Here is a 70,332-nt window from a genome sequence, read left to right on the forward strand (position 1 = left end):
CCCATTGCTCTACAGCTCTTGACTATCGTTTCTACTAATTTCGTCGCAGAAAATCATTCACTCGAAGTGGGAAATTTCATTCCAACAACACGGCAAGACCCTGCAACGACTATCCTACCACCGCGCGCTACGTACAATTTGATCCCGGAATCGACCGCCACATCACGTCACGGAGCAATTTAATTAAATTCTAGCAAAATAATGTTGACATCGTGAAATATGCACAAACCGGTCGTTCAATGCATCGACATATACCTACGTACATGTATATGCACTGGATAGATATGGCAGTTCCTTCCCCATCGGTGAAGCGTGTAGTATGAATTCGAAATGAAAAATTTATTCTATTATGAAACAACTTCCGCTGCTGTCCTTTAAAGGAAGCCGGTTATTTTCAGCTTTCTGCGTGCATACGTATAAGAAACGGGACAAAAAAGGTGAAGAACATGCAGCGTGTGTGAATATGTCTGTGCACGGCAAACATCCACCCATTTGTGTGAAGGATACGATTTGTTGCATTTCGCTGTACCTATAGCCAAGCCTGCACGAAATGGTGGATGCTTTCAGTGTAGCCATAACTACGGCTGATTATCCCGTTTCCCTGCTCACTACGGATCAGCTCCAGACTGTCCGCGCCGTTCTTCTGGATCAAATAGCTGACCAGGAGACTCCAGCCATTAGACCCAAGTTCAGGAGCTGCCAGTTCAAGAACGGCTACTTGATACTGGCTTGCTCTGACCAGAACACGGTCAAATGGCTGGAGCAAACGGCATCTACTCTCGTCCCGTGGGAAGGAGCACAACTACGGGCCTACGACACGAAGGACCTGCCGAAGGCTCACACCTTCATAGGGTACTTCCAGGACAGTGTCGGTACCACGGACGAGAAAATCCTGAGATTCCTCCAGAATCAGAACGACGGCTTTTCAACGCAAGCGTGGCAGATACGCCGTCGCATTGTGCGTGGAAATACCGTGGAACTGTTAATGGAGGTTGACCAAAAGTCGGCAAGTCAGATCACTGAGCAGCGCTTTACGCTAAATTTTATGTTTGGCAAAGCACGCATGCGACAGGTTGGTAGAGGTCTGATCAACACAGGCGCAACAGTCTCTGCTGCAAAGTCGAGGAAGGTACGAGCGGAACTCCCTTCTGGGAGCGCCCCGCCACCACCAAGACAATGCAATCCTGCAACGTTGAAGGTGGAAAGTGCAGAACTTCCCACTGGAAGTGCCCCGCCGCCACCTAAACAATGCAATCCTGCGAAGACTAGGCGAGCGCCGCGAAAACCTCGCAAGAGGCGTACGCAGCAATCACCAGTCGATAGCAGACCTCAGAGGCTCAATCCGCCGTTAAGTGCGGGTCGGACATCTGTGGCCTGTCGCCTGCGGCAACCGAAGCCTGCCGGTGTGAGCGACCCAGCCGCTCAACTCAGCGAAAACGCTGCTGGTACCCGTTCGCCAAGGCTCGATCCAGTACTGGATCAAGCTGAAAACGGCAATCCTGCCTCCAAATGAGCAGCTTTCGCTGCATTCAGGTGAACCTCCACCATGCCAAGGGCGCGTCTAGTGTCCTATGCCGGAGGTTCACCAAAGAGCAGCTGAGTGCTGCTCTGATCCAGGAGCCATGGATCAACGATACCACGATCCTCGGTCTATCCGGCGCTAATGGTAAGTTGATCTATTGTAATACACAGTCCAAGCCTAGGACTGCCATTCTGTTAAATAAGAGAATAACATTTTCTCCAATTACAGAATTCATCCAACGCGACGTCGTTGCCATTACGGTGGTAGTCCCGACGACTAGAGGGAAGCAGGAGATAGTCGTTGCGTCCGCCTACTTTCCAGGGGACAAGGACGAAATACCACCGCCCGAGGTTGCTGAACTTGTGCGGTACTGCAGAGCAGTCAACAAGCCGTACGTGATAGGCTGCGACGCAAATGCGCACCACACGATATGGGGCAGCTCGGACACAAACAACAGGGGTGAGTACCTACTTGAATATCTTACTTCTAACGATGTCAATGTAATGAATGTAGGGAATGACCCCACCTTTATAAACGCTATCAGACAAGAGGTCCTAGACCTTACTCTATGTAGCGCCTCTATAGCTGAGAAAGTCAAAAATTGGCATGTCTCTGATGAACCAAGTTTATCAGACCACAGACATATCATTTTCGACATCGAGGCTAATCCTCTAAAGAGAGAACAATTCAGGAATCCGAGGAAAACCAATTGGAGTTCCTTTAGGGATCATCTGATTGCCTCACGTAATTCCTGTCACAATAATATACGAACTCCAGTTGAGCTGGATATCGCCGCTAGTGACCTGCAATGTAGGATCACAGACGCGTATAACACAAACTGTCCCGTAAACACGCGAACAGTTTGCCGTGATGTGCCCTGGTGGAATGAGACGCTTAGCAATCTCCGTAGGAAGGCAAGGCGTCTGTTCAACAGGGCCAAAATCACGTCTAACTGGGAAGACTACAGAGCTTCCCTCACCAAATACAACGCTGAGCTACGCAAAGCCAAAAGGAAATCTCGAGTTAAATTTTGCGAAAGCATTCAAACTCTGCCAGAGGCTACGCGTCTGCAGAAAGCGATGTCCAAGGACCATTGCAATGGTCTAGGGCAATTGAAAAAAGAGGATGGGAGTCTCACTGTTACCACCAGGGAAACTCTGGAAGTTCTGATGAACACGCACTTCCCTGGTTCGACAGTGACCACTGGGCAAAACATAGGCGGGCAACAGTGGAATGGGTCATTACACAATGTGCCAAATGATTCGGTTCTACTTGCACGCCGATTGTTTACGGAGGCCTCGATCAATTGGGCACTCAGCTCTTTTGAACCAATGAAATCTCCAGGTCCGGATGGTATTCTACCCATTTTCTTACAAAAAACGGACGGTGTTATAATGTCCGAGCTCATCAACCTCTTTCGAGCCAGTTTCACTTTGGGGTATATCCCAGAGAATTGGCGGAAAGTAAGGGTTGTGTTCATACCTAAGGCTGGCAAAAAAGACAAAACCATGCCTAAGGCTTTCAGACCGATAAGTCTGACTTCAACGCTTCTTAAGCTGATGGAGAAAATCACGGATAACTATATCCGCAATGAGTTTTTAAAAAACTCTCCGTTACATGTAAATCAACATGCATACCAACACGGTAAATCTACGGAAACCGCACTGCACTGCTTAGTGACGTTAATTGAGAAATCGCTCAAATATCAAGAGACGGCACTTTGTGCTTTTCTTGATATTGAAGGCGCTTTCGATAACACGTCCTTTGCGTCAATTAATACGGCTCTCTGTCAAAAGAGAATCGACCACACTACAATGAGCTGGATTCAAGCAATGCTCTCGAGCAGACAAATTACAGCATCATTGGGAGATACGTCGGTCACGATTTCGGTGATCAAAGGATGTCCACAGGGAGGAGTTCTCTCCCCCCTGCTCTGGTCACTGGTGGCCGACGCACTCCTTCACAAGCTGTCACAGCTTGGTTATGAGACCATTGCTTACGCCGACGACGTTGTACTTATCGTCAGAGGAAAGTTTGACGCAGTACTGTCAAGTCGCTTGCAAGGAGCTCTAAACACCACCATGTTATGGTGCTCACAAGAGGGACTTAATGTAAATCCCACCAAAACAGTCGTTATACCATTCACTAGGCGAAGGAAACATACCATTACTCCGCCTATACTGAATGGTGTCAGACTGGGCTTCAGTAATGAAGTCAAACACCTCGGAATAATTCTCGATAAAAAACTGAACTGGGCTGCCCACCTAGATTATGCTGTTAAGAAAGCAACTTTGGCTATCTGGGCATGCAGGTCACTGTTTGGCAAAACCTGGGGATTGAAACCTCAACTAGCCTTCTGGTCATATACTACTATTGCACGGCCTAGAATAACCTATGCTGCAGTCGTATGGTGGCCAAAGGTGAATGAGGTGACAGCCCAAGCCAAACTAAACAAAGTTCAGCGCCTGGCCTGTCTTACAGTTACCAGTGCCATGCGTACAACACCTACTGCAGCCATGGAGGCAATGCTATGCTTACTGCCTTTGCATCTTCATGTGAAGAAGGAAGCAGAGCTCGGCGCACTACGGTTGCAAAGGAGTAAAACCATACTCGAAGGTGACCAAATCGGTCATCTTTGCATACTTCGGGAATTCAATCTGACACCCTTAGTAACTTCAGTCTCTGACTGCATGGAAGCCAGGCCCAATATGGACGTTCCATATGAGGTGATTGAAACAGATCGCTCAATGTGGAATAATGGAGGGCCAGATCTTCCATCTGGAACTATCTGTTTTTTTACAGATGGTTCAAAAATGGGGGCCTGCACAGGCTCCGGAGTCTACGGACCCGGCATCAGGGAAACTATCTCATTAGGAAAGTGGCCCACCGTTTTTCAAGCAGAAGTATATGCCATATACATCTGTGCGACAATATGCTTGAAACGAAAGTACAGGCATGCGAAAATCGGTATCTTCACGGACAGCCAAGCAGCACTACTGGCTCTCAAGTCCGCCAAATGCGTGTCCAAATTAGTTTGGGAGTGCAGCACAGCATTGAGGGAACTCTCCCGCCAAAACAAAGTTTTATTACTTTGGGTGCCCGGTCACTGCGGAATCGAGGGCAATGAATTTGCTGACAACCTAGCAAGACAAGGATCAGCTCAGCAATTTATTGGTCCTGAACCGTTTCTGGGCACCTCCACATCCGCCGTGAAAGGCGAACTGATGACATGGGAAAAGCTAGAAATAGCATCCCGTTGGAATCAAACACAGGGTTGTAGACAAGCTAAACAGTTTATCTACCCAAACCCTGCAGTAGCTAAAAAACTACTCCATTTAACTCGTAGTGAACTACGCACGATCACGGGACTCCTAACAGGACACAGCCCCGCTCTTTATCATTTAAAGAATATCGGCAAGGTATCATCTGACACCTGCCGCTTTTGTAACTCTGAACCTGAAAGTTCAGCGCATCTGCTCTGCTATTGCGGAGCTCTTGCATTATCAAGGCACAACTTCTTAGGAAGTTTCCTTCTTACTCCATATCAGGTATGGAGCCTAAATCCCAAAACGGTCATTGGCTTTATAAACCATGTAGTACCGAATTGGGGCACAGGATTACAACTATTCCGCTCAACTCCATCAATGGGTATGAGCGATCCGTAAACTGTGTACAGCAATCGGGGCCTGCCACAAAAGACGATCATTAAGACTGTCGCAGTGGCCTTTTAACCCAATGCCCTTCTGGCATACAAAAAAAAAAAAAAAAAGCCTGCACGAACGAACCGAACCGACCGACCGGTTTGCAAGTTGTTGGATGAGGTTTTGCTTGTAAGCACATCGACGACGATCGTCGGGCAGCTTTACCCAAGCCTGTCTGGGCTGCTTGTCTACTTAGCGATGTCTTGAAGTCGCTGATGACCGCAATTTTGTGCAGAGTTCGGTGAAAAGTGGATGAAACAATATTAGACACTAACGACGATATGTGCTCAGTTCAGCAATGAGTTCCACGTGTGCAAGTCGTTATTGACGGGAAAGTAACTTCCAAAGGTTAAATTGCTGATGCGAAAAGAATATTACCGACAAATCAGGGAACTTTTATTCGAAACACGCAACTTTCGAGCACTACTGGCAGAAATTTCGTTTTGTTTTTTAGCGCTGAACATCCAATCCACTTATAACCAATTAATTTTATGAAAAAAGCGTAACATATCAAATTATCAAATAAATTGATCGAGCTTGAACCTGTACATGACAGATACGCACGAAATAACTTCAAATGATTTGCGACACAAAACTTTTAATTACGAACCGTGATGTGAAATGCCAATGTCATCGGGCAGCGTCTTCCCGCCGCGTCACGCTTCGATATCAGACTGTGCACAGTGCAGAGCAATACTTTTCCCCGAACCGAAATTCCCGCCAGGCATCATATTTTCACGCTTATTTTGTTATTTATCTGCCTGCCTCTGCCACGCCGAATCATCAGTAGGGTGGAAAGAGTCCCGGATTCGTTGCTATCTAGCGCTGCTATTGCTACTCACAATAGAAAGAGCGCTTCGGTCGGAGTCATTCAATCTATTTCGAATTGAAATTTTGAATTTATTCAGATGCCTGTGCCGTGCGAAATGCCTCAGTTTCCAAGTACGGACGTTAAGGACGATCTGCCGTGTCAAGCATAAATAATGGCAGATAAAACTAATCATCAATATGAATTGGTTCGTATAAATAGCAGTGTAGCGTGTTTGGACTTGAAGACTAACAAATGCAATTTTTTAAATCGACAATAATCAAATTTCATTGATTGTTCAAAACTTGATCGTAGCGGTAGCCTTTAACGAAACGATATCAAGTGAGCCGTTTTCCTCCCTCAAATGAGTCCCTGATGTGATTTTTCCGAGCTCACGCTTCGGTTACTAACGATTTATGTGTTTCGCTTGTTTGGCTTTTCATCGGCAGCCGTCCGCCTCGCGTCTCGATAACATATCTTCTGTTTGTTTAGTTCGGTTTTCAATATTTATCAACTAGCTGCGAACGGTATGTATTTGATTTCAATATTATCTTGCACATACTATTTATTTTACATTATGGAAAAATGATAAACGTTATCCAATCGTTTCCGTCACGTGAAATTTCCGTCACATGCGGAAAAGTAAAGCGGAACTGACAAACCGAGATTTATTCAGATTTATAGTTTAGCATTTTCCAGCACAACCGACGTATACCTCCGGCAACATGAACCATTTTTTCAACTAACTTCCTGAATATGTAATGAACTATTGCTAAGACGCCGGCGTAAACTGATTTTCAGTTTTTATAAACAGAACTGCAAATGAAGCTAGAATTACAGTTTTATTGCACTTTTAGTCAGTCCTGTAATATTACAGCTGGCTACGAAGTCTGTTGAAATAAAAACCAAAAGGTCAAGGCTCGAAACAAAATGTAGCATCTATATAGGTTTCGAAAAGAACAAAGGAGATATTACAACACGTTGCTGCTAGCGAAAGCTATAGGCACAAACGATAATGCGGCTTTCCCTTAAGTTAAGAAACTTAGCCTAAATTTATAATTTCAATCTCCCACACAAAAAAGTTTATTTTGCTTCTCTGAAAATAGTTTTGAACTACTCCCGAATACCTACATTTATTAAACATGTTCGGAAAAAAATTTACAGCGGTATCAGTTGATTTATGGCAGTCTTGGCGTAAACAGTCAAGCAACTACGCTCGATGCTTTGTTCGTACTGCCACCTCCAGCTCGGAGCGAAGATGCTGGGCTTCATAGCTGCTGAATATAGACCGATCCGGCATTTATATTGTGCTCGCCCTTCTAGAGAAAGACGAGAGCGTCGAACGGAAGCCTGGTTCCGGCACGACGGTGTTGCGTGACCGTAAATTGCAGCAAAAGCTGAAGAGCAAGACCAAAAGCAAGATGGCCCCATCGTTCGCGCCTTGGCCCGAGAGATCCGAGCACCGGCTAAACAGTGATGAAATCCCGTCCTCTATGGAATACAACGGGGAAATCGCTGGCGCACCTCAGGATATATGCCGTTCCTTTTCCAGCAAATTTGCAAGTGTCACTAACAAGGTATTGAGCATTGACCATGTTGCCCTAGCAGCAAGCAATGTTCCAATTTATGGTCAAACACTAGGTGCCATTGATGTCAACTTCGAGAAAATTTCAAAAGTCGCTTCATGCTTAAGTCGTCCTTCAACCCTGGACCTGATGGAGTACCTTCTGCATTCCTGAAGAGACCATATCCTGTTTGTTGACGCCATTGCTCTATCTATTCCGAATGTCCATCTCTAGAGGCGTATTCCCATCGTGTTGGAAATTTGCGCACATGTTTTCTGTACATAAAAAAGATAGCAAACGAGATGTGAACAGCTATAGAGGAATCACATCGCTCAGTACAGTTTCAAAACTATTTGAGCTGGTAATCATGAAACCTCTATTGTCTCACTTCAAGCAATATCTAAGTGCCGATCAACATGGCTTCATTTCCCAGCGCTCTACCACCACTAACCTGCTGTGTCTGACATCATATATAACGGGAAGTATGAACCACCGTGCTCAAACAGACGTCTTATACACAGACTTGTCGGCCGCTTTTGATAAGATAAACCATGACATCGCAATTGCAAAATTACATAGACTGGGCGTTAGCGACAACCTTTTGCGCTGGTTTCGCTCATATCTGACCAATCGACAGTTGGTGGTTCCCATTGGAGATTGTAGGTCCGTTAGGTATCTAGCCTCTTCAGGTATTCCTCAGGGAAGCCACCTAGGACCTTTGATCTTTATGCTCTACTTCAACGATGTTAATTTGGCTATCAAATGCCCTCGACTCTCGTATGCGGATGACCTGAAAATGTTTTCCCAGATCCGTTCGACAGACGATTGCCACTTTCTCCAAAATCAGTTGGAGGCCTTTGCCACTTGGTGCGATGTGAACCGCATGTTAGTGAACCCGGAGAAGAGTTCAATAATCACTTTCTCCAGAAAAAAGACCCGATCCTGTTTTGTTATGAGCTCAATGGCACACCGATCGAACGTGTTTCGCATATTAAAGACCTGGGAGTTATCTTGGATCCGCAGTTAATGTTCAAGGAGCATATCTCGTTCATTGACGCTAAAGCTTCGAGGTCATTAGGCTTCATTTTCAGGATCGCGAAAAAATACTCCGATATATATTGCCTTAAGTCACTATATTGTTCGCTGATGCGGTTCATCCTGGAATACTGTTTGCCCGTTTGGAATCCTAACTACAACAACAATACAGAGAGAATTGAATCAGCTCAGCGCCGATTTCTTCGTTTCGCTTTGCGAAGGTTGCCATGGAGAAACCCGTTCCGTCTACCTAGTTATGTAAGCCGCTGTCAACTGATTGACTTAGAATCTCTCTGTGTTCGTAGAGCTGCCTCTAGAGCTTTGTTTATTGCGCATTGCCTGCAGGGTAGAATAGACAGACCTGCGCTAATGGAGCAGATTGACATAACTCTGCAACCACAAGCATTGCGTAATAGTGCAATGCTGAGACTACCAGTTCGTCGCACTAATTACTCTATGAATGGCGATATTGGTGGCTTGCAGCGAGTTTTTAATCAAGTGTCATCATTATTTTTTTCGGGAGCAGTAAACCGCGAGTGATGTAGACTTATGTTTAAACTGCTTTTGTATTTGTATTTTACTCACTTGACTGTATTTTTATGTAACTATCGACAATCATTTGGGCTATCTCGAGCCCGTTGATTTAATAATAATAATAATAAAATACTGTGTAATGGCGCAAATTGGAGAAGTTTATACAGAAGTGTCAGTCGAAACCCTACTTGACACTGAACGACAACGACAAATATATTTACCAAGCTCCGGGGCGAAGCTGGTAGTACGAACAACGTATCGAGCGCAGTCGCTTGACTGTTTCTACCACGGCTGCTGAAAATCAAATGATAACGCTGTCTATTTTTTCTGTACAGGCTTAATAACGGTAGGATTCAAAGAAACTTTGTTCCATTGAATTATCTTCTGTAGTTTTTTTTATCGCCATCCAAAATCAGTCCATTGCATACATTGCATACATTATAAGAAGCTTCTATAAAATGATCAACGAAATTTGAAACCGGACGGTGTCAACTTCGGTTGTATGAAACGATGCTGGAAGAAACCTGACTACCGAGAGATCGGAGGTGGCCAGGCGTTGGAAACAACATTTGGATGTCTTGTTGAACGGTAAAGAACACGGAGCAATCGATAAGAACAGGATAGATACTGACCATGCTGGACAAGCTATGAATTCGCCAACCAGAGCTGCTTTGTTGTCCTCTAGCTGCGAAAATTGAAAAAACCGTGCTGCATTCTATTCAGGAAGATTCAAGGCGGCGTACGATTTAGTTAAGCGTAATAATCTATAAGGTAAACTCAGATTACGTGCAGCCACGCTGAGTAAAGTTTGATTACCGACAGATCGGAGGTGGCCAGGCGTTGGAAATAACATTTTGACGTCCGATGTTGAACGTTGACGAACACGGAGTCATCGAGGGGAACAGGATAAAAATTGACCATGATAAACAGGCTGTGGCTCTACCAACCAAGGTTGCTTTATTAACCTTTAGCAGCAAAAATTGAAAAGACAATGTAGTACTCTATTCAGAAAGATAGTAGATTATACTCAGCTCTACATGTTTCTACATATTTCTATGATTTCAAGGCGGCGTTCGATTCAGTTTAGCGAAATAAGCTATACTGGATTACGAATGTACATAGTTTTCCAACAAACTGATGAGAGAGATTACAGATATCGTATTCATTTGTGACGGTAGATAGTTCGAAGCTGGGTGTCAGACTATCGATATTCAAAGGCAGGAAGGCGTGATTATGAAATTCCGCATGATCCCAGGTTTTTCGAACGACGTCGACATACGGCTTTAAAACCTTATTAGAAGGTAGCTGCGAGAATGCTCGCTCAAGAGCCCGCTAACAAGCGGGTAGCGTCTTAGTCCCTAACAGAGCCTAAAGTCGTAGCTAAAGTCTCTCAGTCTATATGTTCGCACAAAACCGTAATATGCTCGGTGTGACCTAAGACCAAGATTCGTTGACGCAAAAGGAGAACAACTAACGCGCTCTTGCTTTGGTGTCTTTGAAGGTTTGAAGATCCCACGATCATTTTGGGAAAAAATTGGTAGATAAAATGTCTCTCAGACGCACAATTCACGAGTTGTAGTGTAAACTGCGGAAGGCTACAATGGGTCGGTTACGCGGCAAGAATGCTGGACATTCATCCAGCCAGCAAAGACAATATTCACAAGGGAACCCGAAAGAAGTCGATGACCCGATCGACCCGGCAAAACTGTTGGATGTGCACTGTCGAGGAGGACGCTCGTGCAACGGGTATTCGGAGCGATTGGGAATGGCAGCCTAAGACCAAATAAAGTGGAGCCGATTTCTGGACCATAATAGTAGTAAGTAAGCAAGAGAGTGACCCGAGGCCCTTGGAAATAGCCCTGCCTACTCGCAAAACGATCATGTTTTGTTTGAATGTCAACACTTTTTTGGAAATAAACGCTGTAGGGCCATTTCGGATACCAAATGGACATTGACCAATACCTTGTCATTTCTAACATTCGTACATGCTTGGCGAATGGATGCTGAAATATCGCACAGTGAAGACGATGTGACTCAACATCTATTGCTGTTCCAGTTATTATACAGTACATTTCATTTTGAGAGGGACGTTCTACGACGGACTGTATGTTCACCTTGCGACAAATCCTCTATACATTCCGGGACATTAACTTGCAGACTCACCATTTGTTTATAGACTTTAAGGCAGCGTACGATTCAATTAAACGAAATCAACTGTGGCAGATTATGCTTGAACATGGTTTTCCAACAAAAATTATTTGGCTGATACGTGCTACCCTTGATGGTTCAAAATCAAGTCCGAGCAGGTGACACATCGGACGCGTTTGTGACGTTAGATGGTTTGAAGCAAAGTGACGAACTATTGAATTTGCTGTTCAACATTGCATTGGAAGGTGCTATTCGAAGGGTACGTAGCCAGCTGAGGTCCCGTAGCCTGCAACTCCGTACAAAACTTGCGTTCTATAAGACACTTATTCTCCCGGTAGTACTCTACGGCTACGGAAGTGTGGACGTTGAAAGAGCCGACGAGCTCTTGGCGTTTTTAAGCGTAAGATCCTGCGATTAATTCTTGGCGGCATATTAGACGAAGGAGTGTGGCGCAGGCGCATAAATCATGACACATACCAAGTATACAAGATTGCGGGTGTTGTGAAGCGACTAAAATACGGCAGGCTACAATGGGCTGGCCAGGTAGCAAGGATGCCGGATGAGAGACCAGCGAAAACAATATTTAGTAGAGCCAGACAGAGGCTAACGACTTCGAGTCAGACCCTGTACCCGTTGGATGCATGCTAGAGCAGCGGGTGCTAGGGGTGACTGAAGTGCGGCAGCCCAAGACCGAGAAATGGGGAGACGGTTCCTGAATTCGGCAGGGATTCGATAAGCGTACTCTCACCGAAAAAGTGAAAAAAGTAAGTAAGCATCATGTCTCGCCAACCGTCGATTGCGTGTGAAACTTGGCCGTCGCGAATCGAATGCTGTTGAATATCCTGCTGGTGTTCCACAAGGGAGTAATCTCGGACCACCGCTGTTCTCTATAATCATCAGTGATATTTGCTTCATGATACCCGACGGATTCAGACCATTATGCGCAGATGACCTGAAAATTTTCTTGCGTGTGAGGTCCATTGAGAATTGTAGGCAGCTACACTGAATGGTAGGTTTTTCTGCAGATTAGTCCTCTACAAATCGCATTGTAATCAGTTTGAACAAGTGTACTCTAATTTCCTTTACTCGGAAAAACCTTATACCTACTACATTTCCATAGAAAAGAGCACGCGCAGAACGAACCTATTAGATCATTTTGCTCAGTCTTTAATCAAGTGTATAACGAATTCAACTTTAATGTTGGTATTAAAATATTTAGAGATCGAACTTATGTAATTTTTGACACTATACGTAGTTTTAAGTCATTCATGTAGATCGAGAGTTCAATATGCATTCCTTCAATATCATCATATCTTGCAGCTTATTTTTAAATTTATAAAAAGAAATGAAATATTTTTAAATTTGCAACGTTGCAAATGAAACAAACATATTTTATAGTAGATATTTTTTCATTTTTCCGAGCAGCGTCTTCACCGGAGTGTTATCCCATAGTAATTCAATCGCCAAGGTCCGCCTTTGGTCTTAACAAACTATACTTGATAAACTAAATGCGTTTCTATGAAGAACGAAAAAAGATCATAAAATATTTCGCTACTCAAACTACACCGATACATGAGTGAACTACATTTGTTGAGACTTTGCGCATCTGTTACTCTGGGCACATAGAAAAAAGGAACAGTTTCTTCACTTTATACTCTCCAATACCGCTCGCTGGCAGTTACAATTTGAAGGCTTCAAACCACAACAATTGTTACGAAAGCTGCTGCTGCAGTACGTGGAACAGCTTCGGGCTAACGGGAGAAGGCAAAAAGCAAATCTTAAGCCAGTTGACGTCTAAACTCTTGGAACTCAACAGTCGCGAACGGAAGATACATACATATACGGTATCTGCGAACTTTAGCGAACGAAACAACATGGCAATTTTAGAGCTATTTAAAATGTCCAATACTATAATAAATAGATTAGGATTATTGCTGTCTTCACAGTGATGATATACTACTATCCTCTCGAAACATCCGCTACTACTTGCGCAAGAAACACTTAGCGATTGCTCCTATTTTGCACGAATGTTGTCCGCATTCTTATGACCAAAGAAAAACTTACCTCTTAACTAATGGGGTTTTCATTTGTTCTAGCTTTTCTTTTGCTCAAGTTGGGGAATCTTTTGCGCATACTAAATTTTAGACGGTAGAGATGGATTCTCTAGCTCTTAGATCCTAGTTTACCTTGTGTAATCCTACTTACGACTAAAATTGTCCTTACCAATTAGACTGTTTTGCTACAATTTATCCTTTTTTTCTTATTATGTAGCTGTTTTAGTCGGTGTATATAGATTTTAGACGATTTTTGTTTTTGTATGCACCTATGATTAGTGGATTTCCATTCTAGTCAATTAGTTTTAACCCTATTAGATCGATTTGCTGTTTAATTTGACACCCAAAAGAGACAGTTTGTTTAGTTTGCTGTCGTGGCTTCACCACCGAATCTGCTGCTGTTTGGCATGGCTAAAAGAAATTATTGTCGTTTAAAATAATATTGTGCAATATTCTACTACTATTTGATTTAATCAACTGGAAATGGGTGGCAGCTTTGAAGATTAATAAGAAAAATAAATGTAGAACAGTCTATTGTTGTCAACTAACCAGTATGATTTTGAGCGAAACAAGTTAAGCTGCATAAGAAGCGGTTATCCAGTTTCTTTTATTGTCAATAGGACAACCTTTTTATTGGACTGCATCCATCGGAATCCGAATTGCACTGCAATTAAGATTTAAAAATAACGGTAGCATCATTGTCCTGCAATGTGTACCAAGTGAGGTCAGCATTAAAACTGAACTACGATAAAGACCAAGTTCTCAACATTCTGGCACACTTTGCTTTTATTTCGTCCATCTTGCGTTAAAATTTATAAGCAGAATCGCTTGTTCTCTTACTATGCTCGTGGACTGCATATTTGTGACAATTACGTGTGCGTTCATACGGAGTCTGTCTATTGACATCTCAACGGCAAGCATGCTTGTCGCTGTCCCCCGGAGTGTGTGTAGTCACAGTAATAGCAAACAACGCACGTTTCCGGGCCAACAAGTGTCTCTATCGTTTCGGCCAGTAGCGCTCGGAGAAAGCAGCGTTGGTAGCGCCCGGCCATGAAACAGCAACAGCTTCGACGGGTAGTCACATATCACTTTGGCTGGGGACGCGTACGCGATTATCTTCTATACACTACGCACATACAAAACATCACCAGAGCTAGCTATCCATTGACCACTTCACGTCAGATAGAAGGAAAGCGATGTCCGATGTCTGCTCAGCAGATGAAGCGTACCGCCAGCAACGCTGCACCTCGTCATAGATCGCTACTGGTCGACGGGTTGCCAAGGTTGCTCTCCAGGGTGTCGTCCTTGTGTCAGAGGGGTGGCTTGTATACTTCAATCGCAGGTGTCAGCATGTCCACCCGCGTCGATATCGATGAATCACTGCCGGAGAAAGGAAGAAAGAAAGAGTAACATCAAATCAGATTGGATTGTTCATTTTATAGCAGCGGGGAAACGCGTAGGAATGCTAAGCGGACACATTTTCCGAGAGCACTGTGGAAATTGATAAGACGAAGAAATGACCACTATTATGTAAAATTATAATGTTGCAAGATTCAGTGTAAATTTTATATAAAAACCGAAAACTCAAATTATTAAAATAATTTTCATCAGAATAGAATAATGACTCAAATCCACCCAACTAGATGAAAAGTTATACTAGAAATCCCTGTAATATCTAGCAGTACAAACGTGGGTTTGCTCATTCATCATTCTTTTAAAATAGTTACAAGACACACCAAACAACATACTTTTGCTTCCTTTTTCTGTTCTCCACCAAGCCTTCCCATCATCTCAAAAAGCGATCAGAAAAAAATAACACTAAGCAAAGAGGTGAATAGAAATAGGACGTTTTTGCAACTGACAATATTAAACATTTAATATGCCTTTTGACACACAAATTTGAGAATAATTTTGATAGTTTTTTTTCTTTAATCATTGTGTTGTGGTTAATGGTTATTTTCACTACCGATTTTCAAAATTATTCGTTATGTATCAGCACTCGTCGAGAGAGTCTTCTTTATACCTCCCGAGATATTTTTTAATAACTTAGGTCAACAATTTTGCCATTTTAGTGTACTTAAAACGATAGACAAAATTTTTTTCCAAATCGATTTCAATTCCGAAAACAATAGCAAAGGTGCGAATCACTTTTAATGAAAAAGCAAAGCAAAACCTTTGTGCTATATTTCGTTTTTTCGAAATTTGAGCTTCTGTATTTATTCGACAGAATTCGCAGCCAGCTGTAAGTGTACAGGAGCTGGCTTGTTCGACCAGCGGCGTACCTAGAGACCAACTTATCATGAAATTTTTTAGAACATTATCCTAAGGTTCCAATTCAATCGTTGTTGAAATTGAAAATTGAAACGATATGAGAGCCTCCATCCAACCGAAAAAACGACAGCGCATGGTTCGTGGTTAAGTGAAGCATTAAAATCGCATGTATTACAGGGCGCCTCCATTCACTTTTAAAAAAGAAGCGAACGCATGGTGCTTTTTCCCAATTAGTTTTTTACGACCACAACCCACAGTGATCCAAACAGCGAAATACGTGATCGTGTGATATTGCGCAGAAACGTGAAGTTTTTCGCAGTTAGTATCTTTAGGAACATTTCTTGGTATAACAAGCCCCTTCTTGTGAGAAAAATCTTTGGGTGATTAATTCCCTTAAAAGTGAGATACGAAATTTATTTTCTCGTGTATTCAAGATACAGTAAATATCAATACAAACAGTTTTGTCAGAGACACCATACTTGTATCTCTTCGTGGAAATTATCTATGAAGCGTTATTTGTGGACAAACCCTTTAAAACAGTTTTTGAACCCTGACTTATTCTGGTCAATTTTTACGTGTTCATAGTGTTCTAGCAAGTTATTTATCTTGCTAAAATCAACGTTTCTGTAGAACATTATTACATGTTATTTTCTAAAGTTTCGGAGATTTTGAGCTTTTCTGGTGAAAAATAGTACTTTTTTGAGCTTAAATATTTTCCAAGGTGGCAAATGGTGGCACATCAAACAACTCATACTTAAAAGTAGAATAAAAAACCTGTAAAAGCAAGTGTCAATTGACTGTATCTGTTTGTATCCTCAAAAGTTATAGTTGTTTTAAAAATCCATCTCGGGCATGTTTACAGAACAATTAAACTGTACTTCGGATGCAATAAACGCCATTTTGTTTACGTTGACAATCGCTTTCTCACAAGTTAAATTAACAACAATTTTTTCGGCTATTTCCAATTCGAAAATGAATGTAAACTTAAAATTATTTGACGCAATTAATAAGAGAAAAGCTTCCAAATAACTAACTAAGTTTATTTTGTACAATTTTGCATTGCTCTCTCCTTTCGCATTTTTCTAAAACAACATTTGATGATGAGTCATCTCATCTACACCTTTATTTAACATATTTAACTATATATGACGTACAGCTTACTTAATCATTCCGGGAAAATTCGATCTTTCAATACTCGGCCTTTTGTGACTGTTGTTGAAATTCGGCCATTTGGGTTTCGGCCATTCGTGATTCGACCATTTGTGTTTCGGTCATTCGGTATCAGCCCATTATAAGTGTGTTCTTTTGTAAAGACATCGAAGGAATTGAACATAGGTTGGAGTCGGAAAAACTCCCAATGAAGGAATTGAACTTTAACTTGCTAGAGAGATTGTCAACGTAAACAAAATGGCGTTTATAGCATCCGAAGTACAGTTTAATTGTTCTGTAAACATGACTGAGATGAATTTTTAAAACAACTATAACTTTTGAGGCTACAAACAATTGACACTTGCTTTTACTGGTTTCTTGTTGTACTTTTAAGTAGGAATTGTTTGATGTGCCACCATTTGCCACCTTAGGAAATATTTAAGCTCTAAAAAATACTATTTTTCACCAGAAAAACTCAAATTCTCCGAAACTTTGGAATGTAGAACATATGTAGAACATAACGTTCTACAGAAACGTTGATTTTACCAAGATAAATAACTTGCTAGAACACTATGAACACGTAAAAATTGACCAGAATAAGTCAGGGTTCAAAAACTGTTTTAAAGGGTTTGTCCACAAATAACGCTTCATAGATAATTTCCATGAAGAGATACAAGTATGGTGTCTTTAACAAAACTGTTTGTATTGATATTTACTACAGCTTTGTCGAAAGTACCAAACCTGTATCTCGAATACACGAGAAAATAAATTTCGTATCTCATTTTCAAGGGAATTAATCACCCAAAGATTTCTCTCACAAGGAGGGGTTTGTTATACCAAGAAATGTTCCTAAAGATACTACATGCGAAAAACTTCACGTTTCGGCGCAATATCACACAATCACGTATTTCGCTGTTTGTACCACTGTGCAAAAATATATTATCCGGTTCCTTGGGCAATTTCATCCAAAAATAATAATGTAGAGAGACGTAAATTAACATTTTCGAACGTTAGTTTGTATTTCCCGTTTCTGAATGAAAATCAAATCACGCAATTTATTTCATTCGAAGGATTCCTGGTGAGATTATTCTACTTTTGCGCATATATACTCTGTTTCATTTTACTATTTACGCTTCATATTATATTCATATAATTTGACTCACATTAACCATATTTCTTTTTGGTACTACATTCTATTTGGAATCTTATCTTATATATAAAAATGGATTTCTGTCTGTCTGTCTGTCTGTACGTTCCTTATAGAATCGAAAATTACTGAACCGAACGGCGTGAAAATTTGCATATACGGGTTTTTGGGGTCAGGAAAGGTTCTTATGATGGTTAGAGACCCGTCTCCTCATTAAGAAGGGGGGCTCCCATACAAATGAAACACAAATTTCTTCATAACTCGAGAACTAATCAACCAAATGGAACCATATTTGGCATGTGTGTGCTTATGGAGGCAAGAATTTTTTCTATGATGAATTAGAACCCCATACCTTTTAGAAGGGGAATTATGACCCCTCTCCCCTTTAAGATGAGGGGCTTCCATACAAATGAAATACAAATTTCCTCATAACTCGAGAACTAATCAAGCAAATGGAACCAAATTTGGCATGTGAAGCTTTTTGGAGGCAAGAATTTTTTCTATGGTGAATTTGGACTTCTCCCCACTTTAGAAGGGGGGCTCCTATACAAATGAAATACAAATTTCCTCTTAACTCGAGAACAAATCAATCAAATGGAACCATATTTGGCATGTGGGTGTTTTTTGAAGGCAAGAATTTTTTCTATGATGAATTCCCAAGTAGCAGTTTAGGTTTTATTACACTCTTATGATGGCATTTAAGACCAAAATTGGTCATGAAGGCCACCATAAGAGTACAATAAAACTCACATTGTTCCTTGGCTTAGGACCCTTTACCTTTTTAGGAGGGGGGGGGATCCCATACAAATGAAATACAAATTTCCTCATAACTCGAGATCTAATCGAGCAAATGTCACCATATTTGGCATGTGGGTGTTGTTGGAGGCAAGAATTTTTTCTATGGTGAATTAAGACCCCCCCTTTAAGAGGGGGGGCTCCCATACAAATGAAATACAAACCTCTTATCTCGAGAACTAATCAAGCAAATGGAACGAAATTTGGCATGTGTGGGGATTTTAGAGGCATGAATTTATTTTATGGCGGTTTAAGACCCCTCACCCATGTGGTGAGTGGGATAAGTACTCTCATACAAATAAAACAGATATTTTTGCGTAACTCAAAAACTAATCGAAATCGAGAAATTTTAGACTCCTTCATAAAACATTGGTCAATAAGGCTACTACAAATATTTTATCAAGTTTTTGTGGTGGGTAACTGAACGGAAAGGGAATTTTTTAATCGAGCAAACCTAACGCATTTTTACCTAAATTAGGGTATGTTGCTGCTTCGTCGTAATTGCCTATTCCCCCGTCCTATCCAATATAAATTATTAAAAATATCAGCATTTTTATGACACACAATGCAAAACTAGTTATTCCCTAATATTTTAATTTGTTGTCTATCATACGCGATCAATCAAAGTGAGCTGAGATCTATTTAACTGCTTTTTATCATTAAAGAAGTCCTGCCAGCTAAATTTCCTACGTTCTTTCGTGCGACGAAGAAGAAAGTGTCGACTAATTGTTTCAATTTCCGTCATTCATAAATGAAAATAACTCATGCAAGGCATTGTCGTTAATCTACAGCCAGGAAAATTTGCCTGACCTGCAGAAATTTTACAGAATAACATTTGTCATGCCGTCCTAGACAAATCGCGTTAGCTTCGTAACCATTGTTGTGATTTCTAGTTCGGACGATGAACAACTTTTGAAAAGATTTTGGATTTTGAAACGATTTGACGGATTTTGAAACGGTATTTTAAAACGAATTTAAGAAATAATGTCAGTTGCGTAATGGCAAACTATGCTTTAATAATCGCTTTTCAGTGATTTCAAAGTTCACGAATCGGAAGATAAGTGTGCTTTATTCAAATCAGCACAAAAACTTTTGGAGTATTCATTAAATCCATCCAACAAATGATGCAAATTAGAATGGCTTTACTTACTACGACGAGAATTGGAAATAAACCCTATATGTTATTGTTTTGCATGTCCATGCAAAAACCTACGAAAAGAAAGAAAAAATGGCGATTTTTGCAAATTCTATTGTTTGAATTTCCATTTCTGTTTGGTGTTAGACGCGTTACCATCCGTACCTGAAAAACCACGATGTTCAAACTGTATGTACCTTTTTCTCAGAAACTACATAATAACGTAATGGAACAAACTTTTTTTTATTTTATTGATATGAGCTTGGCAAAGGTTTTTATGACTTTTGAGCTTTGTAAACGAAATACAGCTTGAGAAAAACAAAAAAGAAGAAGAAAAGATGGCTGAAAAAATAAAATTTTGTCTGCTTTTTCTTTTTTTTTTTCTGGTTGTGTTTCGTTTAGCTTAAAAGTTATAAAAGTCTTGTGTCAAGCTACTAAGAAAACAAAATAAAGTTTGTTCCAATACGCTGTGTAGTTTCTGTGAAAAAGATACATAAATTTTGAAAATCGTGGTTTTTCAGGAACGGCTCCAGCTGGTACCAACTCGTATATCAATGTACGAAAATGATCGTAAATATCTTCTATTAACAAATTCGAAATCATAACTAAAGCTGGATAAAGTGGGACCATGTTGATTTTCTATTGTATATAATGATAATAACTGACGATTTTCAGCACAAAATCGTATTGTAGTATGGAGCGACTCGCGCTTAATCATTTATTATCGTATATAAATTCTTATATAGTCGGAACGCTCAAAATTATTCGTAATCACAAGGGGTCGGACACTCAGCACATAGTGCCCCGGCACTGCAGAGATATCAAACGGCACACCTCTAAAGCCTTATAAAAATAACATTTATAGGGCTTTACACACCTCCGGTTCAATCTATCAGATTTTAACGAATTTAACAAATCTTGCAGTTCGGCACTTTCGGTACAGCACCGGCACAGTTCGTCTCGTTTCAAGTCGCCTAACATAAAAACGGCTGTGCTGAGTGACCGACCCCTTGCGTAATCACGTATATCACCTCCAAAATAGTACGTATATGTTAATTTTGCGCATCAAATACGATTTATTAGCATATATATCTGTACGTAATGCTGATTTTTATCTTTTTTATAGATACGAAAATGCTAGCTGGGGCGTTTTATTCCGTTGAAGTTGTTCCACGCCGCACTGCAATACTTATGTGTATGATCGTTTTTCGGCCACTTCCCGTGGTCGGATCGTTACAAAATTAATATCAAAGTCAGCGGAAAAGACTGCAGAATCAAAATCTGAAATAACAAAAATAATGAAATTTTCCAAATTTTTAGTCGTTTATGTTCCCTTAAAGTAGGTGTTGTAGGTTGAAGGTGTTCAATTACCGTACCCATTTCAACAATTGTAAGAACATGACCAGGTGTATGGTGCATTTACGGATACACCATGTCAGCCATCCGTGGAGTGTACGGTCGTCCATGCTATGCTATGATGTGCTATGCTATAAGTTCCTTCCTAGCTAGTTCGTATCATAATTGCTCTGTCAATTATATGCATCAACAATATGGTTAAAAGAAAATTCCTAACCAGCGTTTTTTTCAATTCGGCACTACTATGCATTGTCACAAGGGAGAATTTGGCCAAGTATCAACGAGCACGAAATGAGTTGACCCTGATTCTGAGGAAGAAAAAACGCCAGAAGCAGGACAGAGATCGTGACGAGCTAGAATACTATTCCGGGCGTATGAAATGCGCAAGTTCTATGAAAAGGTGAACCAATCTCATGGCAGCACGATCATCTTCAACATATAAAGCAGCGTTTCCTAAAATTTAGCTCACAGCACAACAGTATAACGAAGTTCCGTCAGGGGGTTCGCGAACCAAAAAAGGTTGGGAACCACTGATATAAAGGATACCACATGGAAGCCTGATATATGAGGGATGAAAAAGGATACCTGATCAAAAACGAACGCGAGGCGGTTGACAGGAGTAACGGAAGGGAAATATTTCGGTAACCACAACACCTTTGTAACAACCGTGCTAGTAGGGTGAGGTAAATATGCGGAGTGCCACGCGTCAGAACGTGGAAAGACACAAACAGACGAAGATGCAGTTGTCGTATCCGAATCCAAAACATGTCTTTCGTTCTCGAAAATCGCACACAGAACTCGCTATGTAAGCACAAATCGATCTCTTGTACTCTCATGGAACTGCCATATGGAAAGTTTGTGAAGATTTGGTACAAAATTTTGTCTATCCTTTTAACTCTTTAACAAACCTGTGCACAGACTTCACAAATAGAACAAACTTGGGAAGATGGCAGCACCGTTTCGCGCACATAGCGAATGCCTTATCTCGTTTTTCTCGCGTTACTCGACCTTACGGGAAACGTTTACCACTCAAAAGAACTACATACATGGCTGCCAGAAACAATGTCGACTCAGCCTTTGGGTAGTGCTAACATTTTGAAAGTGACGTTCATATTTAAGTTCATAACTAAGATAGCTATGATTACCGTTGATTTGATCATGAACATTTGCTTATGTTTAACCATGTCAATGCTATTCACTACAGCAGTGAATCTACATTTTCTGGGGAAAAAGCGCAGCCTGGAAGAACAGAAGTATGCGGAGTTGGAGCAACTGCATTATTTTCAGCAAACGCGAAAGTTCTACCAGAAACTGAGCGCATCCCGGCTTTGTGCCACGAGCCGAAATGTGTCGGGATAAGAATGACAGTATTGTAATGAACGATCGTGAAGTTTCCGAAAGGTAGAAGCCGAACCTCGATGAACACTTCGATGGTGTCCAGGCAGAGAACCATGACGGCTAGGAGCGCAAATTCCGTGGTGCGGCAAACGGAAAAGAGGTGGTAGTTCTAACGATAGGCGAAGTTAAGGAGGCCATGTTGCAGCTAAATAACAATAGATCAGCTTGGATAATTGGCATCGGAATGGAGTTTCTTAAAATGGGACCAAAACGTTGGCCACTTATCTGCACCGACTAATTGTCAGAATTTGAAATATAGAACAGCTGCCGGAGGAGTGGAAAGATCATCATACCACCAATTGCTAACAGATTTGTGGGAATTTATCGTCGAAGGAGGTCAACAACGGATCAAATATTTACACTGCGGCAGATCCTCCAAAAATGCCATGAATACAAAATTTTCACGTACCATTTGTTCGTTGCCTTCAAAACTGCATATGATACCATCGACCGGAAAGAGCTATGGAAAATCATGGACGAAAGCGGCTTCTCCAGGAAGCTGACCAAACTAATTCAGTCTACACTGGATAATACACATCGCTGGGTACGGATTTCCGGTAGACAGTCGATCTAATTCGAATCACTCAGAAGGCTTCGTCAAGGTGGTCAAGATCTCATCATGCCAGCATTTCGACATAACGCCACAATGTGTCGTTTATAACACAGCGGGTATTAAAAGGCGAATGATGAACCATGAACTCGCATAGCTCTATGGCGAATCCGTATATTCAAAAGGTGGCTTAAGCTGGACCGATACGACGGGCAGGGCATATTGGTAGAATGCAAAACAAGTACCCTGCAAAATAAGACGTACTGGGGCGCAGCTAGTAAAATGGTTTGGTCGTTAGGCCAAGGAAGGAAATTGGTGAAATTTGGTTCACCAGGCTATGCTTTAGAACGGTGCATTTTGCCAATTAAATAAGTTAGTAAGTAGCTATTCAGCTTAGTCTAGTTTTCAGCACTTGGCACCAGATGAAACACCTGGCATTCACATCGCTTAATTTATATGGACTAAACACACAGTAAACTGTCATTCGGTCGATAAAAAGTAGTTTAATTTCATCCATACCGAGTTCGCAATTGGGTGAATTTTTCTAATATTTCCGCGATTATATTTATCTTAAGTTTTTTTTCCAAATAATACAAACTATATTTTACGAGAATATTGTCTTTACTTTCTGTGTAAATGTAAATCGCAATTGGTAGATAGATCTTATAGCATCTTCTTCTTAATGACTAACTAAAAAGATAATTTTCATCAAGTCGTAGGTTTATATAAATTTGTCTGTTATATTTTTCTAACATAAATGAAACTGGGAGAATGTAAAGTAACAAATTATATTTGAGAATACTCTTGCAAATATCGCAGCCAGTTTAAAGTGAAAAGAAAAAAAACATTTTAACGAATTCATTTTGATATTCTTTGCTTCTCAAAGCGGATCGATTCATTCAGCTATATTTCCAAATTTATACTGAACGTTCTTGCTTTAAAGAAAATGAAAAAGCGCCTCGCTGCACTGATATTGTTTTATTCGACCATCAATAAAGATTTAAACACCATTACACATTTCATGCGCTTAGGTCATAACTAAAATTCTCTCGTCCTAACCAGATACTTGTCTTCAATTTTTACCGTCCTCACGTTCTCTGTCCTCTTTTTATTTCGTGTCTCTGTTGTTGTCGACAATTCATCTGCGGTAGAATCATGGCTGTTGTGAATTTTCCTCGCCTAACGAGCGTTTATCACTTTTCTTTCCACCGGGGGGTGCACTTCCTCTGCACGGTTATCACCAATGAACGAGATGACATTACGTGTACTGCGGAAGAGAGCAGGGTAAAATAGCGAACACATTTTTCCCGCTATGATAACTCTGGACCGTAAAATTGATAACAGCTTATTCGGCATCTGTCGCTTGAGCGGTCTAGGGCGCGGGGCTTGCAGAAGCGTTTCGTACTTCGGAATCGGTGTGAGGTTGCGTTTTCCTTCCCTCGCGTTCCGGAGCGATTGGGCTCAAAGACCTTTATATAAGGCACTGAAGCTTTCGATGTGTGAAACAATTTGTTTTCATATAGGTAAATGGTGTTTTTTTTTTGTTACTCGACTATACAAGTTTCAACCAGCCACAGTAATTGAAATTGCATGCGTACTAACTGAGGGAAAAAAGTAAAGCCGCAATTCATCGCGGAAAACTCATGCCTGTAGATGTTGTTAAATGCTTTGTTATCCTGGCTAAACCTCTACTTAAGCACGGAGCACTCGGCACAACTGAGTTCGCCCACAATCCAACATTCACACCTGGTCCTCATTCGTGGTTACTTCATCGTAACCTTCAAAAGTTTGCTTACAGCACTGACGACGCATAATTCCTGACTCACAGGCTCAGGCACAGCAGCAGAGGAAAGTGGCTAGAAGGAAAATGAAGTGAAATTATGCACTACCATGCCGAGTTTGCTTCCTCGTTCACTACCCTAGCGCCAGATTAGATTGTGTTTTAGGGCAACGTTAAGGACCCGTGCTGGTGATGAGGGGAAGCGAACAAACGAGCGTAGTCTGCTATATTAGGTATAGTCTGCACGCGAAAATGCTAACGAACAGCTACGGCAATCTTGACCCGAAAACCTTTCGTCCTATCAACAACGGTAGCACTCTATTACGTACATAAATACGTACCGTTAGGCGGGATATCATTAAGCACTGTTTACAAACTCCATTCGATACTGCGTTACTCGGTTTCGCAAAAAATGCGTTTTTCACCCACGATTATTACTGGGGTAGATTTGCTGGAATAAATTTCGAAAATATGAATACTTAATATAGACCATCAGGAAGGATATTGAAGAGGTAATACCTGCTCTATCAACTTCTTCCTATAGGTTAAGGCTTATCTACAGCGTTTTATGATGAAGCAATACCGATTTACCAAAAATCCTGATGGTTTTCCATATCATTTTGGTAGGTAACAACATAGACTAGACACCAGAAATTTTCAGACAAAGACTACCGAAATAGCAGCGGCATGTTCGTAGAATTTTGTTTCCACCGGAAAAAAAAATCGATGGTTTATGGTACCTTTCATTACCTATGCCACCTGCTGGGAGATTAGCCTGTATTATACATGACTCATTTGTTCGTCAAATGTGTCTTTCACCCTTCTTTCGGGGTAAATTTTCCCTTTCAACGAGATTTGCGTGACAATTTCCCATATAGCATCACAAAATGAACAGTAGCGGTATATTCGTTATTTCATTACGATTAATGATGCGATTGTTGGGTTTTGTACGGTCGGGTGTTGTGTTTCGATGCTGGTGTTGGTTTATACGCAAGAAAAAGTTGTTACGTTTTTGCTTTTTGTCCCATATTCGGGCTTCAAATTGAAATCCTAATATTCAATTCACATGGCACGGTTTGTTGACTATCACTAGGATTTAATAAGTTTACTATTACCAACCAAGCTTTGCTTTTAATTGCGTTTCTGTATATTGGAGAATATTTCCGCACTTTGGTAAAAGAACTATGGTAGTAATGCTCATTTCCTGGATTTAAAACTTTCAAACCACAAAAAAAAACAAAGCCTTAGGCGTCTTTTCTAAGACTTGGCCCTTCTTTATCGACAGACTTCAGAGCCGGCTATTAGAGTACAGGACAGTTATGGGGCTAGTGCAACAATTCTACTGACTCTATCTAGCAGCACTCGAACTTACGACGACTGGTTTGTTAGACGAGCATCGTACCTCGAAACCAACTACGCGGATTCACAGGGTTTCACAGCACTATCCAGAAAAAGGACATTGAAGAATGTTTACAAAACTTATCCAATTTTTTTCAGGATAAGGAATTTGTGTTTACGAAAAAAATTTGTTAATTGAAAAGCCTTATTGTGAAGGCCCGGATATATAAGAAACTTTTGTGAAGATCGCAAGTTGAAAAAGTGATTTTCCAGATATCGTAACAGACATTTACAAAACAAAATTTACCAATATCAAGCCATATTACTAATGGCGAAAACTTCGATAAAAAGTGGTGAAAATTATACACTGTATTCGGCATTGTACTGTTGTTGTGAAATGAGGTTCATACCGAACCTCACGTGGGTGAAGTAGAACAGGAAGCTGCAGAAAATATTTTATCAGTATATTTTATTTATAATGTATTTATCTGTATATTATTAAATCGTGCACTTTCCTGAGCATCTTTTGCACGCGCTACTGATTAGAGTCAACGGCAAGTTTATTCGGAATAGAATTCAATCGAGTATACTTATACCAGTGATTGAAATTTTCACTCCCATGTAGGATAAACGTTTTTCGCTCACCCATTATTCTCATATGACAACTAGATTCTGCGCTTATCTGTTTGAACAAAGCGAACGAAAATCATTTTTCCGCTGCAGAATGAGAGTTGACAATATCTCATTGCATTTTTCCCTGAAAAACATTTATCCTCTCACTCAGTCAACCATGAAAAATATAAATCGCAGGTGGAATTGGCGCGAAACTCTAATGCATTACTAGGTATATAATGAAACCCATGGTGATACCCAAATACATAAATTCGGTTGTTTTATATTTCTCTCTCTTGTTGGCTGGTTGCTTGGTAAATTCAATAGTAACCTGTATATTTTCGTCTCTGAAAAACGGCTGATATTGCTTTATCCTCTCGCAACAAAGAGAGGATAAACTCGTGTTACGAAAAATTTAAAATAAACAAATCATGATCGCGTGTTTCTAGGGATAAAGGAAAATATGGATAACTTGCGCTCACGAGCGACAATACATATGTATAAAACATTCTCGTTTCTCTTTTGCTAGGTTATAAGTCGTAGTAGGCAAAATTCATTGAATATCGCGCATTTGAAACGATTGAATTGAATGCCTGACTTATACCCTTTCCGACGAGCACAACCCCGTTGTCATGGTACTACATAAGTAAATACATCCGGCTGTATTGGCAGCTTATCAAAACATCGCCGGAACGACAGAATGCGTTTTTATTTTAATATTTTTTCTACCACTTCCTCTACTTAGGTCTGTATAAAATAAGCAAAAACAAGCTTAAGTAGTCTTATTACGCTCTGCAGAAAGTAGCAATAAAACTGAATATGCTTTTCGCTACTTGACAGCTGCTACCATAATTTAATGAAGCTTTTTGCCACAAAGCTTATAGCAATAAAGCGTACAGCTTGCTCTGGTAAAAAGCTAAATCAGTCCGCCCGCTTTGTTAACTTGGGCTGGTATCGAATGGCCGAAATCCAAATGGCCGAATTTCAACAACAGTCCCAGAAGGCCGAATTAGGAAAGGCCGATTTTTTTCGGAATGCCTAAATAACTATTCAATAAAAAACATGAATTGGAAAGCAGTTAACTAATTACTTTAATCAAACAAAGAACAAAATAAGCAACACAACTATTTATTATAGTGTAAAGATGATTGAAAGCTCTTTCTTCCCCTAAGCGCAAATGCGAGACCTATTCAACGTGTCAGTAGCAAATGTTTCCTAGATGATTCAGGTCGAGACGGCCGCAGGCCGCGAGTGTGCGCCGGTGACCCGCCGTCGGAAGCGCCGGCCACTGAAAGCAAGGGGGAGAGAGCGCCTCCATGAGGGTATCCTTTGATCGCAGAGATTGTGATCGACATATCTCCCAATGAGGTTGTAATTTCCCTGCTTGACAGCATTGCTTGAATAAAGTTGTCGCTTGTGAGTTGTCGCAAGCGCCTTCAATGTCAAGAAAAGCACAAAGTGCCGTCTCTTGGTATAGGAGCAACTTTTCAATCAGCGACACTAGGCAGTGAAGTGCGGTTTCGGTAGATTAACTGCGTAACCATGTTGATTGCCATGCAGAGTGAAGTTCTTTAAGAACTCATTACGGATGTGATTATCCGTGATTTTTTCCATCAACTTGAGAATCGTTAATATCAAACTAATTGGATTGAAAGCTTTTGGCATGGTTTTATCTTTTTTGTCTGCCTTAGGTATGAACACAGCAATGACTTTTTTCCAGCTGGTCGGAACATGTCCCAACGTAAAGCTGGCAAGAAAGAGGTTGATGAGCTCGGACATTATAATCTCGTCCGCTTTTTGTAAAAAGATGGGTAGTATGTCATCCGGACCTGGAGACTTCATTGATTCAAAGAAACTGAGTGCCCAATTGATTGAAGCCTCCGTAAACAGTCGACGTGCAAGTAAAACTGAGTCTTTTGACATATTACGTGCTGCCTCTGCCCGACGACGTCGTTTCCAGTGGTCACTGTCGAACCAGGGAAATGCGTGTTCATAAGAATCTTCCAACGGTAGTGAGACTACCATCCTCATTTCTCAATTGCTTTAAGACTTATGGTCCTTGGCTAACGATTTTTGGAGTCGCGCCGCCTCAGACAGAGTATACACCACTCCAGGTATAAACATCAATGATCCTACTCTGTAGATCATTAGCTGCAGCGTCCAGCTAAGGTGGTGTGCGTATATTAATGAGACAGAAGTTCCGAGAGTTATCCAGATGTTCTCTGAACAAACACTAGTTGGTTTTCTTCGGCTTTCTATATTGTTTTCTCCTAAGACAGTTTGGTTTTATATCAAAAACGATATGCCTATGGTCTGATAAATTAGGTTCATCAGAGACATGCCAGTTTTTTACCTTCTCAGCTATGAAAGTGCTACACAGTGTGAGATCGATTTGGTTTATATCGGCCATAATAAAATATCTCAAGGAATAATTAATGTATTTTCAGCAGTCTCCGTTGGTTTGAAACATATGCGCATTTAATTTTATCATGCATATTGATATGATAGGTGGATAAAATCAACACCCCATCGAAATTTTGCAATTTTCGATAACTGGTTGTTTTAACCAAATAATATATTCTGTTAGTCAATCTCAATTTCTAGCAGAATCATTTTAGTTGCTTCCTGTAACAGAAAAACCGATTCATAAAAACTTTCTTTCTGCAACACGCTTAGCTACGATGATTTTTTTTTGCGAGCCAAAACAAAATACTACAATATTGCAATATGGCCTAGCATAAAATAATGATTGCGGTGTTGAACTCTAATATTTATTGCGGTTTGACAAGCAACCGTATTAAGATCAATTTTAGTTGGTGCGTCATATTGTATTGCTGCGTCCCTCGTATGATTAGTTTATAAGAGACGTGGTGCAGCCAATTAGTTTTATCGTGGCAATTTAGGCAGCCATAATAATTTTGGTTTATTAACAATTTTATAGCTTATTTTATAGCAAGAAGTGTGGTTTGACTCGTATCCCCTTGGTATTGCGTAGTACCATGATAAAATCACAGGTAACGTTTGATACCTCAATAAAACCTTTATAAAATTTAAGTAAAAGTAAGTAGTCAGGCATGATACATCAGTAGCGTGTTTTCTTGAACAGAATGCGAGCTAAAATAACTCAATACAACTATTTTATTTATTTGTTTTGATTTGTTGTATTCATTTGTAAATTAATTTAGTTAAACCTTTTTTTATAATATAAACCTGAACAAGTCCAAGTAAAAAAAACATTTTTTTCCAGGTGCGAAGAGGTGCGAAAAAATGGTCAATTATTAAAAAAGCGACAAATGAATATAGAACTTGAAATCTGCAAACTAAAGTCCGATGCCATGAACTACAACGATTCTTAACGAAGAGTCAGGGCTAGTACCGAATGGCCGAAACACAAATGGTCGAATAACGGATGGCCGAAATTCAAATGGCCGAATTTCAACAGCAGTCACAGAAGGCCGAATCACGAAAGGCCGAATCACGAATAGCCGAATCACGAATGGCCGAATCACGAAAAACCGAATTTTTTCGGAATGCCTAAATAACTATTCAATAAAAAACATGAATTGGCAAGTAGTTAACAAATAACTTTAATCAAACAAAAAGAAAAATAATCAACACAACTATTTACCATAGAGTATAGATGATTGATAATTCTTTGTTCCCCTAAGCGCAAATCAACTCCGTTCTTTATTAGGGGAATTGTGTAGGGTATTGTCGTTATCGTCGGGCCACTATTATGGTCGGGCCACCACGATTTTACAGTTGATATCTATGATACAACCATTGTAAAACTTCTTACTGTGATAGCTAACTTTTCACAATATTGTGAGTTTCAATTGTGTATTCAAAACACCCGTACTTAATTCAATGACTAAATCTTACAAAAAAAGTTTTCCAGGCGCAATGAACTTTGCTTCAAGAAATGATTCATGCAATGCAATTATCGAGATACATTTTGAAAATGTATGAAGTGTGTTGTGCTGCACATGAAGAGTATAGAAAAATCCCTTCCAGTAAGGTGTTTGGGAAGGCTAAAGTGAAATACTAGAAAAGCGCTATTTGTAAAGGTCGGGCCACTTGAGTAGTCATGGTTGGGCCACCATAATTTTAAGCGCAGAAGTCCAATAATCGCTAGAGAATGTCAGTCACGTAAAATGTGATGAAATATAACAAAATTAATACGACAAAAACCTAGATTCTCATTGTTTTTTTATTGTAGTTGTACATTTCGGGAAAGGCGATTGTAGCAATATTGATTTTACAAGATCGCCAAAATTTCGCAAAAATGCAATTAAAAATAGAGTATTTGTACCTATATGAGCCGTTGTTCACGGAATTCATTCTTATCATGTCTCTATATAGAATTTCAATACGTATTTCTGCGGTGGCCCAACCTGTACAACATGGCCCGACTATGGCAACATTTTTTGTCTTCACGTACATGCCTATAACTTTTTTATTTTTCAAGCAATCAGTTCAAAACTTTCCGGAAAAATACCTTATTCTTAGACCTTTGCAACGATGTATTTAGATTTTCAAAATTCCTTTTGAAACGAAAGTTATGGGCGAATTCCAAAACGGCCCAACCACGACGACACTCCCCTATAACGTGCCCCCCTGGCCAATGTGCCCCCTCTTCGTTTTTTCCTAAACAAGCGAAATTAAAATGCAAAACCACCCAGAAACCATAGTAGTTGATGGAACTAGCCTACTATGCAAGTATAACAGTTGTCACATGCTGTAAAAACAAAACAAAAATAAATTTGTTTTTAAGCAGCTTCCGATGTAACTTGTGGCGTCATTTCCATAAACTATTTTCTTGTCAAAATCTGTAAATAACCAGTTGTTGCGATTCGATTGTGTGAAGTGAACTTCAAAAAGACATCCCTGTTAAAAATGACGGTTTGAAACGCTTTATTTGCTTTAGCATTTAATATTTTTTCAAATAAGTAAAAGCAGGCCAAAATGCCCCACTTGCGGTGGTGCAATTTGCCCCCTTGCAAATGTGGCTATAAACATATGTAAACAGATCTAAGTTGAAGTCAATTGCCATTATTTAATTCAGTTAGTATTGTAGAGTAACCGTGGTGGGAATAATTTCGTCCAAATTCTAGGTAATTCAACTACCCGGTACAAAACGCCACAGCTGCAGTATAATGTGCCCCACGCAGAAAAGAAAAAGTGCACCAGAAGGCCGAAACTAGGTTTATTTTATATAAAAATACGATATTTTGAAAACAAAGGAAATACTTTCTGCAAAGTAGAGTTGGTCTGTCACTGGTATAAATACTCAAATTACCGCATTGGTCATATTATACCGCAGGTGGGGCATTTTACCCCGCGCAGACGAGAAACACAACATTTAGGTGCTTTTCTTAAATAATTCCTAGCATATTTATTCCACAATACTAAATGAAATAAACAATTGCAATTGGTTGTCAACTTAAATACCAACATATACTCGTAGCTGTCACGTTAATTTGGGGAATTATAACAGAGATATATCCATTTATTCTTAGGGGGGCACATTATACACAATTCCCCTATGTGTGTGACCCATATGCCGTGTTCCGTGATTCCCAACATCGCTCTTAAGGTTATCCGACGATTAGATATCGAAGCGAAAGGTTTGATTCTCAGTAAAGCAAACCTCTTGGCTACCCGAGCAGGACCGAAGAGCAAAATAATATAAAAACAATATCAAATTGTGTTATAACCCTTTAAGCACGGAGGGTTTTAGTTACGATATTTTTGGTTTTTGGATCAATATAAATTTTTTTTATCGCTCGAGATACCAAAACCAGTGTATTCTACACATTGCAATAAATGTTTGCGAAATTTAGCAACCTACACAATTGTGTGGGTTCGGCCTTATCTTATACCATTGCACTATGGGCAAAAACGAGCCGAAAAAACGGATGCAATTAAGATATGGCCTGCAGGCTGAGAAAATATAGGTGATCTTATGTAAAGTTTTCCAGAGAATCGCATGGTGCCCACCGCTTTCCTGTTTGTCATCGGGAAGTGCCCCATTTTGCTCATTTTCCCCTATTTTCAACATTATTTACCCTTTTTGGGCTATACCAAGCCAGGCTTTGAAAAAACAAAACATGAAAAGCCTAATTATTTTGTGTAAAGAAGTCCACAGAATTGAATAGGGTTGACCCCGTTTAGTTTAGAGCGAGATCATCGCTTCGAGGCTCATAGATTTCAGCTTCTCAAGCAGCGGAACGGTTGCTACGTAGCTATGGAAATACGCCCAACTTTTTGCAAGGTTAGTTTTTACTAACCTTAATACAACAGATATACCGGAACGTCCAGATTGGCTTAAAAACATTCAAATGTTGATCCAACAATTTGTCTTAGAAAATCCCGTAGTTGAATACATCATTTGCCACACTTCTTTATTATTTTACAATTTATAAATGACCAGTAAAAATTTTTAAAAGTAGTCATGTCTCACCTACACAATTGTGAGGGCTCGGGCTTAAAGGGATAATGGTATATTTTGTTATTGAATAGATATGGATATACATTGATAACACATTTTCTTATTGAGTAGATATTTAAAACAGTGGTTGTAAGATGAGTTTAATAACTGATTTTGTTATCATATCTTATTTTGGCCTTAAAATGACATTCGATATGTTTCATACAATTTTTTTTATTGACTAAAGGGATTTTAGATTATAAATATTTTATAAAATGATTTTTTAAAATCTCATATACTACTGCATTTGTTATTCAATACCTTAATAATACTAAAATATACTAAAATATGAGTAAAATTTTGATATTATTTTTTGTTATTTTACCAACTATGTCAGCCAAAACAAGAGCAAATTTTGATATGAGTTATTCGATTTCCAATAACACATTTTGATATTATTTTGCTCTTCGCTCCTGCTCGGGTAAGCAGGTGATTTTGCCAGGTGGTTAAGCAGGTGACTTTAAGCCAAAAACTTTACCACGTCGAAGGCCATCTGTGCTAGACTGAAGGAGGAGCCTGGGAGGATTCTGCTTAAAATTAACGCGTCGAAGACCAAATGCATGAATGATAGTGGCTCAAATGGACGCTGTTAAGTCAGACCGAGCCAAGTGACAAAATTCGCATTTCAAGAAAAACGCCTTCAAAGTTTGTTGCTCTGTATAGTTAATAGCTATCAATTGTACGAAATCATCTCATAATCTGGCTGTTTGCAACATTTATGTAGTCTGATTAGAGTAAAATGTAGCTTAGAAAATTCTTGATCGTTTGCTGTCATTAACTCATTCTTTTAAATTTTACGACTTGCTCGGTCTGATTTAACACCGACCAGATGAGACGAACGTGCCTTTTTCGCGGACGGTAATCGCTGACGGCGACGAACCAGAAGTGGTAGCTGAGCTCGTGTATGTGAGATCGCTGGTAGCCGCAGACAACAACACAAATAAGGAGATCCAGCGGCATATTCAAGCAGGACAATGGGCCTACTTTAGCCTTCGTCCAGCATTGCGACTAAGAGGCATAAGTCGCCTAACGAACCTGACAATGTACAAACCTCCTATTAGACCGATAGACCCTGCTCACGGAGGACTTACGCGCCTTTGCGGACGACATTTGACGGAGTACAAGCTGACAGCGAAGAGTAGCGGAGGTGCATGAATCAATGGAAACAGACACTGCTTGGGAAGATTACCAACGTACATTTGGCGAAAGTCGATAAACTACAGTGAACCAGATAACATGGTGAGGAAAACGGTTCTGTACAAAAACCCCACCGACACCAGCACAGAGCAACTCAACGTGCGAGATGGCTCGCGCTAAAGTGATTATTTTTATTTTTTATGTAAAAAACTGCGACTTTTGAGATGCCTGGGAAATGGGCGACGAGTAACTCAAGATCGGATTGAATGGAGCCTAAAACAGCACGAACCACCCCGGCTCTAAAGTGGACGACGTCGACAGGGATCGTACAATCAGCCCCGTACATTTTCCTGTGCTCTAAACAACAGCTGGCTGTGAAATTTCAAGCTAAAAAGTGTATAACAAATTTTCTCCTGAGGGGGTTTGAACCCCCAAACCCCCCGTCACTACGCCCATGCCACACACAGTCAGAGAGTGAGAGATACTCATATATCACAATCGAATATTATTTAGGTCAATAATAGCACTAGGAATAACACTATAACGGCCATAAGAACACAGGTTATCATTATTATTTGTGTTATGACATGAACAATCATAATGTGAAAAAGTAATAAATTTATTGTGTTTTTAATTTTTATTTAACATATAAATTATTTTGACAATGAAAAAAGACAAAAAGACACTTTAACAACTGCAGAAGTCTGTAGTGCCACAATTTGAAAATAAATTACTGTTTTAATCTGGTGTTTAATTCCAATTTTACTGCTTATTTACATTATATTGATCTAGTTTAACTGGTTTAACCCTAGATAAATTGACCGGAAGACGATTATTTAAATTTCCGTAAAATTGTCCAAATAACGAGAACGTGAAGTCGTTTTACGCTATTTAAAGTGGAACATTCCCAAACGGAAGCAAAAAAATCACGAAATTGATACCCGGCGGCGACCCGGATGATCAATTAAGGGTTAAAAAGTATTGTTCATGACACCGCAACATTGAAATTTCTGAACTTTGATGAAACTGCAAAATCAAATGCCGTAAAGTAATCGAAACTGAAATTTGCTCGCTGAAGTAGCAGATATGTATGTTCGGCAGCAATGAAATTCATTTGGTCATCCATTTGTCCACCGGCGGCAGTGGATAGAAAGAACGACGCATACAATACAGCACCGGGATGGACAGCGCTGGCCCATCAAAGGCCCCTACATGTAGGACGCTACTACAAGCATTGCTACTGTGCTGTCCGTGTCCGTGCCACTGCGGACTGGCCGTCGTCCATGCACTCAGCAGTGATGGTCATGCATTCGCACATAAAACCCGTTTGATCACCGAGCAATGATAGCATGTCAACGAATCACGAATAAACGGCAAACATGATGATGGCTTCCTCTATGTACACAATTTCTTGCTGTTGACATGTTGCTTGCCAAGGAACGTGCCTGTTGCGAACAGCCCCTACCGCAGCAGACACCAAGTGTTAGCAACACTGCCACGGAATGTGACAGCGATCGGAAATGTCATCAGAGTCGAGAATGTCATCACGGAAAAGATAGATGAAGATGGACGTTAAAGACGGAAAGTGCCATAGTGGAAAGTTAAAGCGGAAGATTGGAATTTAGAAGTGTAGAAGGTGAAAAATATTTGGATAGATAGATAGTGTAATTGGAGTTATGTAGGAAGTGGGAGACTGATAGAACGCGAAAAGCGTAAGGTAATAAAATGCTAAAATTGATGTTTGAAGCTAAACTTAAATTAATAAAGCTTAAAATCTAATATCACAGAATTTATCACAGGTCGATTTCTTAGAAATTATAAAGGTTCTTAGAAATTATAAAGGGTAGATTGAAATAAAGGTGGAAGATTAGAAAGGAAATTTAAGTACGGAAGTACGGAAAGTGTAAGTTATAAAAATAGTAAATAACGCCCAACAATATCTAATAAAACACAAAACAATTATCACAGGCATCGAACAAGATTCGTAGGGACACGTGGAGGATAATTAAACGTGGAATTTTACAAGAACACTAAATATGTAAGCTAACAGTGAAGTATGTAACAAAACAAAATTAAAATAAATATTTTTCTAGCTTTGATCTGCTACCTGGCTGATCCAAAGGGTGTTCTTTCCCGGAATAACCGAACAAAATCAAAGATATTTAAGGAAGACATAACCTCAAAGGATGGAGGGAGACTCGTCTGATAAAAATTGTATGCTGTGTCAAGAACCGGATCATCGTGATGACATGGTACAATGTGATACCTGTCAGCTATGGGCTCATTATTGTTGTGCTGGAGTGACAGCTGAAATTGAAAATCACGACTGGAACTGCGTAAAGTGTTCCAACCAGTTGCGCGTACCGAAAGGCACGGGGAAGTCCGCGAAGAAATCCGTTGGCCCCAAAAGGATAGGGTCAAAGAGTGAGGGAGGATCAAATCGTAGTTCTGCATCGGTGTTAGAGCTGTCCATTCAGCAATTAGAGGAAGAACAAGATGCGTTGGAGAGAGATTTAGAAGCTGATCGGCTGGTCCGGCAAAAGCGTTTGGAAATGAATCGAACACTTCAGGAAAAACGGCTGCGACAAGAAAGGGAATTTCGCGAGTTGGAGCTTAGGCAGGAACGCGAACTAAGGGCACAGAAACTAGCGCAAGAGCAGGAGATTTTGGAAAAACGATTAGAAGAAGAATCTTTATTTTTGCAAAAGCAACAAGCTTTACGAGAGATGTTCGAAAGGAAAATGGATTTGCTTAGGAACGAACCGCATGTAGATGGTAAAGGCTACGAGGAAGAGAAGAATCAGACGACAGATTTATCGAAAAAGAAGGTCCAAAATTGGTTGAATGCAAACGGAGGCGAGGAAGCAGGCCTACGGTCATCGGCAGGTGAACACAGCGGTATAAACGAAAAAAAATCGAAAAAGGAGAAAATGTCAACGTTGGAAACGGTATTAGAAAAATTGCGAGATGAGCCAGTTTCGGACTTGAGCGACGCCGGAAGCGAAAATGAAAGCCAAGCAGGCGACCTGAACCAGGAACAGTTGAAGATTATTACGAAGCTACTTCAAAGGAACAGAAAAGGGGGAGAGCAAGGGCCAGCGAAAGGTCACGGGCCGGGGACCGGTCGCGATGGACCTACTAAGGAACAACTGGCTGCCAGGCAGGCGGTATGCAAACACTTACCGATATTCAAGGGAGAGCCGGAAATTTGGCCACTATTTTACAGTAGCTTCGAATATACCACAAAGGCCTGCGGATTCTCAAATTTGGATAATTTGAAACGCTTGCAAGATAGTTTGCAAGGTGGAGCCTTGGAGGCCGTGCGAAGTAGATTGATTTTGCCGGAATCAGTACCGGACGTAATGAAGGATTTGAAAGATTTGTTTGGCAAACCAGAGAAACTTCTTAAAAGTTTGCTTCAAAAGGTCCGTAGCGCCCAATCGCCGAGGGCTGACCGACTAAACACGTTTATTCACTTTGGAATAACGGTCAAACAATTGTGTGACCACTTAGAGGCAGCTAGATTAGAAGAGCACCTAAACAACCCCATGTTAGTTCAAGAGTTGGTGGACAAACTGCCACCCAGTTATAAACTAGATTGGGTACGTTTTAAACGAACTACAGAAGGTACACCTTTGCGCACCTTTACCAATTTCATGAATAGTATAGTGTCAGATGTCTCCGAAGTTAGCGAGCTTACCTCGCTTGATATGACTGATCGAGCCAGTCAAGGGAATCAGAAGAAAAGGGAGTACGTCCATGTGCATGCGTCGTCCAGCAAAAATGATTCATCTTCGACGGCATGTTGGCTGTGCAAAAGAGCAGACCACAAAATAAAATTTTGCGAAGAATTCAAACGACTCAACGTGTCGGATCGCTTTAAAGTTGTAAACAAATATAAATTGTGCCATCAATGTTTAAACAACCATGGAAGAAGCCGTTGTAATTCGAAGTTCAGATGCACAGTGGGCAACTGCCAGCAGAATCACCATCCGCTATTGCACCGCGCGGTAGAAACGGTTCAGGTAATGAAAGCAGAGAATGTGCTTCACCATGGCCATCGTTCTGTTCTATTCCGAATGCTTCCAGTGACTATACATGCTAGCGATGTCAGTTTGAACGTCCTAGCGTTTCTAGACGAAGGGTCGTCCGTTACGCTGATTCAGAATGAAATAGTAAACAGGCTTGAGTTGCTAGGCGAGAGAGAACCTTTAGTGGTAACTTGGACAGGAAACGTGAAGCGGTATGAAGATCAGTCAAGAAAGGTTAACTTAACGATCTCAGCAAGAGGATCCAGCAGAAGAATGCCAGTACACAACGCTCGCACAGTGGAACAGCTCGTGTTGCCGCAGCAAGGTGCGAAATTTCAGGATATAATTCGGCAGTATCCGCACTTGAGGGATTTACCTGTAACGGACCAAGAACTAGAAGAGCCTAAGATAATGTTAGGCCTGGATAACTTACACGTGTTTGCTCCTGTAGAATCTAGAATCGGTCAGTCTGGTGAACCGATTGGAGTTCGATGTGCGCTGGGGTGGACAATTTATGGTCCACAATCAAAAAGGCGGATGGAATATGCTTATGTGAACGTGCACGACGACATTGTGGTCAGTAATCAGGATATTTTTGATTTGATTAAGTGCCAGTATACTTTAGAAGAATCAGGCATCGCTTACGACGTACCTGAATCTGCTGAAGATGCGCGAGCCCGAGAGATTTTGCGGGCGACCACGGTTAGAATCGGAAATCGATTCGAAACAGGACTCCTTTGGCGGTACGACGTGCGTAATTTCCCTGACAGTTACCCGATGGCAGTTAAGCGGTTGAAGGCACTGGAAAGGAAATTGTACAAAAATCCGAATCTGAAGCAGAGCGTAGATCGCCAAATCGAGGAATACGTTGAAAAGGGTTATGCCCACAGGATAACGAACGAAGAGCAGACGAAATCGAGTTCCGGTGCCATTTGGTATCTTCCGTTAAATGTGGTATTAAATCCACGTAAACCAAACAAAATACGTTTGGTATGGGACGCGGCAGCATCGGTCAACGGTGTGTCACTAAATTCCGAGCTCCTGACAGGCCCCGACATGCTAACGAGTCTCCCAGCAGTTATTCAACGCTTCAGAGAAAAACGTTTCGCCTATGGAGGCGATATAAAGGAGATGTACCACCAACTCCGTATCAGATTTCTAGACAAGCAGGCGCAACGCTTTCTGTACCGCTTTAAAGACGAGCCGCCACAAATCTTTGTTATGGACGTTGCTACGTTTGGGGCGACCTGTTCCCCCTGTTCGGCACAGTTCATAAAGAACTTGAATGCCGAGGAACATTCAAATCAATACCCGGAGGCAGCAGCCGCCATCATTTCCAAGCACTACGTCGATGATTATCTCGACAGTGCCGACACAGTAGGGGAAGCAATAGAGCGCGCAGAACAGGTGAAGTTGATTCATGCCAACGGCGGATTCGAGATTGGGAAATGGGTATCAAATTCCGAAGAATTTCTGCGGGCGCTAGGAGAACGAAATGGAGATCAGTCAGTTCATCTGCATAAAGATAAAACGACCGATAAAGAGCGAGTATTAGGAATAATTTGGGACAGCAAGGGAGATGTTTTTTCCTTTTCTACGACGCCGAGAGCAGATATTGGGTTAATATTCTCGAGTCGAGAACGGCCTACCAAGCGATTGGTCCTCAGTAGCGTAATGTCAATGTTTGACCCCCTAGGTCTTCTTTGTCCATTCACGATTGTTGGAAGAATACTGGTACAAGATCTGTGGAGGACAGGCTTAGAGTGGGATGAATCTCTTAATGATGAGTCGTACGAGAAATGGAAACAGTGGGTCGAGCTACTACCAGAAGTTAGTGCAATTAGGGTTCCAAGGAGCTACTTCGGAATGGCTACCTCGGACCAGTTCGGAAACCTTCAACTACACGTGTTCACTGATGCCAGTGAAAAGGCGTACGGGTGTGTCGCCTACTTCCGTGTCGAAATTAACGGTGAAGCACGGTGCGCGCTGGTAATGAGCAAGAGCAAAGTGGCCCCACTTAAACAGCTGACCATCCCAAGATTAGAGCTACAAGCGGCGGTACTCGGAGCTAGAATGGCCCAATCGATTAGGCGCAATCATAGTCTCGATGTGAAGCAGCAGTATTTTTGGTCCGACTCGCGCAACGTATTATCTTGGATAAAATCAGACCAACGACGCTACCGGCCATTCGTGGGATTTCGTATCGGAGAGATTATTAGTCTAACTAATGCTTCAGAGTGGCGCTGGGTTCCTTCGAGATTTAATGAGGCGGATTGCGTAACAAAGTGGAAGCAAGGGTGGAAGTTACATTCGGAAAGTTCGTGGTTCACAGGTGCAGATTTCTTGTGGCGCAAAGAAGAGGATTGGCCAGCGCAGCCAGAGGTAAAAGCAAACGTTAGTGAAGAGTTGCGATCTTATCTATTGATTCACGACATAGCATTGCCAGAATCTGTACTCGACGTAAATAAAATTTCGAAATATACTGTTGTTGTTCGGACTATGGCTTGCGTATTGAGATTTATAAGTAACTGTAAAAGGTCGCACAAAGGTGACCCCATTGAGGTGCTAAAAGCAACAGTAGGCCAGCAGAAAATGCTCGTACAACAAATTAAACCCAAAATACGTTTACCTTTGACACAAGATGAATTGTTAAAAGCAGAAACTTGTCTTTTCAAAATGGTTCAAGCAGAGACATACGGTGGAGATCTAAAAGTATTATTGCATAACAAGGATAACCCAGCCTCTCAGTGGCTAACAGTAGATGTCACAAGTCCTTTGTACAAACTAGCACCGTTGATCGACGAATACGGATTAGTGCGTATGGAGGGAAGGACGAATAATGCTCAGTTTCTACCATTTGATCTACGTTTCCCGATAATATTACCAAAGGAGCACCCTCTGACAGTAAAATTAATTCAGCACTATCACGAAAAATTCGGTCATGGTTATAGGGAAACTGTAAAAAACGAACTCAGACAACGCTTTTATATTTCAACGTTAAGCAGAATGGTCCAGAGGGTAGCGAAAGAGTGCGTGTGGTGTAAGGTCAAACGTAACCGTCCACGCACCCCGCGTATGGCACCTTTACCCATCCAAAGACTGATTCCGTACCAACGCCCATTTACCTTTGTCGGAATCGACTATTTGGGACCCTTTGAGGTATCCATTGGGAGACGGAAGGAAAAACGCTGGATCGTGTTGTTTACCTGCATGGTAGTGAGAGCTATTCATCTCGAGGTGGCCCACAGTTTAACAACCCAAGCATGCCTTATGGCTTTGAGAAGATTCATTTGTCGCCGTGGACCTCCGTTAGAATTCTTCTCAGATAACGGAACGAATCTGAAAGGGGCGAGTAAAGAATTAGAAAAATTAATATGCGAAATAAATGAAGATTGTGGTAGCGAGTTAACAACTGCTCGAACAAAATGGAACTTTAATCCCCCCGCCGCTCCTCATATGGGGGGCGTATGGGAGCGCTTGGTGAGATCTACGAAGGAGGTTTTAGCTGTAATCGACGACGGGCGGAAATTGACAGATGAAATTCTGTTGACTTCTACTTGCGAGGCAGAAGACATGATTAATGCGCGGCCTTTAACATATGTATCCCAGGAGGCCGACGAAGTGGATACGCTAACCCCTAACAACTTCCTTAGGGGAGTAGCGCCCAACGAACCTTTGTTAACACCTTCGCCACCTACATCTGGCGAAGCTCTTCGTGACAATTATCACCGATCCCAGCAACTAGCGACAGAGATGTGGAATAGATGGATTAAAGAATACGTTCCATCACTCAACCGGCGAACCAAATGGTATGGAGAAGCAAAACCGCTACAAGCAGGAGACTTAGTTTATATAGTGGAGGGGACTAAACGAAAACTTTGGGTGCGCGGAATAGTCCAAGAACCTATTGTGGCCAGCGACGGACGGGTTCGTCAGGCTTGGATCCGTACAAGCAGTGGAGTTTTTAAGAGAGCAACGGCGGTGTTGGCTGTTCTAGAAATAGATGACGGTAATACTGTCTTGAATCCAAGTTCAGATCCAGAGTTACGGGCCGGGAAAGTGTTGCGAACAGCCCCTACCGCAGCAGACACCAAGTGTTAGCAACACTGCCACGGAATGTGACAGCGATCGGAAATGTCATCAGAGTCGAGAATGTCATCACGGAAAAGATAGATGAAGATGGACGTTAAAGACGGAAAGTGCCATAGTGGAAAGTTAAAGCGGAAGATTGGAATTTAGAAGTGTAGAAGGTGAAAAATATTTGGATAGATAGATAGTGTAATTGGAGTTATGTAGGAAGTGGGAGACTGATAGAACGCGAAAAGCGTAAGGTAATAAAATGCTAAAATTGATGTTTGAAGCTAAACTTAAATTAATAAAGCTTAAAATCTAATATCACAGAATTTATCACAGGTCGATTTCTTAGAAATTATAAAGGTTCTTAGAAATTATAAAGGGTAGATTGAAATAAAGGTGGAAGATTAGAAAGGAAATTTAAGTACGGAAGTACGGAAAGTGTAAGTTATAAAAATAGTAAATAACGCCCAACAATATCTAATAAAACACAAAACAATTATCACAGGCATCGAACAAGATTCGTAGGGACACGTGGAGGATAATTAAACGTGGAATTTTACAAGAACACTAAATATGTAAGCTAACAGTGAAGTATGTAACAAAACAAAATTAAAATAAATATTTTTCTAGCTTTGATCTGCTACCTGGCTGATCCAAAGGGTGTTCTTTCCCGGAATAACCGAACAGTGCCTGTTGTTGAAATTGTTTGTTAAAATCCCATCATCGTCGGAATGAAAGCTTTCCACTGTTGACTGTGGTTCTAAAACTGTAAAAATGCCCTTCTGCTCGATGCAATGGAGGGGAATTTATTCCTAATTTTAAAACTCAATTACCCTTGTATTTTATTTCGCAATTATTTAGTTATGAAACCATACTTGGTTTTAGCGACATTGAAGCCTGAATTTCCGATCATAAAATAAAAGAATACATTGTATGTAGAGGACTGTTTTGTACTTTGAGTGGATCTAGAACTTTATACGACTATGGCTTTAAACTTTGCAAATTTAAAACAGATTAAAAAAATTTCTCACCTGAGATTCTCTATCCTAGGCCTTCGATGCCGATGCCGTCGTCGTCGCTCTTTCTTACATCTACAATCACAGTGCATTATGCAGAGAAACACCGACGAGATCACGGTAATGATGAATGGAATCACGAAAAAATGGATGATCGTCTGCACCTGGTCCTCCCGGCTGTAGGAGGTCATGACGACCGTCTTGTTCTGTTTCGAGTAGTAGCACGGAAACACTGCGCCCTCGAAGCCGTACATGTCGGTGAAGTTTTTGCACTTGACCGTCGGCGGGTAGCCGCAGCCTTTGATGTTCACCAGCAGGATGGCCTCGTCCGAGCGTTCGATATCGGTCAGATTGAACAGCTCCGAGGGCGTCGCATTGAACGGGAAGGTAAAGTTCAGATCGTCGATAAACGTCACATAAATATGAGTGCACTTGAACACATCGGAGGTGCAACCCTCGCGGCACGAACTCCATGAACAATTGAACAGACCGGTCATGTCTTCACGCCGGGTTGTAACACACATTGTGGGTCGTTCGACAAAGTCGCCGACCAGCGTCGAAATTGCCGGATCGACATACAGTGGTACCAGGAACAATAACGAGGCTCCGGCCGTCACCGACAGGAACGCCAGACTGGAAGTGGTGTAGAAGCTGGCGTTTTCACGCAGTGTTCGCTTCGGGGCTGGACCATTCTTTGCCTTCTTGGCAGCCGCTAGTTCTAGCAGCTTCTTCTTTCGTAGCTCTTCTGCTTGTTGCTCGAGCAGAAGTTCCGAGCTACCACTCCTCATTGTTGGTACAGCGGCCGCTCAGAAAATTGCACCTGGTTTCTTCCACTTTGCTGGCGCTGTCTGAGTACTGCTTTGAGACAACGACAACAACAACGACGACAAAAACGGCTAGGACGGTGGACCGCCTCATCCCCATCCAAGTTTCACCGTATCGTTCAAACAATCGACTCACACACTAGACACAGATTTTCATGCACTTTTGGGCCATTGCTTAATTTTTTAGCACACTTTTGGTCAATCAGATATTTTCTTCTATTTTGAGTTTTCCTCAAATACAACACACAAAATCCTCGTTTTCCTGTATTGAAATGTTACCGTTCCACCACTATTTCTCAATATGCTTTTGTTCGAGGCTTGCCAGTGTACCCTTCTGGCCAGGAAGCTGCATATATCGAAACGAAACGAAAGCTGTTTGATTTTTTCCTTACTGTGCACTTTTATCATATGCCGAACTTTTCACTGGCGCAGCGGATTCTTGAGCTTCTCCACACAGAGGATGAGCGGGTGGAACTGGTCACCCACTTTGTCCGATAATGCACTTACACCGAAGACCAGAACGATGGCCATATGCACACAAGCAAAGCCTTCTCGCAAGCAGAGAGAGTCAGTAGACTATGAGAGAGTAGCTTTTCTAGCTTTCTCACTTACTGTTGGTGCTCAGCAAACAAACACACGACACCGAATTGAAAATGTTCAAAGCTCTGAAATTGCAAATGGGAAAAACTTGCTTTAGGATTGCTCCCGTTCTCTCGGTTGCTCTGGTGGGTGGGTGGTGAGAACTTTCTCAGCCCGAGATGAAGCTTGCAATAAAAGATTTTCGGAACGATAGAGATGCGGTTTGCTGAGGTGGCGTGTGTGCGTGTAGATGTTTTCATTTTGCTTGTTTTTTTCCTTTTGCAGGATTAATTCGGTGGTATCAAACGTTGTAAGCTGTTAAATGAGGTTTTCCATAACAGTAAAGGACTTTGCTGGTGGAATGCTTGTCTGAAGGGAAAAAACAAGAGGCGAAGATCGGATTCTGTTGATTCATAAACAACGGCGTACGGTTTCGATAAGTTGGTGGCATACGGATGCTCCGTTTAAATCTCGTTTTTTTAAATTTTTCGTCTGGCAGAAAATAGTTTTTTCGAATTTGCTCTTGAATTTTACACCATCATGAACAATTTTGGGAAAAACTTCTCCCAAAGGATATTTATTCTGGATTGCTGAGAATATCAACGTAGATTTAAACACAAAAATCTTTGTTCTCTGTCGGATAGCTCATGAGATATGAAGTTTTGAAACTGGGAAATGTTTAAGAAAATGAAGGTTTTCGATCAAAACTCAGAAAGAACAAATACCACAATCAAAAGATAAAAGTAAAGATAAAAGATTAATAATTGAAAAATTAAAAAAAAAAGTTCATTAGTTTACAAATTTATAAATATTTGAAACAGAAACTTGAAACTGGTGAAACTAGAACATCTCGAATATTTTAAATATAGTTTTCGTTCATAACTCTTCTGCGACAGTTCGACTTAAATCTGGAGGATATTTTTGAAGGACGCCCAAAAGACAAACGATGAAGAGAGAAAAATAGGAAGACAGAAGGACAGAAAAACAATTTCAAAAAACATAAAGATATAAAGACAAAAAAAAATACGAATAAAGATAAAAAGAAACCAAATAGAAACCAGAAACTAGGCAGAAAGAAGAAAGGATGAAGACAGAAAGAATATAAAAAGAAGACAAATCGAAGGCAGAACGAAGACAGAATGAAGAAAGTAAGGAGACAAAAAGAATACAGAAAGAAGGCAGTAAGCACATCTTTGGACATAAACGTCTTTAAGACTTTACCCTTCTTTATTGACAGACCTCGCAGCCACGTGTTTAAATGCGGCCAAAAGGTATAGTGTCTTCAGAAAAGTTGTAGAACACACTGGCAACTCTCTATCTCTTTCAATTAGCGAACTGTAAAGAATTTTATCAGAAAACAATACACATTTCAATTGATTTTTTTTCCGGGGCACCTGCAGAGTGCTGTTAGTGGAAGTTTTTGTTTTTTGTTGATAAAATATAGTACTTTCCTATGAAAGTTTTTTGGTTTATCCGAAGTTGCCCGAAATTGAGAAAAAAAATTTGAATAGTGCGATTTTTTTTCTAAGATATTTTATAACTCATTAAATATGCATCCTAGCGATTAAATAGCCTTTAAAGAATATATGTATTTTAATATACTGAATAACTTTGTAGGACATTCGAAAGCGCTAAAACAATCGTGTACAAAGTTATTGAGTAAAATTGATTTTTAAATAGTCTTTTTAAACGAACTTTAATATTTTTCAACCAGTGAGAGATAGATAGTTACTATATTCAGCAAAGCTGCACAATTTATTATGTTCTACAACTTTTTGGAAAATTTTTTTTTAAATCTATATTTATAAAAGCCTTGTCTGTAGCCAAAACGAATTGCGCGATATGTATTTCCGTGGTAATAACCGCCCACATAAAGCAAAGACTCAAACCAATCATACCAGATTGCATTCAAGACGAGCAAAAGTAACGTAGTTGCACCTCATAGAGTTACATAGCGTTAACGTTACATAGCATACCTCCAATTTGCTCTCAATTAGACGCGAGGCGACGCGCGCGGTTTACAGCTATTTATTTTATAAAACAAAAGTTCGTATCACCCTAATAGATGAATTCACAGTCACCCTAATAGTGCAGAAAGATGCGCTATATTTTATTACTAAACTTCTTCAAAGACACTAACCTTCTAAAATTACGCGTTTTTGCATACTAATAACCACCGTGAGCCGGTTATTAGAGTACAGCCCAAACAGTAAATTTTAGTTTTATTACGTTCCTCCAGTGGTTTTCATGACCAATTTCATAAAACCACTAATAAAACTATGAGCTCCACTAGAACCTTCTGATGACCGCTATAAAACTGCCTTCCGACCAAGTGGCCTTCTCTTCAGAAAGTTTTTATAACCTTCTTCAGGTCATAACCCAGCGTAGTCTTATTACGGTCTGCTGAAAGCAGCTATAAAACCGATCATACATTTCGCTGCTTAACAGCCACCACCATAATTTATTCGCTATAATTGTCGCTTCATTATATTGTGCCTGGCAGCCATATCTGGATTATTTCCCTTAATGCCAATGTATGCTGGAACGAAACAGCAACATTGCCGTTGTTGCTCTTTCTCTCTCTGACTACAGTAATTTCCGTATGTCGCAGTTCGATCGCAGTTCGGTGCAGCCGCAGTTTCAAACTGCTGAATCCAGTTTGGTGGGATATGCCGCACTTCTCACTTGCCGTGAGAAAACCAAAGAAAAACTAAAGCTTTACTGTCAGATCACCCTGATTGATCGGTTTACAGCGACCATAATAAAATATGCGATAGAAGCAAAGCCTTGGGTTTAAACGTCTTTCTAAGACTTGACCCTTCTTTATCGACATACTACGCAGCCGGCTGTTAGAGTACAGCACAATTACGGGGCTCGTGCAATGATCCTACTGACTATCTTACGGCACCGCTTAGTCGAGATTTGAACACACGACAATTGGCGCGTTAGACCAGCGTCATATCTCGAAGCGAAAGCCCCAAACACAATGTATACGGATTTTAGTACGTTGCGGCAATTTGACAGTTTTTACATGGGTTTTCTGTCAAATTTCCGCAACGTAGTCAACGATCAAAAATCAAAGGTGGAAAGACAAAAGTCAAAAGTCAAGATCCAAGACAGCAAACACAATGAAGATAGAAAGAAACCTGGAGGAAGACAGAAACAAGAAGCAAAGAAGCTAAAATGAAGAAAGATCAAAAGAAGACAGAAATAAGAAAGAAAGACGACATAAACAAAACAATAGGAAAAAATAAAGAAAACAGAAAGAAAATAGAAAGAGGACAGAAGAAGACATGAAAAAGACAAAAAGAGCATGATAGCAAGACGGATAGACAGAATAACAGAAAGACAGAGAGTCAGTGAAACAAAGACAACGAAAAGTTAAAAATCCAAAGTCCAAAGTAAAATATGAAAAATCAAAAATCAAAAGTCAGAAACGTAAATTCAATAGTCAAAAGCCAAAAGTCAAACCCCAAAAATTAAAAGTATAGAACACTTGCGTTTGCAACAGATGCCCGAGAATGTTTTTGACTTTAGCAATGAGGTGAGAAAAGTTCCCCCTAGGGGTATAATGCGCACTCGGGGCGAAATGGGCCCCCTTGTTTTCTACGAAAGTACACATTTTGTAATATCTTATGGCATGCGAAGCACTGCTGATTATTTCTCGTTGAAACGGCGCCACTACTGACACGAGGTCTTCAAATTTTAGAACGTTTGTATTTGACTAGTTGAAAAAGGTTAAAAATGAGAATTACACCTTTAATACTTCGAAACAGTGGACCCCTCGTTCGATAAGGGGCCCGACAGTTTAAAAAAATGTGGAAATTTTAGCAAACCTTGAGATCTAACGAGTGGCAACTAAAATTTTGGAATTTTTTCGAGGCCCCTGCACTTAACAACAAACGAGCTCAGAGAGAAATGAGAGTATGTATGTGTTAGCACCGCCCACTTAGCTTCGAGGTACGATGCTGGTCTAACAAGCCAGTCGTCGCATGTTAGAATTTCGGCTAGGCGGTGCTTGCTTGATAGAGTCAGTAGGATCGTTACACTGGCCCCGTAATTTTCCTGTACTCTAAACAGCCGGCTGCGAAGTCTGTCGATAAAGAAGGGTTCTAATGACGGTTTAAACCCATGACTTTGCATGTGTTAGCTCTCTCTCCTGTTTTTGCCAATATTTTTTATCTTGTTCATGCTTGGCCAGTTAAGCATAAAATGCTGTTAAAACAAGATGAAATTCGGGAGCCACAGATATCTCGGCAAAAAGTATACAGTACAATATTTAAAAAGCGAATATGTTGCGGCTTCGACTGTTTACCATATCCTAAGATGCCCAACAACTATTCGCAAGCAAGGTAGTGGAAGACCAACCAAAATTATGGACGCAGACGGACATTGTTCTCTTTCTCGTGCCTTCAACAACAAGCCCTCTGGTTTGGTCATCAATTAAGAAGTGCACCAGACAAATATTTGAAGAAAATTATGATCCCGTTTTTACAAAAACATCATGCAGATGGATAATACGTGATTTGGCCGGATAGAACATCATCGCATTACGCCAAAAAACACAATCGTTCCTGAATGATTTGTACCCAAAAACCACGACCCGACAGATCTGTCTCAGTGCGCCCAATCAAAGATTTCTTCGGGATTTTGAGTTCCTTGGTGTACAAAAATGACTGGAGAGCCACGAATTGCAAACAATTGAGTGGTAGTTGACATGACAGCCATACAACGCTCCTGTTCCGACAGCAAACGGAAGCTTCGCCGAACAGCCGACTACGGGCCGTTTTCAAATGTTTACTTTTTTTCAACAATGGACAATGTATCTTCAATTTCAGGTCCATGTATCTTCAAAATCAGATCTTCTACAAGTTTCGTTGTCTTTTTTGGTGGCTTGATAAAAAAAAATCAAAATTTTATTTGCCACCCGTTATGTCATGTGATATTTTCTAAATTTGCAATGAAACCATTGGCGGAACTAGCGTCCATTTCTAGAGGGGGCTATAGCCCCCGGCATTTTTTCGAGTATTTTATTTGGTCGGGAAGGTCCATTTTTCTAGGAGGGGGGGCTAAATCTCTCCTAGGGGGGGCTTAGCACCCCTAGCTCCCCCCTCGTTCCGCCAATGAATGAAACAACTAACAAATGGCAGAGTTCTGGATAGAAAAGATATTCAAATGGAGTAAAAAATTTTTGGTGGCCATTTGGATTTAGTCGCGATATTGCATTTTATAAAAAAAATCGCCGTTTTCGGCATGAACCCCCCAACCGATTTTCACCTATCAAATTAGGTGTGCAATGGCGTTAACTAAATGAAACAATTAATTATCTGTACCAGGTACAAATTAATTATCGGTCTCATGCAATATTAACTCTCGCGGTATAACGCTGATGTACACTGCCTACAAGGTTCTCTCTCAGATCCTGTTCCGGCTGTCCCCGATAGTACAAGGTTTCGTACGGAATTATGAGGTGAGCTTCATGGGGGCTCACGCAACTGCGAACCAAATTTTTACCATCCGACAAATCTTTTAGAAATCGATCGAGACCAACTATGGCAGATAATGCACGGGCATGGTTTTCCAGACAAACTGACGCTGCTGAACAGAGCTACATTGGATCAAGCGTTTCTCTTTCGTGCGTAACTACGAGCAATGGTCCAGTTAGCTTCGAGGCTAGTCGTCGTATGTTTGCATCTCGGCTGGGCGGTGCGGCTTCTACAGTCAGTAGGATCGTTGCACTAGACCCGTAACTGTCCTGTACTCTAATAGCCGGCTGCGAAGTCTGTCAATAAAGAAGGGTAATGTCTAAAGACGGTTTAAACTTTGTTCTTAAGTAAGTAAGTAGGCTTGAAATAGCCCAAGCCATCCCGGCTCTGTGCTACTGACGACAACGACGATTCTCGCGTTAAAGGAGTATTTTGGTTATTGTCTTCATACATAAACTGACAATTCTTGGTGTTTACAAGAGTAAATAAATGTTCAATTGCTTATTTTATCATGTGCCTGCGTTACCTAAATGTTATCTTTTTACAATAAAATAAAATAAAAACTGAAATAAAACAAAAAAAAAATATTTACAGAGTAAAAAAAAAGTTTCGCGCTGATTGCGAAAATTATGACCATCTTAACCATCAATTATTCCAACTGAACGATTTTTGTGCAATGCTATTTTTTCTCATTAGAAGTCTAGGTCATATAACTTCACAGAAAAATGAATCTTCCACTCCATCCAGTGTTAATTTTTTGTGTCTCTACTGCTGCGATTTTATTTCTTTAAAATTTTTAAGACAACAATTATAATTCAAAAGGGAACGAGCAGTTCAATAAAATCGGAGCACTTTTAAATTTAGACGATTTTTTTAAATTTAAATTTAGATGGAATTATTGAATTATTATTTTAAAAACATGCGCAACATGAAAGTAACCACAGTAAAACACAAGTCTAATAACATTCACTATCCCAGTTGTAAATTTACCAAAAAAATGGAGAGTAAACATGCTGTTCGGTTTAATGGCACCATCGACACAAAATACTACCGGTGTCTTTGGTCTAGAACGGGCAGCAGTGCAAAAATCATGTTGTGAATTAAGAGAACTAGCCGTTTCTGCCGCGCCGTCGTCCCAGATGACCCAAACCATAGACAGCCTTCCTAACCTAACCCCCAGCTTTTCGTATAAAATATAAACGCACCAGACAACGATGAGGTAAAATCCTACCCCTTTCTCACCTAATTAGTGCAATTAACGTTTGATTTTATTACGACAAGGATCTTGCGGCACTTTTTGTTGCCCTCTGACACACCGCGCTCGCTGCTACCGAGCTGACCTGTACCTACGCCCGCCATACCATTCGTTTGTTCACTCTCTCTCTCTCTCCTCAGCTCCACATCACCGTTCCCACAAGGCAGAAGAACGGCAAACCGTGCTGTTCTATGTTTTGCTGTCTGTACACACCACTCCACACCGCACCACACTACACCACACCCCACCAAAACCGTATGTCTGCCGGCCATACCCGGTGTGCTAAAGGGAAAATGTTTGAACAGCTCTTGTCTGACCAGAATTCTCTAACCCTAGGGGCAGTTTTTAATTCAATTCTTATTAACGTGAGCTCTATAGGTCTCTTTGCTAGTACGAAGTACGAAGCTGCTAACCCTGTCGATTCTAAAGCCAATGACCAGTTAGGATAATCTGTCCAGCATAATCAAATCGATCTCGTTATCCTCGGCGTTAACAATGGTGCCTTGTTTGCGGTAGGTTTCGAATGGACGCCCTGGATATTTTTGTGATTGTTGTCGGATTGTTATTCCACATTGTTATACGTCCACAATGACAACGTTCACCATGCCTCCCCACCATGAGATCACCACCTTTTCCGTATTTTATTTTTGTTCTCACCACTCATCAGAACAGAACCCTTGCCTAATATACATTCACTCGGTCGGTTGGTCACTTCGCCACAGCAGCGTCGTATCTAGTTGAAGAGAAGCAAAAAAGGACTTCTGCCACCCTCAACTTATGTTTTTTTTTCTCGCACACACGAAAGCAGCTGTATATGGCCTCACTTTTATGATTATTTTATTGATTTTATGATACTCGCTCGACTCAGGTCAAAGCACAAGCCTCACTTTATCACTGTACACTTTTACGGCGCGACCAGCAGAAGCCACAGGATCTACGCTATTGTCCGGTACGATTGTCTTCCTTGCCGTTACTTTAACTGCCGAACTACAAGTACTGAATACGAGTGCACCAATAGGAGCGAGGAAAAAGGCTCTTCGAAACCGTTTGGAGTGGCAAACAATGGGTGAAAAATGCTTCTAATTCGTCTTAGGATTCGCAAGGCACCTCCTTCGGAGTCATCGCGCACGGTCCCCCAGGATACTAGGACGACTTCACTTGACCCTGGCACAGATACAGTTCTTTGCGGTGGCTGTTACTGCTGCTTCCCATTGCCACACACTAATCGGATTTGCCGAGCTGCGGTCGCCCTTAATGCAGCGGGACGCACATATTTTCCGTATCACCGTTTGGACGAAAACGAGCGGGGGAGTGCCTGTAAATAAATAATAAGATTTGTTCTCATTAGGTGGACATATGATGCGAAAAGAGGACAGTGTAGTTGTTTGGTCAGCTGCGTGGTCCCGGCCCGGCACATATGTACGGTCGGACGGTATTTGGATTAATCGCCGATCGACAAACAGCTGGCTGGCAGGGAATGGTCAATCGCGTTCACGCGCGCCTATGAGCCCGTGATGATGGGGCTCTGAGGCGAAGAAACCGAAATGTGCCTCAGTAAAAATTTATAATATCAATTTACGGTGGCATGGGATAATTTGTACGACGAAAAAGGGGTTTCACTATTAGCTAACAACCATTTGTTTTCTGTTTCACGTCCTTCTTGTTGGTAATTCACTGTGTGAAGTGCATCAAGTGGTGAGACTGTCACACTACTTGAAAATGCTATTTTTGGAAACGTTTTGCTATTGAAGCATGTTTTTGCTCAATACAGGGTGTTAGCGAGTTATCTCAAATGCAAATATTTCAGGGGCTGATAAAGGACTACCTTTAACGAAAACAATCATTCTACGCATATGGTCAACTCTCAATAATGATTTATTAAACAATTTTAGTTTTCGGTTTTGTTTGTCTTAAATTAGCTCTATAGACCATAGTATGTATCAAAAATATACCAGCTAGCTCCATTCTGTTGATTTCATTCGAGAGATGCGAAAATGTATTGAAAATTGCTTTTAAATATTCCTACTTCATAAAATTCAAATAAGTGTTTCTTAAGGTGTTTTCATGAAGTTTCTCCTAAAAAAGTGTGATAAAGTTGATTGCTTTTATCTATCAATTTAAAGATCTGGTACTGTTCTACAATTCGTTCATTGGCGTGAAACGGTTGTCTCTTTTGGTTTCGTTGCAATTTAATTTTAAACGCATCGTTTTGGGTGTAGAATCAGTATCTGAAAACTGCACGAATTCATACATCACGCATCATAGCACACTAGATCACCGCATGTGACGGACACTGTCTGACGACGCGTATAGAAAACAATAACAAAGCAGACTTCTCGAGCCTCTAGGACGTCTTTGCTATGGCGTTGCTAATTGTTAAGCAACGTCAGCCCAGCAGGACTATGGCTGTCGATTTACCGACCAAGCAAGTGTGTAAACACAAATCCAGAAGTGTTCGTTTTGTTACACAAGGATTTTAATTCTGAAACTTTCACGACAACGCATTAACGCTTCCGAGAAGAAATATTGTTTTCAACGAGGCTTCGAGGAGAGCAGCATCAGCAAGCGGCTGCCCAAGACAAACATAAGCCAAGCTGCGCCATAGCCCCGTGTCATACTGGAAGGCACAGAGTGTGCGGACCCGGAAAAAATGCATCCTTTGCGCACTAAAGGGTATCCCACATCAAATTGCATCACGGAACGAATGCTCTACAAAATTACCTAATTAAGTGATCCTTTTCAAACTTTCAGACAGTAAAATATAACCCATTTATAAGCTTTTGGAATATTTATTTCATTCAACTTCAATACCATAGTCATATGCTTGCACCTTACGCTTAACTCCACTCAAAAAGTGTTGTGCAACATCTCGCTGCAGCTTCTTCTGTACGGAAACCCACTTTTCCTTCATGTCTTCCTCAGATTTGACCTCCTTAGGTTGCTTCCGTAGTGCCTGATTCGTAATAGGCTGATATTTTTCATTGGGTGCATTGGGGGGGGGGGGGGGGTTCATGCTCTGTCCTTGGGTACAAAAGTAACCCCGTTGGCTTTGTACCACTCCATGGCATCCTTTGAATAGTGGCACGAAGCTAGATCCGGCCAGGAGATCGTAGGAGCTTCGTATTGCTTCAACAGAGGAAGCATACGCTTCTGTAGACACTACTTGAAGTAGCTCTGCCCGTTCACAGTCCCGGTAGTCATGAACGGCGCACTCTGTTTGCCACATGAGCAGATCTCTTGCCAAATCATGTATTTCTTGGCAAAATTTGAAAGTTTCTGCATCCTTACTTCCTCCGGAACATCAAACTTGTGCTGGACGGTGAAGTACAGTAGCCCCGGAAGCCGGCGGAAGTCCGTCTTGACGTATGTAAATACAGTATAAACAATACACTCTAAACTACTTCTACCCAAATTTTCAAGAGAAAATACCCAATGAGTAATTTTCTACAGCGTTTCTTCCGTGATATAATTTGATGTGGGACACCCTTTGCTGGTTCAAAAGTTGCACCCTGCGGATAAACCTAAGCGGCTTGAATGTTGCAGAGTAATGCTAGCAAATATGGAGGCGAATCCTCAATTTATGAAAAACATTGTTATTGCTGTTGTTGTTTTTCATACGCGACAGATCGTGTCTATCGCACGCGGTGCTCTAGTGTGCTATGCGTGATGTATAATTTCGTGTAGTTTTCGGATACCAAGTCAGTACCCAAAACGATACGTTTAAAATTAAATTGCAACGAAACTCAAAGAGATAGTAGCCGTTTTACGCCAAAGAACAAATTGCAGAACGATACTAGAATTTCAAATTGGTAAAAAGCAATCAACTTTAGCACACTTTTTAGGAGAAATTTGACAAAAACTTACGTCAAGATGGACTTCCAGCAGGCTCCGGGGCTACTGTTCTTCACCACCCAGCACAAGCTGGATGTTCCGGAGGAGGTAAGGAAGCAGAAACTTTCAAAGTTTGCCAAGAAATACATGGCTTGGCAAGTGATCGGCTCATGGGGCAAACGGAGTGCGCCGTTCGTTACTACCTGGACTCTGAACGGGCAGATCTACCTCAAGGAGTGTCTACAGAAGCGTCTGCCTCCTCTGTTGAAGCAATACGAGGGTCCTACGATCTTCTGGTCGGATCTAGCTTCGTGACATCAAAGGATGTCCTGGAGTGGTACGAAGCCAACGGGGTTACTTTCGTACCCAAGGACATGAACCCACCCAACGCACCGGAACTAAGGCCCATCGAAAAATACTGGGCTATTTTAAAGCGGGTACTACGGAAGCATCCCAAGGAGGTCAAATCTGACGAAGACATAAAGAAAAAGTTGGTTTCCGTACAGAAGAAGCTGCAGCCAGATGGTGTACAGAGCCTTATGAGTGGAGTTAAGCGTAAGTTGCGAGCATACGGTTATGGCCATTGAAGTTAAATGAAATAAATATGCCGAAAGCTTTCTAAAGGGTTATAGTTTATTGTCTGGAAGTTTGAAAAGGATGGGCCAACTTGGTTTTTTCCGTGTTGCAATTTGATGTGAGACACCCTTTACACGAATCTCTCTTTTTTATGAACTAAAATTGAATGTCTTAGACTTACAACATACAGTAAAGATTTGTATAACGCGGTGTAAAGATTTGTATAACGCGGTGGGTTGTGCTGTATGCCCAACGCGATATATCAGCTGTCTATTAACCAATAAAGTTGATTTTTGGTACATCGTTAGCATGTGGTATAACCTAGTCAACTACTTAAAATCAACTTTATTGGTTAATGGACAGCTGAGATATCGCGATGGCATGTTATACCGTCTAGTTGAAACTAAAGCAACACCAAATTACGGGTTCTCAATTGTGCTATAAAGCAGTCGTTTTGCAGTCGCTAAGCAGTATTATAGCCCTGTAGCAGTCACCATTACCTATTACGTTCTGGCAGGCATCATCTTCTAAAAAGAAAACGGACCCACTAAAGTCGACAACTTTCAAAAATGAAGCCCCATAGATACAGCTGTTCTAGTTTCAAAGCAATTCACCTTTGCTCTAAGCACAATATAATCCCATAGAGACATTGTACTTTAGAGTTATCTAAACCTTTTGGAACATACTTAAATGCGTTTTAGACGGCCTACTGGCGAAGTTTGGACACACAGCGTAACGGAATAGATGCACTGTCGATTTTTATGAAACTCTAAAGAGTAATTGCCAAAAGCTGAAGTTCTGTTTTTACGTCAATTTTAAACCAAAAAATAGCATTCCAATTGATTAGCGTTTCTTCCGATCAAACCACCAACGGATAAAACGACTATCCATATAGGCTGACAGGTCATATTTCATTCGGAACCATTGGTCCCAGTAGGTCAAAAGAAAATATAACGATAATTAAAAAACACTTTGTTCATAAACGGTGTGCATCATTATCTTTCAGACACGTAACTGCACGTATCTCTACATCAGAAGGTCCCACCGATGCACGTGCCATGTGTATTTATGTCGCCGGTCACTATTAGGAGAATTGTCTCCTTGCGGTTTCACTACACGAGGGTTAAACTGGTTATGGATGAATCCATTATGAAAAACAATAAAATCAAACTCCCCAAGGGACAATTGTTTGACCGTGCCCTGCGGTTGCTATATCCATGTATGATTGTGCACTCGTACGGAGTGATATGCCAATACAATTCGTGCCCCACACAAAATTTGCCGAGGATTGTGACGAGCAAAAATCAATGCTTCCATTCAATATAGCATTTATTTTCATTCAAACCGTGCAACACACACGATGCAGAAATTTGTTAGTTTAGATAGGAACGTCTCTTATTTTCGAAGCAACTGAACAAAAGTTTTCGAACAAAAATTATAGGAATTAAATTGTGAATCTGTTTATCACGCTACACCTAAGATTCCTAAAAAACAAAATCAGAGTGTAGTTAGAAGCACCCTACAAACGATATGAATTTGAATTCATGTTATATAAGATCGTATAATTTTCCCTGGAGCAAAAAACAACAAAACCAAACAGCATCGAGATCGTTAGAGCCACTGCCAGCGGCCAACAGAGATCATAAATAATCAATTAGAAACGTTTTTGGAACAGCGTGGCACCCGCAAGGGAGAGAGCCCAAATCATGCACTAATTGAAAAATGAATTATGAAAAACATATGGTGCCTCGGTCAATCAAATTGAATACGTAGTAGCAAATTTGAATGACAGCGCGCACTCACTCCGGAATGCATTTTAAATTTCAAATGATGCTCTCGTGCCAGCAGCCAGCGTGTGGGTGACAAGCAATTAAAACACAATCCAATTATTTTCCAATACTAGATGGTGCAATGCATTGCCCCGTGCCAAATGTTTGCCCTAGCGTAATTGATCGATAAAGAACTATAATTTGCCGGCTCTACAGTTATCTCAGTGGCACATTCAGGAGCGCAGCTAGCCGTCTTCATCCCCGACTCAACTCAAATCCGACTTATAGAAATTCGAAAGAAAAATTTGTGATGGTGAACTACGCTGAACAAACCAGCAGCAAGACTGCGAGCAAAGTGGCGCAATCACGAGGCCACCAAGGTTTAACGAATTATGCAAAATCGTTCAGTCAATTATCATAAACCATTCCGCTGTGCTCTCTGGGACCGAGTGCATAAGACATACTGTCAAAGTGTGAATATTTCGACGACTTGCTGGCAGATAGTTCATGAATAGAATAGGCACTTGACTTTTTTTTATAGAAGCCATAGTTTCTCTTTTACATATTGGAGCACCATAATCGATAAGTAAATTTCAAGTCATGCTGTTATAAAATCATTTGTTTAAACAATTTCCCTTAGGTTTGCAGGAGTGGAATCTATCTATATCAATTCTCCATCTTCATTGTGATTTTGATTGATTTCATGAGTAGGGACTCGATATATATGTTGTGCGTCATTATACACGAATTATTTCACTTTCTTCGGAGGAAAAATTACGTTACATAGTATTAATTAAACTATCCACATTAATTTTGTTGTAAAGTTAAACACAAATGCATTTTTTTTTTCAAAATTTCGAAGATTGGACAGTTATGCTTGTATTTTGCATATAGAACTGTTCAAGTTTGATACTTTTTGGAAATTTTTTTGAACATAGTTTGTCTAAATGTCAGCTTTTCCAGGTAAATTAGGATATAAATAAGCTACTTCCGTGTTTTTCTCTAAATCGATAAAAATCATATGGGACAGTTATGCTTTTATGGGCAGATAGAAAGAATGGGAAAAGAAGAAGAAAAAATGGCTGAAAAAATAAAATGTTGTCTTCTTTTTCTTTTTTCTCTGGCTGTGTTTCGTTTACAAAGCTCAAAAGTTATAAAAGTCTTTGCCAAGCTACTAGGGTAGATACTCCATTAGTAGCGCCACTAAACACAATATAACTTCATTTTGCTTGTTTATTGAGGTATATGCTTCAATTAATGCTTGTGGGATATAAATTTATCAAATACAAGGTATTTGTCACAAGGTAAGACAATTGCTTTCGTTGTACGAGAAGCTTTATGAAGAAAAAATGAATTTTTCGATTCAATTATATTGTACCAACAGTTGCGCTAACGTTTCCTTAAATAAGTTTGGTGTTCCTTTAATTGTGTTATTCCAAGTACTCCGTGGTCAGTGACTTGGTCGACTCTCGAAATTAGCTGTTCATTTATTTAGTAGTTGAAGAAGATTGGACTAGCGATGCGATGGAAAGTCATTACTTGGCACTTCAGGATGCTGATGACCAGTCAATTTTTCCTGCACCAGTCAGCGAACATATCCAAAAGCTCCTGAAGTCGCATACAATCATCTATAGAACGAGCTGGTGAATACAATTTCAAATCGTCAACGTACATTAGCTTGCATCCAACTCCAAGCAGCGGGGCGATATCGTTGAAAACAGCACAAACAGTAGCGGTCCCATGTTGCTGCCTTGGGGAACACCAGACAAATTAGTAAACCGGGAAGAGAAACAAGAGTTAAGCTGTACACGCAGAACTCTGCCGCATAAATAGGAGCTGAACCATTCAGTGAAATTCCGAGATGCGCCAAGTCGCGAGATTTTCTGCAGTAGTATTTTATGGTCAATACGATCGAAGGCTGCTTTTAGATCAGTGTAGATTACTTCAATTTGCGCTTTTTGTTTCATGTGGGAAATACAGGTATGCGTAAAATCCATAACGTTTGTGCTTACGGATCGACCAGGCGTAAATCCGTGTTGGTCGGTGGAAATATAACGTTTTGTTCTAGTAACGATAAAATAACGCACTACAATTTCAAATAATTTCGATGCAGCAGAAAGATACGTAATGCCCCGATAATTGCGAACATTCCGGCGGTCGCCACTTTTAAAAACAGGAAACATGAGTGACTGCTTCCAGTTCGTCGGAAATTTTCCATCCTCGAACGATTTGTTCAATATGAGACACAAAGGTTCCACTAATGCCATAGCACAACGGGCAAAGACTACCGCTGGGATACCGTGAAGTCCAGGTAAACACGAATGCTTCAGTTTTTTTGCAGCTGACAGTGTCATATCGGGAGTTATTTCAAACGTAATTGTATAAAAGTAAGTCAACAGCAACATCAGCAGCAGCGATAGTTACCTCAGAATCAGAAACCGACTGTTCAGCGAAAACAGAAACGAAAAATTTCGTGAACAACTCACGTGATTCTATAGTAGTTTTAGCTTCGGTTTTATCGAGATAAACATTAGAAGGAATGGCGGAATGTTTACGTTTTGATTTAACAAAGTTCCAAAACCCTTTGGGATTTCTGCGGAGATCAATTTGAACCCGCATGACGTAGGATTTATACAGTGTGGCGTTCAGCCGTCGATATGCATCACTCGATCGTTTGAAATTTTGTTGTACTAGCGCAGTCTTGCAAAGACGGTGTTTGCGCTGCCAAAAGTTGCGTACTCGTTTGAATTTCCGGAGGTGAGGGTTGGACCATGGGGGGAGGGGGGGAAACCGGCCTTTTAGCAACTGGCAAATTAGCATTCAACCACTGGCAAAGGTCAAAGCATAAAAACAGCAGTGGTTCGAGTATACGGTGATTTGGCAAGGGCGTTTGATCAGAAGAATAGCTCTGTATTACTGCTACTAGATTTCTCCAAAGCGTTTGATGCAATTCTCAGTTCGTATCTTGAAAACAGGCAGCAGATTGCTGTTTTTAGTGGAAGAATGTCATATCGGATGTACCACAAGGGTTAGTGCTTGGACCGCTATTATTTTGCTGTTACATCAACGATCTGCCTGATATTCTTAAGCACTGCTTCATACTTATACATGCAGACGACGTACAACTCTAGATCAGCCGTTCTGGATCTAAGATCAGGATTTGACGGTAATGGTGAACGAGGACCTCGCTAGGATCTCTTACTGGTCTCAGCGTAATGGATTGCATGTTAACCAAACCAAAAGCAAAGCACTTTAATAAGGACACGATCTCGAAACGTTACCCAAGGCAGTTTGCTACCGGATATTGTGATGGATGAACAAGTGATTCAGTGGACGGAGAATTCAAGCAACCTCGGCTATGTGTTCCACAGTGACTTACAATGGGTTGGATTGGACGAACGCTCTATGGCATCTGCTCCAGTTGGTAAACGCCTACAGTTGTTTTTAAACAGCTTTTAAGCTTCATTCTTCCACATTTTCTATTCGGTGATGTAGTTCATGCCAATCCCAGCGTTGGCGCACGAGATAAACTACGAGTTGCTTTGAATTGCTGCGTGAGATTCGTATACGGATTAAATCGTTATTCACGCGAAGCCCACTTGCAGAACGCAACGCTTTTGTATGTTCATCAGAAAATGAATAACAACCCGCACTCCCTAGACTCTGCATCAGAAACTAGTATTATCCCGAGGACATCGTTTACAGAATTTCATGATTCCAATAAATAGTACAACTTTTTACGGGAATTCTTTATTCGTTAGAGGTGTCGTGAATTGGAATATGGTACCAATAATAGTAAAACGGGCTACATCGAAGGCAATATTTAGGAGAGACTATTTGCGATTCTGGAACCTTGATTGAGAGAACAGTTAAGATTAATTTATAATGTTTGGACGTATAAACGAAGCTATATTCAGAGGCAGTGAATTTAAAAAGGTTTATTTTTGTACTACTGGACAAAAATAAATAAGTTGCATTAAATTAAACCGCAATATATCAATTTTGATTTGTGTGTCATATTGTATTGGTACGCCCCACGTATGGGAAATTTATAAGAGACGTGGTGCAACCAACTAGTTTTATCGTGCTACTATAAGCAACCACAACAAATTTGACCAGAGGTAACGATTTATACCGCAACAGAACCTTTAAAAAATTCAAATAAAACCAAGCGGCTTTGAAATTGTTACTTGGGCGGGACACGTGTCCCAGCTTGAGCACTCCAATGGACTAAAAGCTAGATTTTGGATTAGACATAAAATTGGACTTGACATTAGGTTAGAATTTAGATTTAATTTACATTTAGATTTGAACTTGGAATTGGATTTGGAATAGGACCGAAAATTAAATTTGAATTTCAACTTAAAATTGGTACGAAATTGTACTTTATTTTGGGCCAAATTAAAACTTCAAGTTTGTCTGCCTTGTTGTTTGTCTGTTTGGTACGAAATGGGGAAGGCAAACAAGAACGTGACCAACATAGCTCTTGCCATCTCAAGCCCCTACCTAGCGCCTCCACGCGGTCATAGCCGCTAATGCTCTATTAAGGGGACATAAACGACTCAAATAATTTCATTATTTTTAAACCATGATTTTCAAACTTTATGTACCTTTTTCTCAGAAACTACACAACGTAGTTTCGCACAAACTTTTTTTTTGTTTTGTTGGTAATGGCTTAACAAAGACTTTTATAACTTTCGAGCTTTGAAAACGAAACACAGCCAGAGAAAAAAGAAAAAGAAGACAAAATTTTATTTTTTCAGCCATCTTTTATCCTTCTTTTTCGTTTTTCTCAAGCTATATTTCGATTACTAAGGGGCCGTGCAATAATTACGTTAGGGCTTTTTCTTCATTTTTGAACCCCCCTCCCCCCCGTAAAAAATCTTAGTAAGATTTTTTGAAACATCAAAATGCAAGTTTTATTTAAAATGTTAGACATTGACAGAATATTGAAACAGTCAACAAAGAATATTGAAACAGTCAACAAAGTTCAAACAAGTTCATAAAAACCAAGTTTCAATCAAATTCATAAAAAAACAAGCAAAATCAATTATCTGTTGTAAATCCCTTCATAGCCCACTCACGAACCGAACGTATTTCAGCATTGAGGTTGTCAATAGATGTTGGTATATGTTCAGAAACTCACTAGCGTACACATAATTCTGGCTTTAGTTTTCAAAAGGTCGCATAATCAACCCTTTTACATGCATTATGCGACCTTCTGAAAACTGAAGCCAGAATTTGCATTGATCCACTCTACATCTTCTGAACACGTGTCCTCGTGCAGTAGCATTCAAAGAACTTCTTTGCCTCTTCTAGATGACACGCGACATAGTCTTACATCCCAAGAAACATTTTTGTTGTACAGTAGCTTATCATGCGCTTGTTCCCTTGATACAGCTATATATTAGCTACTTTTAAACAAAAATGTTTGTAGTGATATCACAAGGGATTTTGCGGCTGCCTTGCGGGATTGGGATAGGCAATTGCAACCGAATATGTTGGAATAATAGCATAAACCGATAACATCAGATGGCTCTGGAACAAGGAGGTCGCCTGATGTTTCCCTGAGTGGGCAAGGGTAAAATACTCAGCAAGTTGCTACGCATTTCCTTATAGCATGAAGGATTTGGTCACTTCACAACTTAACTCATCAATTAAAAAAATTTGTAACAAGTAGCATGAGTTGCTATTAAAAAATTTGAATTTATCATAATTTTTTCGTGTATGAAAATCTTACGTAAGAAATGATTAAGCCCCCCACTCCCCCAAATAAGATTTTGTAAGATTTTGCGGAACCCCCCCTCCCCCCATTATGCCTTACGTAATTAGTGCACGGCCCCTAAGCTAGGAGGTGCGATGCTGCGTGGATCCCGGCTGCCTGATTTCAAAACTGCGATTTTGGGCAAACGGCTGACCCACACGGCCTTGTTAGCAGGTAAGCTTAGTATGTTATTCTTATGATTTGTTTCGTTTTAACTCACCAAACACCTCCTGCTGTATAGTGAAAGCTTTGGCCGTAGCTAGTTTAAATAATGCACATGGATATCAGAAGTAAACATTGAATTAATTATTGGATATTAGATGCACTGACGGCAACTCATATGACGCAATTATATTTTATTCGACGGATTGCTGGTGAGATTGTTCTATGAATGCCATGAATGCTCCATTTCATTTTATTTTTAAGCTTATCTATTCATATGAAGAATGAAGAATAATAGAGCCGCCGCAAAGGACCGACTTCCGGCAGAGCTCTACAAAAATGGCCAAGAACCGCTAGCAACGGCACTTCATTGGATAATTTCTAGGATTTTGGAGGAGGAGAAACTACCGGAAGAGTGGATGGAAGGTGTAGTCTGTCCCATCTACAAAAAGGGCTACCACCTAGATTGCTGTATTTACCACGGTATCACGTTGGTCATCGCCGCGTACAAGGTGCTCTCTCAGATTTTTTTGCGTCGTCTATCCCCAATTGAAAGAGAATTCGTAGGGCAGTATCGGGCTTTATGGGGGCCCGTGCTACTATGTATCAAATTTTTACTCTCCGAGTAAAAATCCTTTATCCTCCAGAAATGTCGAAAGTACAATGTTCCCACGCATCATATTTTCGAGGATTTCAGGGCAGCATACGATACAGTTGAACGAGAACAGCTATGGCAGATAATGCACGAATACGGTTTTCCGGACAAACTGGCGCGGCTGATCAAAGCTACTCTGGAGCGAGTGATGTGCTACGTGCGCGTTTCGGGGACACTCTCGAGTCCTTTCGAATCGCGCAGAAGGTTGCGGCAGGGGGATGGACTGTCCTGTATATTATTCAGTATCGCTATTAAAGGTGTGATCCGGCGAGCGGGCATCGAAACGAGAGGAACGATCTTCAGCAAGGGTAGCCAATTCCTAGCCTTCGCAGACGACCTCGACATTATTACTAGAAACCTTGGGACGGCGGAGGCAATCTACGCCAGACTAAAAATGGAGGCTGGGAGGCAATTCTTGATACGGCAAGAGTCACCCCGGCTCTCGGCTGCTAAAGTAAGTAGTATATATTCATAGGGGCCATCCATATCCCACGTGGACAGCTTAGACGGAGGGGGGGAGGGGGGAAAATGTGCACGCTTGTCCACGGAAGGGGGAGGGCGTACGGAAAATGTCCACGTGGACAAGTTTTTTTTCCTTCAAAAAATAGAAATTAGAAACAGTACCTAATATTGAATTAATTATAAATACTAGCATTAATCTTTGATCAGTGATTGTTTTTGGGCTAAAATAAAGTTTTATCTTCTGAGGCATATGTTGAACACATGAACTGAGCATTACGAGAACACATATCTGGCATAAATCTTGTTGAAAAGATTAAGCCTGTGTTAGCACTCATAGATGTTGATTGCCTAGCCGGACATTTAATGTAATGCAATAATGAATATATTATTATTTTTTACAACCCTTGCCTCCTGGGAAATGATCAAGGTAACGGAAGAATCCACGAATATTCACCAGTCACGTGACTCATTTACCATTTAGGTCGCGCTTGCACCAAATGTGGATTGCATTTTGCATCCATGGATAACGTATCTCCAACAGCATTCGCCTTCAGAAAGTTTTACGAATCACATCGCGTCGGAAAGGTCTTGTGTTGTGTTGAAGAAAACGGCCAAGCCGAGGTGCTCTAGTTAGACAAAGTTACTCTGGACAGAGAAGAATCGTCAAGCGGAAGTCAAGCTGAAACGGACTTTCTTGCAGTCGATAATAATTTGCAGTAGACAAGATCACAAGAATTAAGGTGAAACGGTTTTGAATCCCAACATGGTCGGAAAAATTGCGTCCATGTAAGGATATGGGTGCCATCGATCCGGCCATGTTGAGATTCGGTGCCGTTTCACTATAAGGACCTAACACCTTGCATACGCATTTTAATACGCTGCAGGAAATTGACGGAATCCAATAAAAAACTCAAGTTTCAGCAATGACTAAAAATCCGTATCCATTGTGTCGGGGCCTTTAGACTGGAGTTTCCTTTCACGTAATTTTTCGTACTTTAATTATGGGGGGGGAAACTAATAACCTATAATGGTGCATGATCGATCATAAATTTTTTGGTCATTTTTCAACTGCTATATGAATATGAAACTTGTTTAAGCAATTATTGATTGATTTCCATGACGTAATTGAGCGCAATTGAGCAAAATTTTGACTTTACTTAAGGCAGTCAACGCGTCATAAAGAATATCAAGCGAAACGCAAAAAATATTATATATGAATTACGATTCGCAAATATAACTCCAAATCGTATGTTACAACTTACAGAATGTTGAAATCTGACAAAAAACGTATACAATTAAGCGGTTGAAGGTTGACTTGTATCACGAGACAAAAAAGTTTCAAATCTAAAGTCGGGCAGTCAAAGTCTGCAGCTGCAAGAACCATAGAAACAAACGAAAAATGTTTAACGTTTAATACTATTTCATATTGTTTCATCTTTTCTATGTAAAATTAATTTCTTTCCGGCCAAGCTCCGTACCTCGAAGTTGCATAGAATATTTAGCATACCGCATTGCGTCATAGCGGCGAATCGTTGCTTTCTTTCTGACGCCGGCTCGCATCTTGAGATTCTTTTCAAAATTTTTCCCCAAATTGTTCTCCGCAGTGCCGAAGGATGAAATACAAATATTTTATTCAGTACTTGATGTAAACTACGTTCTTCGCTCATTGCGGGACGAATTGGCGTAGGCGGAGACAGAACATTATATATGACCAGTCACCAGTCTTTCAGCAAAGACTTAAAACGGCGAATCGATGTGTAAAGCAATGGTAGCTTCCTTTTTTTACGAAACTGTTTCGTTTGCTTTTCCTAAATACACACATACACTTACACAATTTTTCAACATGGGGCCAAAATTCGGGATTTGCCTGGCTTGCGTGCATGTCTCTCATCGTAAGTAAGAAGTAAATTTTGGCTTCCATATCAGTGGATGGTGTTTGGAATGGAAAATGCTGCGTTTAGCCTCTTGTTAGCCAGCAATAGCTGTCGTTTTATGGAATACATAATTAAAAGATTATTTGGCGGAAGTAAGCCGTCTAGCAGAGTTGGATTATTTTTTTCTGCTGAACATGGTATCCGCCTGATAGCAGTGAGTGTGCTATCCGCCATCCCCAGCTGGGCGGGAATGAATGCAACCGAGTGAGATTAATACCGCAGGAAAAATAAAACACTCGCTTTTTGCCTGTAAACTGAAGTTTTCGGGGCTGGAAAAACATACTTTTCCAATCGTCGGTTTACCAGGAAAATGAAGGACCGGTTTATTGTACTCGAGAGCACGATGAAGAAGATTTGTGCAATAAAAAAAGGATCAAGCAGAAAAATTCCGGCAGACTGTATAAGCTGTCGTCGAAAGCAAGCTAAAAAGCGTGTTGCAAACGTCAGTTTGCTGTTATTTTTTGCGTTTTTTTTTTGTTTTCGGTTTCTTTACGGTTGATATTTAACATATTTCGAAAAGAAGTCTTAGACTGATGTGGATAACAGTGCAAAGTTTCCTTAGTGCTTTTCTATATAGAACATTCTATATAGAACTATCTCAAATGCTATTTTGTCGACTTCCTTATTATATCTCAAAACATGTGCACAACTGTGAGAAGACCAAGTATTTTTCGTAAAAAAAATAATGCAGCTTTCCAAAATCTCACATGGAAATCGCAAAAAAAGTTCAAAGTAAAGACCGGAATAGTACGAATCTTGTTCAAAAAATTCAATTTCAAAATTCCTTTCTAAGACAACAAAATTCTTTTGCAAAAAAGTTCCTCATGTTGACTTTCCACTTGTAGTTAATTACTCAATGAAGCCATTTATCCCAGAGCTCACGGGGCTGCCAGGAACCTTAGTCCCGAACCGACGGTTAAAATCGACCAGCCGATTGCAAAACTCCTTCGATATCGACTATATAGCAGCAGACAAAACATATCCCTCGCATATTCTATGCAGCCAGTTGGAGCAGGGTGTGGGCGTTACTGTACAGTCAATGCGGTATGCAGTTTTGTTGTGTTTTCCGTTTCTTGCTCAAGGATATAAACTGCTTGCTAGCTATGTAGCTGCTTATGCAGAAAAATCTTTTCGGTGCGGCAAAATGTCGGAGAGGAAAACTTGTTGATTAAAATTGGCATTGAGATGATTGAAGCCATCGTCCTGTAAACGTATTGATTTTCATTGTGTTTGTGGTCTACGTTTATTTCATCTACTTTTCTAGACTGTGCTTTTCGCTAGTAAACTCACGGGGAAATTTTCCAACAATCAGCTGTTACAGTAACTATAACTCTTCAGCCATGCAATGCGACTATACATCCAGTTGCATGCTATGGTTTGCTTGCCCTAAGCGGAACTTTCGATAACGTTTGTGTCCTACATCTAGGCATAACGGCCAGCACATTCAATGTGAAAGAATTAACATCCATCTGCACCAAATCATTGGCAACGGAAGCCATATTTCAAACTTAACCGTCTTACTGCCACACAAGCACCATAAACAAGGCTGCATACTACATCCAGTCCATCCACCGCAGACCCGCGGCAACATCTCTCTCTCTCTGTCTCTCGCTGTCCGTACCAGTAGTAGTATACGACGGGGAGGCCAGCAGCTACGAACTATTCATTTTCCTCCAACATCGACATTAAAATCGATGATGCAGTGAAAACCGTCTGCTAACACATCGGCTGGCTTCGATTGAGGAAGGTCGAAGATTCCGTAGGCCAGCGAGCGTAGGTTCAAGCAGGTGGTGAATGTAGGCAGAAATACATTTGTAAAACATTTGCCTAGCTGGTGAAGCTCATTTTAATTATTGACCAGTTGATTGAATTTTTCGTGGAAAGACTTTAATTTCCGAAAAAATTAAAAAAAGTACGCGGAAAGTTAAACATTTAACAAATTTTGAAAATAACGTTACGTTATTAATTTTCATCTCTTTTATGCGCTAAGTTTAAGTTAGTTTACTTATTTACTTCTAGCAGCATAGAGACAGGGTAGCTCTTGCCGTATAAAGAATTCCTCTCCACTATATGTACCGGTCCAGGGCTACTCGTCGCCATTTCGTTGAGCATCTCGACACACGCAAGTCGACTTTAACACACGGTCCTGCTAGGCAGCCATGTTTATGCAGTCAACATCTACCCATTTGCGTAAATGAAACAGCATGACACCGCTATACGTTCTGTTTGTTTCACTCTACAAAGCCGGTATGCTGGCAGATGGGTAGTATTTTCAAATCTTAGTCAGATTTTTGCAAATAATACCCACGCCGGCAGTAGATGTTGGCTACTGTCAAACACATTGAGTACGGATAGGGTTGCCAGTCCCTTGCTTTAACATGGAGGAGACATATAGCGCGTTGGCCCCCTCTAATCCTGGTTCCAGTGGGGTTCTTGAAGAAAATAGATATCATTGCACAGTCGTCCCGCATCCTTGCGGTGTGGCCAGCCCTCCGATGGGAAGTAGTGCCTGCAGCTCGTGGTTCATACGCCTGCACCACTCTCCACTTTCCGGTTGTACTCCTACAAAAATTGTCTGCAACACCTTTCGTTCAAATACGGGAAGTGCACGTATGTCTTCCGTAAGTAAAATTACAGTGTCAAGTCCGTAGAGGACTATCGGTCTGATTGGCGTTTTGTATATTGTCTGCTTTGTGCAGCAGCGTATGCATGTATACATGCATGTATCGAAGCGTCTTGCGGAGTGAAAAAGAGAATCGACTTCCAGCTTGAATACGTCGTTGAATCTCCTTACTCATATTATTGTCGACGGTAACCAGAGATCCCAAATATATAAACTCATCAACCACTTTCAGTTCATCGCCGTCAATAATCACTGTCGGGGAGGCAAATGTTGTATCCTCTGGAGCCTCTTCCTACTATATATTTGGCAATCGACTCACTGACTTGTAATCCAATTCTCCTAGCCTCAGTTTTCAGTCAGTGACTCCACCATCCCAAGGTTTCTAGTAATAATTATGATTTTGAGATCGTCTGCGAAGGCTAGGCTATGAGTTAGCTACTTTTGCCGAAGGTCGTTCCTCTCGTTTCGAAGCCCGCTCGACGGATCACACCGTCAATAACGATGTATAAATAACTTACAGGATAGTCCATCCCCTTGCCGCAACCATTCCCTCTGGTTGATTCCAAGGGGCTCGAGAGTGCCCCCGAAACATGCCCGTAGCCCATCAGCCGCGTCAGGTTGTCAGGAAAACCGTTCTCGTGCATTATCTGTCATAACTGTTTGCGTTCGACTGTGTTTTATGCTGCTCTGAAATCCACGAAAATATAATACGTGGGCCCGTTGTACTCCCGACGTTTCTGGAAAATTTGCAAGAAAGGGAAAT

At 40.8% G+C, this 70,332-nt stretch overlaps 1 protein-coding gene across 1 annotated transcript; it reads right to left on the reverse strand.

Annotated features, from left to right (window-relative positions):
- Positions 1-14,677: 14,677 nt before the first annotated feature.
- LOC128743607 (protein tipE) lies at positions 14,678-44,437 on the reverse strand. Its single transcript, XM_053840212.1, has 2 exons — positions 43,665-44,437; positions 14,678-14,747 (listed from the first exon to the last, which is right to left on the reverse strand). Exons 1-2 carry the CDS (start codon positions 44,435-44,437, stop codon positions 14,678-14,680), a joined length of 843 nt encoding a protein of 280 aa, XP_053696187.1.
- Positions 44,438-70,332: the final 25,895 nt, after the last annotated feature.

This window comes from Sabethes cyaneus, chromosome 3 (genome assembly GCF_943734655.1).
Source record: "Sabethes cyaneus chromosome 3, idSabCyanKW18_F2, whole genome shotgun sequence".
NCBI classification, from domain to species: Eukaryota; Metazoa; Arthropoda; class Insecta; order Diptera; family Culicidae; genus Sabethes; species Sabethes cyaneus.

Coding starts and splice junctions, on each gene's coding strand:
- LOC128743607 (XM_053840212.1), bottom strand. CDS start 44,437: ATGAGGAGTGGTAGCTCGGAACTTCTGCTCGAGCAACAAGCAGAAGAG. Junction 14,748..43,664: donor CCTAGGATAGAGAATCTCAG/GTGAGAAATTTT, acceptor TTTCTCCGGCAG/TGATTCATCGATATCGACGC.